This window comes from Falco rusticolus, chromosome 2 (genome assembly GCF_015220075.1).
Source record: "Falco rusticolus isolate bFalRus1 chromosome 2, bFalRus1.pri, whole genome shotgun sequence".
Taxonomy (NCBI): Eukaryota; Metazoa; Chordata; class Aves; order Falconiformes; family Falconidae; genus Falco; species Falco rusticolus.
This window is the reverse complement of record NC_051188.1, coordinates 65396161-65468249: the sequence shown is the minus strand read 5'-3', so window position 1 is coordinate 65468249 and position 72089 is coordinate 65396161. Positions and strand designations below refer to the sequence as shown.

Genomic DNA, 72089 nt, shown 5'->3' with positions numbered 1-72089 from the left:
TCTTCTTTCCCTAACAGTACGGGCCGAGGACATCATTCCTTCCCCAGCCCTGCACTAGCAGAAGGGATTGAATGGGTAACCATGTCCCAGCCTGGGCATTGGCTCCGTCACTCTGTGGAAAGGAGGCATGTACCTTCTGATGGGGGTGTGAGCTGTGCATTTGACCATCTGAACAAACTTGGAAAAAGTATGCGTCAGGTGTGGGTTTTTAAAGTCTTCTGTGTTCATCCAGTTTAGCGGGATTTTCACAGGATGGCAAAACCCCACATCTCTGACACTAGCGAGGCTCAAAGATGAAGCCCTCAAATCTGAAGCGGGATGCACTCCTCAACTAAATGGTTGCAAATTTTTTTGAGGGGAACAATACCTGTTCATTTCCCCATGGATTTCCTGACACACACCCCCCCACACCCCCCCCCTTGTACTCATTTTTAGAAATGCCTGAACTGTTTCCCTTGGGAAGAACATAATAAAACAAAAGAGCCTGAGAACAGCAGTGCTCCTTCAGAACAAAGTTCCTTCTGTCTGCAAAGTGGCCAACCATAAATGTCTAAAGGAGACCGTATGAGCAGTACAGGTCTACATCTGCCAGGGTCCTGGGGGTTCTTGTAGGTCTCAATGGCTGGGACCGGCCTCCCCCAGGACCCAACGCCGTCTCATGCCAAGGGCCCAGGGGACGTATCTCAGCTCAGCCTGGAGCCTTCAGTCCCTGCCTCAGTGCTGTAGGTCTGCCCGTCTGTGCCCCTCTCTTCTGGATGGGGCTGCAGAGAGCTGCTCTTCTGGATGGACTTCTCAGACCTGCCAGGCGGAGCTCTAGGCACAGCACAGCGTAGCTATTGCGCTGCATGCCCTGCGCTCACCAAGAGCTGAGTAACAATGAGACTGTTACTGCCCGAAATGCCCGGGGGGGAGGGGGCGGGGGGTCGGCTCCAAACACATTTTGGGGGACGCATATCACAAAGGTTACAAGTGAAAACAGGGTTTGGTTTTATTTGATTTTTCTGAACCTGTTTCTGAGCTGAAGCTCACAAGCGTTAACCTAATGCGCACCTGTAGCCAGGAGCAGACCGATAGGTTCTTCAGTTTGGCTTGAAAAAACATCCCTTGCAGTCTGGCAAGGGCAAGTGACGGAGCTGCAGAAAGGAGCAGCAGGAATACACACCAAGCAGTCCCTCTTTCTTGAAGAGTGAGAACTGGAAGAGTGAGGATCAGAACTGACCACGCACAAAAGAAGAAGAGGGGGTGTGTGGTACCATGGGGTATTTTCAAGGCTGTGACGTATCCGTGACAAGCACACCTTTTGCCTTCCAAAACTTGCTCCGCTGTGCTTCAAGGCACACGAAGATCCACGAAGAGCGCTCTGGTGCTTGCCCCACACTTGTATTGCCTGCAGGGACAGCTGAGAAGCAGCAGCTCCTGGCGGTGCAGTAAGCCTGCAGCCCTTCCAAGTACGGGCTGGCTTGCACAGCCAAGAACGCCTGGAGAAACGGAGCCAAGGGAAGAGCAGAGCTTGCTCCTGTCACAGTCTGGCAATGGGAAAGAGAGCTGGAAAGAGTCAGGGTAGGAGTAGCAAGAGCAGCAGGCAAGAACCTTGCCAATATGGCTCGGAGGAGCCCTGACAAGGGGCTGTGCTCAGTGCAATACAGAAAAAGAAGCAACCCCTGGGGGCCCACCCTAGGAGTCTAGAAAGCTTCATGCCCCTGGGCCTCTTCCCCAGAGCAGGAGCAGCCGGCACCTAGCCAAAATGGCCCAAAGGAGGCCTGGCAAGGGCCCATGCTCAAGGCTGTAGAGGAAGGCAAAAAACCCCTGGGGACACTTGCTAGCCCACCTTGGGGGGGAAAAAAGCCTTCCTCTCCTCAGCTGCAGGGCATGAGAGGCCACCTTCGTGGTGCATCAGCAGCGGGCAGTGGCCTAGCCAGAAGAGAGTAGAGGAGCCCTGACAAGTGGTCATGCTCAATGCTGCAGAGGAAGGCAAAAATCCCTCGGGGACCAGTGCCAATCTGCCCCGGGGGAAAATTCCTTCCTGACCCCAGAATTCCCTGAGCACGTGAGCAAAACCTGCATCCTCATCCCACAGGCTGGTCACACTTCCCAGGAGAGGCCCCACACCTCCTCAAACTGGAGCCATCTTGGGGGCTCCCCAGAGTGGCAAAAGGCACTTGGCGTCATTGACCTCAGGGACAAGAATCCTTCCTGCACCTGGCAGGACACCGGTGGGTGCTCCAAAGCACTAGGACCCCTTGCAACATCTGTGCATCCCATTTCTTACACTGCTGCCCCTGGCTCTGTAGGGGTTGAGGATGGCAAGTTCTGCAGTGCTCCTCAAGAAGGCATTCGCTTGGTCTTGCCATGGCTATCCAGCTGAAAATTATTTCCCTCCATCAGATGAGCTCTGCATGTGGCCCCCCTGGAAGCTGGCCTTGCAGTGGAGAGCCTCTAGCAGCCTCATCCAGCCTCTGGTCTTCCTCCCTCAGCCCCTCCAAATAATTCCACCAGCTCCTCAAGGAGGTCCTCTCAGATGTCTTCATGCTTCCCCTGGGCCAGCTCTGTCCTGATGGCCAGGCTGGCCAGGCTGGCAGCAGGACGCAGGAGGACGCCCCCTTTTATCCTGTCCCAGGGCAGTGTGGCTGCTGCATTGCTGGGTGGTAGCACTGTGACACTGCGGTGACGGGGCCACCATTGCAGCCCTGCCTGCCATCCCTCCAGCCAGCATCCTTCAGAGGGCAGCCTTTGGGGTGCTGGCCCTGAGGCAGCCCCTGTGCCCAGGGCAGGTGTCCCTGCCCTTGGTGGCCATGCACCGGGCACAGCCGCTGGGCATCCCTGGCACGTCCTCTGCCACTCAGCTCCCAAGGACAAACCTAGTGTTGTTCCTCTTCTCTCAGGCTGTGGCAGAAACCAGCCCTGCAGCCCAGAGACCACCCCTCTTAGCTGTCCCCTCTCTGTGCCAGAGCTAAGGTCCATGAGGCCACGCAGTGAGGAGGACCAGGGACTTGATGTGGCTGGACACAAACCCTTTTCTGGGGGCATAGGGGGAGGCATTTCAGCAGCCGCAGCCTGGGGGAAAGCCAAAGTGTAACTAGAGCCATTGGTTGGGATGGACGGTGCCAGCAGACAGTCATGGAAATAACACGAGCTTGGGAAAATGAGTGGAGTTTACAATGGTAGGATGGAAAGGTTGGTCATTTTCAGACCTAGAGCATTTGGATCCATGCCCAAAGCACAGCCAGGCAAACGACGACTGTTCCAAACTGCAAAAATAGCCCGTTGCTGCTATTGCACTCACACCCCCTTTCCCACTGAAACCAAGCCGTGCAGTTGGCCGTGTTTATACAGGATACAAAATGGACTTCATCCAGAGTAAAACTTTCAGGGCTCATTTGTGACTTTAAACTTTCTGAGAATTATCTGCCTACTTTGATTTGTGGGAAGATGTTCAGATCTTAACTAAAACCCTGGCAAATGTGTTTCCTTTAGGATTTAGTATTTTGAGTTCTGAAGGAGTAAGAAAGGTACTGTTCTTGCTGTTTTGTACGCTGGTGCCAAAATGAATATGTACATTCAGGCTATGTAAACAAGGGCATTTATACCATATAGATTCATTTGGTTATGGTGATGCCAGAAGTTAAAGAAAGGGGTTTGGTTCCCTCTGCATGAACTTTGTAGAGACGTAGAGAGCATGCATGACTTCCTCACCATTCCTTACCAGTGTACTGAGTGACATTTGCTACTCCACTGTTTATGGTGAGGTCTTCCTCTTGGAAAGGAGTCCTGAATTGTTTTGTGTTCTTTGCCATATTTTTCCTTGCACTTAAATAGTGCTTTTCCTTTTTGGCCTTCATCCTTCATGGCCTTCATGGCCTTCTTGAAAGTCATGTGAGCCCTCTCAGCCTTTGTCTTCTTGCTCATTCTAGTTGTTTTCTTCTGTAGGCCCTCCATGCCCCTAATCAACTGTTTAGTCTTTGTCTGCCTTCATCCCAGGTAGTATTTGTCTTTCTTGAACCTGAAGAATGAGAAATGTCCCTAGTGGTACTGGTGAGTTCTGCCCAGAGCTTTGCACAATACTTGCCTTTCCTATGGAAATGTCTTGCCTGACACACAAGAATGCATTTGCCTGTATCACATTTGTGGCTCATAGTCACCCTGTGATCTGCTCATACCTCTGAGAACATTTGCCTACTCCATTGTCTCAAACTGGAGCAGAAACTCACGGCACCCCACTTGATGTTGTGTTACCTATTCCTGCCCTGCAGTTCTTCCCGCGTGGTTTATTGATGTAGGTGTATCTCCTCTGTCAGGGCTTCAGCTTGTAGGGAGTATGGGGGCTGTAGAACTATACCATGAGATACAGCTTTTTCTAGTTCATGGATGCCATGAAATCCAGAATATGATGTTGACAAGGAAACCCACAATTCTTGAATGATGGTTTTCTGCAATCTAAATTTGAAAGAAAGACCTGACCATGAACTTCACTGTTTCATACATTTGATGGCATCAAAGCATGAAGGGTAGAGCCTGAGAGTTGTGTTAAGGGGGTTTCCACCCATCAGTAGCCTGCTGGTGTCCAGCTCCATGCAGCCATGGCCAGCAGATCCAGCCCTCCACTGGCCAGCTGAGCATGGACACACTGTGCATGTGGGCTCTGAAATGCTGGTGGTGTCTGTCTAGTCATTTTAGAAATGGATGTCTGCCTCCTAGGAGAGAAAGCAACCACAGCTGGCATTCGCTGAGCTTCCATTTTGGAAGTTTAGTTGGAGGAAGTGCCATATCGGCGACAACACTGAAAAAGCTCGAAGAGATGAAACACTGGTGGGTCAGCGCGATGCAGTTTGTGGCACTGCTGTCTGTGGGGATATGCTTTACTCTCCAGGAGTGTGCGTAATGGTTGCTGAGTTTTTAAATGAGTTCTGCAGGCATTTAGTGAAGAGGAAGGTTGTTGCTGGCAATGCTGATAAGGGTAAGAAGGTGGCCAGGTGGCCATCCAACACTAGAAGGCAAATGCCTCTCTTTAAGAGTCCCTATGCACCTGTAAGGGAGCCACAAGGGAGGACTGAAGGTTTTACTTTTTGTACGCCCACTTGAGACCACCTGAGAATGTTGGTGTGATGAAATTACTCTTGACGTTATTCAGATACAAAGGAACTTCTTTTTTTTTTTTTATAATTAATTAATAGAAGACACTATGAAAAACAATCTTCTAGCACACACTTCATAATTAGTTTGCAAAACTGGTGCAATGAGTGCAGAAAGCTGCCAGATTGTATCTATTCAGTTAAAGAATCTCAACATTTTGACGCAAGCACAGTGTGACTTCACAGGCTCGTGCACATGTCCAAATGGGGATCTGAGAGGGCAGCAGGCAGACTGAGGCTGGAAACAAATTCCTTTGCCATGAGTGCCCCCTGTCCAGAGGGCTATGAGGAAAAAGACAATCTTGAAGTAGCAAGAATTTCACATTACAGGGGATTTGTGAGCTAAAATGTACGCTTTGCGTTACTCTTGACAACAAACCAGCAGCTAGTGCATTCTCCTCTCTGCAAAGGGCTGTGCAAGGCAAATGAATGCTTTTTATAGCACATCCTGAAACAATTAACTATAGCTGTACTGATTGCATTCCTGTGCTCTGGGGGAACATAGTATGGGAATGCAATCCCATAAATTGTGCATTTCAGGTGTCTTTAGGTGCTTCTGGAGAGACAAATGCATCAAACCAAGATCTCTGTTGACTATCAGGGGAACTTACGTATCTCGCTCCAGCCAGACACCTTTGTAAAGGCATTGAAATTGATTTGGAGCAGAGTCCTTTCCCTTCTCTAGGCTAAAGGTGTAACATCAGGCTAAACCAATTTACAGTTTACAGCAGAAAAAGGCTCTTTTTCTAAATTTACTTACTTTATGTTATCTGGCTTTCTTTCAAAATACCAGTATCTCTTTATGATCTTTCTCTGGTCCAACATCTTCCAAGAGATCTCTTCCTGGATTATATTAAATTATAAATCTGTACCTAAATTATAAGTAGATGTTTTTCATCAATCCCTATTTGCCATTTTCAGTGACACTTGAAAAGATTGTGTTTAATCCAGGAAAGGAGTCGTGGATCCTTTGTCAATACTATATGCTTTTCAGGCCACCAGGTAAATGTTACTTAACACCAGTGCTGGACTGTGCTGAGCTGTGCTGGATCACTTCATGGGGCTTGTTCGATCTTTCTGTTTTCTGCCACAGTCAGCATGATGCTAGGAAAGGTCCTTCTCTCTCAAACTTTCTTTCATTCATTGTGAGGTTACCAAAGCCTAAAGCAGAGTTGGATTAAGCTTTATATTGGGGCCTCTCAAAGCTTGACCAAGACAACTTTCTCCTTCGTATTATTTGTGTAGCTGTGTTTAGGTCTGCCTGTTCCAAGGCCTCGACATTATTTATTTTGGCAGAGACTTCCACCACTGCCCCACCACTATCACCGGTGCAGAGGTGAGGAGGCAGGATGAGTCCGGACACAGGTGCTTCCCGAGCATTCGCTGATGCTGACACCAGCAAGGTAAAAAAAAAGTTTATTGCACTGTTATGCTTCTGGAAAGGAAAATGTCTGTAGATGCCAAAACTACACAGCACCCTGGAAAGCTGTTGGCCAGCCTTATAGTAATGCCAAAAGACGTTCTGAAAAGTGACATAATTTAAATCCTTTAATTTATATTGAATGCTTTTTCCTGCCTGCCTCGCACCATTCTGGTGGTAAACATTTCTCCAGAGAAAGCACAAATTTACATTTCTTTTTCAAGCATGAAGTCCTCTGGCACTTCCATTCTGCTGGAGTTTGGAAGTCCTTCCTGGGTTTTGTTTGAACTGTGGTACATCATCGGACAAGACACACAAAAGAATCTCAATAGCACAAAGCTAAACATCCATCATCAAGAAATGAAATAGCTGAGAGTTTGCGGCAGCAGTAATTTGCTTTCTTTTCTATGTCTTATGGCACAAGGATATTTTTAAAAGCACCTCAGAGACAAGAGCTTCATTCCTCTTCTTGAAAGAAGATATATAGTTTTTGAGAAGGGAACTGACCCACCTTTAAAAATTATTTCATGTTTTAAATGTGTTTGATACAGGAGCTGTCAGCATTTGCCACCTGAGGGTTCCAGGCTTACCCTACAGGAAAAAAAGAAGCCCCTCAAAACAGCTTTTGCTTTCCCTCTCTGTTTGAGGGAATAAACTTTAAAATACCTTCAACAGTTTTGAAACATTAGCCAAAACTACTAGCATTTTCAAAAAAGCTGGTACCTGTCTTCCTGATCAGCTGTAGTGTCAGGTAACATTTAGCCGTGATGTGTCATACATCACAGGCTACTTTTATAGAAGCAGTATTTTTTCAGCAGCTGTGGCTAAGTTTTCAAGCAAATCAATCCTACCATGCTGTAAAGGTGTAGTGAAAGTCTGGTGATCAACCACAATTATTGATTGATGAAGAATTTTTTTCTGTTCCACTTCTAGATGCCACAGGAGAAAGCTAGCGCCGCAGGCTGGGTACCTACCTGTTCTTCTGTGTAGGCAAGTCCCAGGCTCATCCTCTTTTGACTATAGGGAATATATTACTTGTTGCTGTGCCAAGAGTGACCTTTAGTTCAAGCCCACCCTCTTTGTTCCCTGGTTTCAGCCATCTCCCATGTGATGTGTTCTTGGGGAGCAGGAGCTTGCTTGGTCTTCCCTCCCTCTTTGTCCTGATCTCCTCCCTCCTTCCAGCTTGAAAGCATCTTTCCTGAGCAGGGGCAGGCAGTTTTCCAGTGTCCAAGGGCAGGTTTCAGGTGTAGGTCTCCCCTGGGTCTCTGGGCCATGCTCTGCCTGACACACTCGAGGACAGCGACTGACTTCCACAGAACCACGACCTACTGTGGATTGTGTTTTTCCCATGACTGACTTAAAAAACAGCTGGTTGTTTCCATCCAGATCTTCAGTTAAGAGCGCTCTTGTTACTCTTCCCCAAGTGTGGTACCTGCATTTTGCACTATCTCATTTTATCTTGGTTTTATTTCTTCAGATATCACTAGTTCACTCCTGCCTTGGTCATTTGTGGAAATAGTGTGTAAAGTCAGCCCAGATCCAGCTCCTAACCTGTGTCCACTGTGGTTCTCATTTCATCCCCAGTTTTTTGTCTTTCGCTGGTTTGCCAGCACTTTCACCTAGCTCGCAGTTCTTGAATTCATTTCCAGCTTCTCTAGTTCATCTAATAATTTCCATTTAGAATGGAATTAAACACTTCATTAAAATCCAGATAAATCAGGTGTACCCCATTTACTACATTTCTTTTTTGCCAAAGTAATTTAACTTCTGATCTTTTTTCATGCTGTGATTTCCGTAGGTGGAGTACTTAGAAGATGCCCTTTCAATCTAGCCAAGAGAGGGTTTTCCCAAAGAAGGTGAAGGAACTCCATACAGATTTTTTGCTGGATCAGCAGTTACAGAGCAAGTATTTCACTAGCAAACAGAACGCATGTAGTGTTAGAAGCCATCTGTGGTCTAGTGAATAACTTTTTTGTACTGTATGGTTAAACTTTTTTCCCCTAAGTTGTTATGAATTTTCTTCTCTGCATCTAGGGATTTCATTTGATTTATGAAATCATGCTAAAATTTCATGCCTCCCCCCTTTCAGTTAATATTATAATGAGAGATGTTTGCATTTAGTTTGCAGTTCTAGATTATCTTTTTTGCATAAGCAAAATGTAAAAAAATATATCATATTCACCTGTGAAGTTTCTCTCTTGGTGAAAATGTCAACAGTTTGAAGGCATGGAGTATAATCATACAAGACAGCTATTTGATTTCATTTCATTCTTTTAGGCCTCTAAATTACTTTCTGGAATTGCCTTTTTGTTGTTCTTATTACATGGTAATGACAGTAATTGAGTAGAGCAATCAACCTGTTACCTAATGCTGTAGCTATGGAGAAATCACAAGTCATTGGAAGTATGCCTTAAACACCCACTGAATACTTTCCTACCCTATGTAACACATTTCTTCTTAGATATTTGATCTTTACGTAAGGAACTTAGAAGTTTTCAATACACAATCAGGTTTAATGTTTGTATTACAGGGTAGTGTTATAAATGAAGTCTGTTCAGCTGTGGAAGTGTTTCCATTTTTCATTTGACATCCCTAAGCTAATCACAGTTAATATTCCCTTCTTAATTGTTTTGGATGTTGCCCTGTGTGGAGGGCCAAATTAGCTCTCAAGTATTTAATTTCATTTCAGTGGAGTGAGTTGAGCTGTAACTTTCCTAGGGGAGGGGAGGCAGAACCCCAACTCCAAACTAAGTAACGTTGCTGTCAGCAGAGCAAGTCCTCTGTCTTTGGTAGCAGCTACAGGAATGGTGGAGAGATGGCTGCTCTGTGAGGGAAGGGGAGCCGGGAGCCGGGAGCCAGGGTGGGCAGGGGCCGTGCCCTCACCAACGGGTCTGTAGTGGACAAGGAGGTCCCAGGTCAAGCCGGGAAATGGAGTCGGTGGGTTGGGGTGGGAGGTGCATGGCCAGGCACAGCTGCCCTGTGCCAGAGCTGCCCTTCAGTACAGCCAGCCAAACACCTTGGAGCAGGGAGGGAGGAGGCTGCAGAGCACTTTGGTGCACCCGTGGCCCCAACAGACCCTCTCTCCCTCAGTAGCATCTTTACATCTCTTTTCTGTTCTCTTTTGTTCTGGGAAAGAGAAGTAGATTGGACAGCAATGCCCTCCTCTCCCTTTATACCACTGAAAAAATGCCTGTAGTAGCTGTGGCCCCCCTTTGCTGCTGGAAGGTCTCCCTGATCAATGGGGGTGGGGAATTTGCAGGGTCCTCCGCAGGACCAGGCTGGTAGGTGCTCTCCACCCCACCTCCGTGTCAATGCTTCAGACAAGTTTTGAACCATGGTCATCCCCAAGATTTCTGCAATTCAAGGTACAGGCAGCATCCAGCCTGTCGTCACCTCATCCTTCCTCTCTCTCATCAACGTATAGAGCGATGGCCCAGCCTATTGTCTCCTCTTGAGTCCCAGCCTCTCCAAACCTCTTTCCTTCTAACAGCAAAGTATTGACATATTTCTAGCCCAATTTTATGGCATTCATGATCACACTTTAAAATGATCAGGGTGTGTGAGGATTATTTTGTGTTTATTCTTCTCTGTCTTTTTCCTTTTCTTGTACCACAGAGTGGGTGAGGAACATCTTTGGCAACAACACGCTGGAATACACAGTTAATTTATGCAGGGGCATTACAGTTGTCTCATCCGAATGCCCGAGAACATAATTATACACATACTGTTGTTTCTAGATGCTGAAAATCTGTCAAAAACATGCAAGAAGTTCCAGCAGGTAAGGTCAGATATCAGAACTCATATTCAAGTTCACTGTTAAGAAACAATGTGAAGTGGAACTTTTCAGTCTCATTCAATAGAACCATCTGCATTTCTGCGGTAACTGGAGATGGAAAGCAGCACAACACAGTGACCTGGGCACAGATCAGTGGTAACAGGCCAGGTCCTTTGTGCTGTGAATGATCTAAATACTCTGTCTGGCCAGCTGGATCCTTCTAGCATTATTTTTCTCTCTGTTCAGAAGAGCTGGCAACTGAGATCCTAATTTAAAAAAAAAAAAAATCCTGCAAGTTTTATGCAAAATGGTTGTGTTTAGAGTATACAAACATTTTTAAAAAGGGAAAAAAAAAAAAAAAAAAGAGAGACAGCTTCCTACTTCTGCATCTTTTTTTGTCTCCTGCCTTCTGCCCATGCTGAAGGCTGCCCATCCTGTATGGACCATGAGCCAATTTGCATCTGAAACCCCTCTGAGGTTAGTCTTTACCCTTTTAGAGAGCTGGGTTTGTGGTTTTTTTCCTAATCAGGGCTACTTGTTTGAATGGGGTGAAGAACACTGCATTCACAGTCGCAGTCCTATGTTTTCTGTGTTTGTGTCAGTTTGAATCAAAATACTGTAATATTTATGTATGTAACAGTAATGAGCCTCTGATAGTATTCACATAGTTGTAGCTGAGATATGCAAATGGGAGGATGTGGTCTAATAACATGTAAACCACAAAATATACCTGGAAAATATTTATTTTTTAGTTATACAGCAGTGAAGAGGTTTGGGAGATTAAACTGTTAAGAGATAAACCAGCTCTTGGTAAGAAGACAACACTTTCAGTCTTCAGGAAGAAGTTCAATGAAAAGCCCAAGTGGATGCAAAGAAGACAGAGTGCATGCTTTTAAATCACTTGGAAATTATCAGATCAGGTAAGAAAAAAAATAATCAATAGGTTTCCCATTTGTTTCACATATTCTTTCTTTCAAAGGAAACAGTTATAAATAAATGATAATAACCTGAGAATTTTAAGTTTCTCCTTTCATCATTTAAGACTCAGACCAGCACTACCAACTCACAAGTCACACTTGCCACCGATTTTTATCATCCTATATTCCATCAGGTTTGGGGGGCAAGTACTGCATTTTATTTTTATTTTTTTCCTTTTAAAGCATGTTTTCTTTTGATGTTCAGTGTAATTTTGTGCAGTCAGTGGGTTTTGTCATGTTAACATTTCACGCCTTTGTTTGGGCTGTTCAGGATCAATGCTGCAAGTAGAGGCCAGCAGCAAACATGCTGGCAGCGCGGCGAGCAGCAAGGCTTACTGCGGCTGCTGAGCTGAGCTGCTGGCCTCCAAAGGCTCTCTGAAAACAACCTACAGCCATTTGCTTTTAAAAGAAAAGGAGCAGCAGAATGTGTTTAAAAATCCAATGTGAAGGTGTCAGTATGATGTTTTGGAGTTCAATAAGCTTCTCTTTAAAGCTGTGACAGGCACGAATGCAGGTTTTTTTGCTGAATATTTACATTCCACATCAGTGTCCTGTAACACAATAGCTCATGACAGAATGGAGCCCAATTCCAGTTTGACAGGCCGGGTGATTTCCATATTGCTAAATGTTGATGACCTCAGGACTTAATAAGAAACAGGGCAACAGAAATTCAGTGAAGCTATCAAGTCACTGAATATTTTTATTAAATGTTGAGCATTATACTTTAAAAGCAAGAAAACAGACGGCACCAGAGTCGGCTCTGATGTAACCAGACACGATGCCCATTCCACAGGGATGCTGTATCTACTTTCAGCAAAGCTGAATTTGCAAAACAAAGTTACTATTGTGGCAGTAAAGCTCTCATGCCATGCTGAGTTTGCACAAAGACAGGCTGCGAGCCTGCATTTATTTGGTGTCATCGGGAGAAGCGTAGAAGAACGAGCGAGCACTGACTGAGCAGGTGGCAGCTTCTCCCACCTCGCCACCGCAGCGAGGGGCGCAGGCTCAGGCCCTGCTGCACCCCTGTGCAGCAGAGGTCGGGGCACAGCCTTGCAAATGCGTTCTGCTGCTTTAGCCATCGTATTTTGCAAGCGTTACCAATGAGGTATCCGCTCGCTTCCAGCAGGCGGTGCCCCCCGAGCCCGCATCAGGCCAGGGGTGCAGTCTGCCCTACAGACACGGCTGTACAAACCCCACCCCAAATCCAGTCCCGGCTCCCACATCCACCCGGAGATGGCCGTCAGCACAGAGAGGGGAAGCTCAGCAGCGGCATGTTCTCTGCTGGCGGGAGGCATTTCTCATCTCCCCGGGGTCACACCTCAGTGCCGAGCCTGCAGGCAGCACTCCCTCGTGCCCTGGGCTCCTGGTGCTCCCGGCACTGCCTCGCTGCTCCTGTCCTTTCCTGAGGTCGTGGCAGGCGTTGCAAGGCTACAGAAACGCTCAGATTCTGCTGGCAGTGGCCAGTACCTTCTTGCTGGCCCCCTCAGATGTGGGAGGAGCAGATGCTGGTACCTGCTGAGTCACAGAGGTAGCCCCAAGAGCTCCAGGAGCGGTGCGGCCAAGCCGCCGGGTGCAGATGCAGACTAGCGCACTCTCCCCATCCTAATCCGAATGTTCTGAATGTTCACCCCACGTGAGCACAGAAGCCGAAGGCCGGGCTCCCTGCCCCGTGCAGGAGGCTGCACTCACAAGAAAGCAAAAACAAGCGAACAGGTGGCGGGAATCCCAGTCAGCAAGGGCACAGCTGCTTGACTGGACAGATACGGATGTTCAAATCCTGACAGTTTTTACTGAGTCGAGGTTTGACATCCACTCTGGCAACTCCGAGATGGAAAGTAAGAAGACCCAAACAGAAAATTACTGCTAACTAGACTGTGTTTGGTTAATTACCTATGATGTTATAAAGGGATACTCATAACCTTGGCACTCGGGTAAAGGCAGGGGAGTAGCTCGAAAGCCAAAAGATACTAAGCTCAAGTTTGTGAGCGCATGCAGAATCGCTACTTTTCTGTGTCCTGTGGTTCCCCCACAAGGTGAGACACCCCCCCTCCAGCCTCCCCTGGGCACCCAAACAGGTGGGAAACACTTGCTTTTGGGCAGACCCTCATCTGGTGAAGATTTCAGCTCTGCCTGGCTCTACGGCAGGAGAACTTTCCTGGCAAGTCGCCTTCTCTTTAGACCAAGCTGGGCTCTTTCACTGAAGGGAAAGCCTGCCCTGCACTAACGCTACCTCACTCAGCCAGGATGCCGAGACAAAATTCTTTCTCAGCAGTCAGGACAGACTTGGCAAACAAGATAAACTTTAGATGGAGCTAAATCCAAATAATTCTCCAACAGCAGTTTTACTTAAGCTTGAACTAATTTTAGTTGGCAGCTCACTTACTTGGCTCGGTATTAAAATTCTTCTCGACTGTATTTTTATCTGCTTCTGAAGAATATAAAGTAGCATAGCATCTTACTTGATTTTTCTAGAGTATTAGATGAAAAAATCACCAAAGATCACATCTCAAAATCATAGTCAAAATCTTTTTGCTTTTATTCTATTTAATGCTTAATATCTGGGAAAATACAATAAATAATTTTTCAGTCTAGAACAATTAGATGTTATGCTTAATAAAATGTTCCAAGAGGATGTAAAAATAAATTAATATCTTACTCTTTAACTTTAATGACAAAGCAGGTCTCAGTTTCAGACAACTGAGAAATTTTCAGCCATGAAAGATAAATGAACATATTCTGCCTTTCTGTAAACACATGGCTATCACTGAAACCAGTGGAAGAGAGATATTCACACACACACACACACACATATGTGCCTGCATCAGAGGGCAGAATCTGGCCTAGATCTTACAAAAATGGTAGTTTGCAGTTGCATATGTGTGTATTTTTTTAACAAACAGAACTGCAGAATGTTCACATATCATATTTTCCAAATCCCGCAACCACAACTTATATGAAACATTAGCATATAAAAAGTCATCACTGTACAACAACTTTTTTTTAAAAGTCAGTTGTCAAAAACATAAAAAACAGCTAATTTATTAAAACCAGATATATTGTTTAAGTGCTGAGGTTTGCGTTAGCTTTCTCCTGTTTTAAGCACAAGAATCTATTAAAACATAAAAGGCAAAAGTGGCTCAGAAAATGACAAACTCTTTAACAACATACTTACAGCTTTACTAACACCTGACGCTATAGTTAATTGAAAAACAATGTAAACACAATGAGGTACAGCTACCAACAGACACTTCTCACAACTGTGCAAACTGTGGGCCTCATCCTGCAAACACTACTGGCTCCAGAGCTTCCTCGCAGGGCCAGTCCCACCGAGACCACCTGCAACTCCCTGCAGCAGCCCCTGCGCTGCCACTTGCAGGAAGGGGTCCCGTGACCCTCATGTCATGCACCTAATACCTTTAAAGCCTCAGATTTCCAACTGATGCAAACGTACGCTTCAGTTCTTTAGACTTGAAAAGGTGAAATAGCTTCTGAAAAGTCTTATATAAATACTCCTTTAAAACTATTAGAGGTTTTCTATTTCAAGGTAAATCTAATAAAATATTGAACTGCTTTTAAATTAGGCAAATAGTGTTTGTGCTGCTTTTCGTAAAAAAGCAATAATATTCCTAGCTGTAACATACTTTATATGATTCCAGTCACTCTTCCCTTGTATTTTACAAAAAGTAAGAGGCAGAGATATTATAATTTTGTTGGTGCAATTGCCTGTGGATTTCTGAAAGTCTGATGGATTATTTTGTCATGACACTGTATCTGAAGTTCACCCCTTTTCACGAGTCTTTCCTCCAGTTTGTTTTATTCTGCTTCTTCGCTCTTCTCAGAACCACCTCCAACTGAATTATCTGCTTCATACTTTTTATCAAGAGCATCTTCAAAGGACTTCCCACTGCAGTCATAGGTTTTACTTGTAGATCCCATATGTGTTCGAATGCGAGCTCCTGGCTGGTATAACTGCATGGCTGGGCGATCCTAGAAGAAAGGAGATGTGGTTAATGCTCTGGGAAACCTGTGAGGGAGACATATGTGGGATTTTAAAGTGATGAATGTTTGTGAAGAAAGCAGATTCTGTGTTAAATCACTTTACATTTCATAAGACCCACGAAAAAAATGGAGTGTAATGAGAACTGACTCTTTAATATCTGTCTTGTTTAGAACACTATTCTTGGGAGCCAAGCATTTTGAATAAATACAGCTGTAAAAATTAAAGATCCTACGATACATTTGACATAAACAAGCAGACATACTGCAGTCAACTATCAAACACAGTATTACAGGCAGAACTTGAAAAATGTTACACCATTCACTAACACCAACCGAGAACAGCAGCCTGCGCACTTGCAACTCTGCAGATGAACAACAAATATTAAATACAAGCATTTAAAAAAAAGACAAATTGGAGAACAGTTTAGCAGGTAACAGCTAGAAAACTATCCTCAACTGAACTTTACCAGTTGATATGTGTGCAGTACCTTTCAAATCATCACTCATTGCCATGATTTAAACATGGAATGTACATTTGAATTATACATATCAAAATGAAATTGCAGTTATTGTTCCACTTCATCATGCCTTCCATACCGAGTATGGGAGCTGGGGAATTCACCCACTGATAATAAACAAAGTAAGTACAATTTGAGTATTCGCAGGCTTTGTGAGTGACCCAATCATACACTCATGCTGACTTGGTCACTGGAAAATGGAAGGAGCCAGTTTACAAGGAAAAGACACCTCAGACTTGCAAATGGTGATGTTCCATAGCTCCTGAGAACACTTTTCAGTCTTGAAATTTCAGTAATAAAACATACTGTCTCAACATACATACTCTAACAAATACCAGTTTTTAATGTTATGAAGCAATCCATTCACCAAAACCTAAGCTTACTGACCAAAGTCTTAAGTTTAGCGAATAAAATTTAACAGCCTGTTTTAAGACAGTGGCAGAGCACTGAAATTGTCCTACATCAAACTACATTAATTTTCAACTACCTTCATAATCTGAAGTCATTCTGGTCTTTTGTTCTTTCATTCTTATTCCCAATACGCATTTTCCCCTTTTCTTTCTTTTTCCTTCACCTTTATCTTTTTTGCTCCACTTTTTTCCTCGCATCTCTTTAGACCAGATACCAAGATTCACTATTGGGCCATACAACGAGATCATTCTAGTTGGTGCTTTGTAGTGTGGTATGAAATGCATAACACACATCTTTCTATATCATAAACATCTGCATAAAACTAGATCCTCTGACAAACAGTACCCATTGGGAAGTTTGTAATAAAGGGTCCAAACAATTTTTCATATCACAAGACTCTGAACCTTGCAGTTTGCATGAAAGCTAGCACAACTGTTACTTACACCATAAATTTCCCATTTTCTAATTAAATCTTACAAACTTCAGATAGAAGTTCGATCTCTGCCTAAAAAATTGTGTTGGCATTGTTAATTCTATAGGTAAGTTTTAAAACTCAGCCCTTAGCTCTTCTCTATGTGACAAACACTCTAAGGAAAAGTCACCACACTGAAAAAACTTTACCGATACTGCTTATTGTCTTTAGGGAACAAATCTAGCACTTGAAGTGTGGACTAATCCAGAGGCTCAGCAAGCTACCAGATGTGTGATGGGAAGAAATAAAGGAGGCAGCTTCTTAAGGCTTGACCAAAGGTCCCCCAAGACCCACCACCCAGTTCCAAGGCTGCAGGTTATTTTGCCAGATTTCAAGAGCAGCATCACAAGCATGAGGAAAATGGTTTCTCCCATCTTCCCATTTCTGAACTAGCCATTTTTCTGACTTTTCTACAGCCTGAGCTGCTGGTGTAACACGGAAAGTGGCTACTGTATACATGCAGATAAAACTCACCCATACTGCGCATTAACCTCTGCATAAACAAGAAGTGGGGCACACCAGGCTTTCTGTGTTTGCACAAGGTGATTTACTTTACGCACAGTGAGTCCACCTGGGCTTGCTCTGTGCACGCTCCATACAGACTCACTCTGCATGTGGTAAGTTTACTCCCTGTCAGCCTTAATCCACATCACAAATCAGTCACTTTGTTTGAAAGAGTTTCACATGTAGAAAAAAATTCTACACAAAACAGTGTTTTGGTTATCTTTTGTGGAAAATCCAGGCTCAGAAGGGAGAGAAAATGAGGGTGACATGGAAAGCCACCTCCTGAAAAGACCCTGGCACATCCACAAATTCAGACAGTCTGAGAAAAATGATGCCCTGTGTCTCTGGGACACAATAAGGCACAGCTCTACCACACACCCTGCTTGCACTGGTTTTGCACCTGCTCCTTCCCTGACAATGACTGTGAGGATAATTTGTCCTAACCAAACAACAGCCTTTCCATACTGGCAGGTATACAATACTGAAGAATTTGCACATTTACACCCTCTAAATACAATGGTCTCCAAATTAGCTATTTATTTAAGTCCTTATGGTTCCTCTACCAAGCAATGCCTGGCTAATCCACAACATAATTACTTTATGAGCTGGGTAATGGAAGTACCTTTTTAAAAGGCTAGTATGCCACAGTTTATATATTTCATTACAGATCAGAAGTGTAACAATTTTTAATAGACTCATAAAATACAAGGCTTCCAAGAATAGCGCTCTAAAAATGCTAGGGCTGAAAGGAAGACAGTATGTCTTCTATATATTGTAAATGTGAAAGAGCAGAGACCTGTAATGTGAAAGAGCAGAGACCTGTAATCTTAACTTATTTTAACTGCTATTGTCCTCTGATAACAACAGAAAGCAGCCTGGTTTTTACTGAAAATGAAATAAAGAATTGCTTTTTTTGAAAAAGCATCTTTATGCTGAGTTTGCAAAAGTAAAACCTGTGATCTCGAAGCATATTTAACTAATGAAAGATTATCCTAAATGAATAAAAGAACCTTATTTCTTATGCGCTCCTTTTTGGATGCCATGTCATCACACTTGTCCTCTTTACCCAGTTTGTCTACTGCCTCCACAGTGAAGCCGTAGTTGTAGTTCCCTTTCTTTCCTCTGTCTTGGTTGTATCCTTTCCCCCATTTCAGCTCTTCTTCATTCCTTCTCAAAAACTTGTCAAACTCATAGTGAGCTCTATGCTTTCTGCCATCATCCAGTCGATACCTTTGTCTTTCAGGTTCTTTTTCTCGAAATCTTCTCTCCAAATCTCTTTGCTCTTTGTCACTATCATTTTGTGACCTACAAGTATGTATGAAACCAAAGAAAATCGAAGCAATTAACAGTAAAAAAAAAGTCGCTGAGGGATACAACACAAAGCTTTCCTTTGCAACAGTATTTAGATCAATTGTATGGCAAGGTTGTTCTCTTCTCATTAAAAAGGAGTTATGTGCAATTTTGCTGAATGTCTCATTCATGTATGACCGGCCCTTGACTAAGGCGTTCAGTGCAAAATAGCAGACAAAGCTTTGCAAGCAAGATCGGACTTTTGTGCAACTGCTGTGGAAGGCCTGTTCTTCAATTTGTATCCCTCTCTACAATCCCATACATAGTTCTGCCACACTCTTCACATAAACACACGCTTCGTTATTAGCCCTTGTAGCTTGTTCTTGAGGTAACTCATATACATGAGTATTCCCTTGAATGGGAACATTCTGGGCCCGAAGGAATTGTGCAGGTATCATGTAACAAATTGTAAAGTTTTAAGACTCTACTCACTGACGCTGCGACTTGCAGAAAGCATTTGTGAAAATGAATACTTATGTTCCAGGCTTTTGTTTACTATGTCTCCAGGTAATTTAGTCTACCTTTGCATATTTTATTTAGGCAAAAGGCCATTACCTTACCACAACATAATACTTAATTTCTGCTATGCTGCAACAGGTTTATGTTATAAAGACTATTTAGCCTGCAACATTTTGCTGCCTGTCTGATACAATTCTCAGCTCTCTTAATTTATTTCATTGTTCCTGCTCAGCAAGAGTGGTTCTCTCATACAGCCAATCTGCAAATAATGAAGAAAGATTACAGAATAGATTGAACTTTAAAGGGAACAAATACAGGCAGCTTCTTTTTATATATTAAATATGTATAACTACTTAAAATTGAAACAGGAAAGTGCTTTTGTACAATCTGCTCACATTTTGTGAATCAGCAGACAGAATCAGAGAGGATGGAGATTTTCTAATGGTGTCATGATAAAACAGTGATATGCTGCTCATTTAGAAGGGTTTCACATCAATAGAAGACCTTTCTGTATCACTTTTTTAACTAAAATAACAGAACTGTGAAAATGCTCAACCTCTACCATGAACTTGGGCATCGGTGGGGCTGCCAAGACAGGAGCCCCATCTCAGGAAGAGCTGCAGGTCTGCAAAACAACCTGAATGACAGGTAAGTTATTCAGCATTTTGCAAGACTCTGCTTGTGCCAGCCTAACACATTCACCAAGTGGCAGCAATGTCCCAGGCATCTGAATCAATCATAATTACAGAGATACCATACCTGTAGCACAGAAACATATATATAAAATACTATGCTGGCTCTCAAGGGGTATGTGGCTGTAAGCTGTTTTGTTTCACGTCTAATATGCTATTCTAGACATTAACTTGAAGTTCTAGCAAGGCTCAGAGCATGACCTTCCAAAAAGCCAGAAAGACACATCTCGATTTGTTGCTGTAGCATTGCCTGGTACCTGTCTCTTCCCCTGCCTGTTACTGTGGGTAAGGAAGGAATGGGTGTGCCTGGAGGTAGGCAGGTGACAGGGATACAAACTCCACTTCAAAAGTGGTTAAAGTAGTTTTCTAAATTCAGCCACAGTGAACAGGCAGGCAACAGGGGAAATGGTGGGGTAAGGAATTACAAAGTCTAGGTAAAAGAGAAAGCTACACACCCAAAGACAGAGAAAGCAGAAATGAATGGAAGTAAAGGGAATGGAAGCATATTTCTGTTGGTATAGCTTCCAATCCATATGTGACCATGCATCTCATACCGAGGTTTTAATTTGTGGTAGATAGCTATTGCTACTGAGCTTTACAACGTTATTTCAAACAGGCAATTCAGTCTCTTGCAGCTAAAATTGGAAGCTACAGTTTATTACTGACTTCTGAGTCAAAGTAGTTGCAACTTTATTTCTGATCCAGTTGAAATAGCTCATAGCTTACTACCTAATCGCACCCACTAATAATCATGATGAAATGAACACTTGGAAAGACAATGTAACACTTACTGTAGCTGAGCAGCCAAAAGGACTCTGTTTTACACCTGGAAAATCTACATTAATGCCTTATTAAAGGATCCATAGTAAAAACGTTTTATGGCACCACCAAAAGCTTAACACATAAAAAGCCTTATTAGCAAAAAACTGACTTGCCCCGCAAGTGTTTCTGTTGACCCTGTTGTCTCCCTTGTTGAAGAACAGAGTTGCTGAATATTTTCAACTTGCATTAGAGAATAGGAAATGCAAGTTTTCAGCATCTTTCAGGACATACTCAACACACTGAAACACTGAGCCCATATCTGAGATGAATAATGCATGTAGGATATTATTGGTGAACCATTCCTTCAATTAGCAAATTCAGTGGTTTTATTTTCCAGGGGTTTTTTATTTTTTAAAGAATTTAAATAGATCTTAAAAATTTTCATTATTTTTCTATTTGCCATTAAGAGAAAGTTTGCAGCTCCTGCGTATTTTTTTTTAAAAAATCAAGAACCTATGTGGACAAAGGTAAAATTTAAACTACTCAGAATAGGTAGGTAAGCCTGCAAGGCTCCTAGAGCACAGTCCCAAACTTCCTCCTACACTTTATATATATACATAATACCTTAGGTAACTTATTTGAACGCTACAGCTTGTCCTTATGTACTGCAAAGTACTTTTGAGAGCTTAGCTGAAAAGCTCTACTGAAGAACCAAGTACTATTTATCTCAGCAGCGTATTCTTAGTTATGTATCTTACATATCTTATGAGTGAATCCTGCTTGCGATGGGACAGACCTGCCGAAGGACAAAAGAGAGATGCAACTGCTGCAAATGTGTAACACTTCCAGGCTATAGTAGTAACAGGCCTAAGCTATACCTCTTGTTCTTACTATTGTAACACAATGTAGCACAATAACACAAATGGCATTGGGAGACAGCCTTCTCAATGTGTCTATCATTCATACCTTAACTATTCTGCCATTGTCCAAAAACATTTATATGCTTATTGCAGCAAAACCAAGCGTGAAGGCAACCTAGCCAGTTCAGCCTTCCATCAGTAATGGAAGGAGGGCCTTACCTGAGCTCTTGATGGGGAACAGGTGAAATAAGAATGAAATCTGAATACCTTTTCAAACAGAGATCATTCTAATCTGGGATTTCAAGACATTTCACAAATAACACTTTGCATCCACTAATACTGCCACCAGGCCAGTAAGCTGTTACTAAACACCTTTTACAAGAAGTACAGTGAAAGATTTGTTCACACACAGAATGAAATCAGTTATTTGCTGAAAAAACACCCAGTTAATGCACCACTTATATCATGTTTAAGACTTGAGATGAAAGCATTTAAGATAAAAATTGAAGCCTAAAATATAAATATTACTTACTTTTCCTTAAGTTCTTTCAGTGAACCCTCCAAAGATTTGGATTTTATACTCCCAGATCCAGGTGATTTATCCCAGTTTTTTTCCTCAATGTCAGCTTCTTCACCTTTTTCTTTGTGCTTTTCACTGGCCAGTTCATCTCCTTTTTCAGGCTTCTTGAGAAGCTAAGAGATATTTGTATATAGTATGATGTAAAACTATTACCCTCTGTCGTAACAGACATTTTAACAACATATTACATATATCAGCAACCTCCTTCAATATTTAAGATTGAAAATATCTTATTAAAATGCTAGGAATGTATTTTAAAAGTATGAACTTCAAAGTTATTTAAAAAGGGCAGTTTACTTGTGCTAAGGAGTGACAGTAATTCACAAGCATTCCACTGCACAGTTTCAAATATGCTGAGAATACTGCAGAAAGCACTTACCTACTCTTCTCTCCTGAGTTTTATATATAAAGACATTATTATGGTCTACGATTTCTTAGAAATCATATAACAGAGTTCAGCGTTATTGCCAATACAGTAAGTAGAACCTCTACGACACCACAAAGAGAGCAGGATTAATACTTCCATCCCTTGAAATACTACATATAAAATGTGTGCCACATGAACTACTTGGGATAGCCTGGCATATAGTAGGTGCTTAGTATAAATACAGCCTGACACAAGAGATACAGACTGAGCAAAAAATTATGGTATTAGCAGAAAAGATCACATTACATTTTCACCTCAGAGATGAAGGTTGTCAAGTCTGTTCCTTTCATACCAAATAGCCCCCAGAGGGCTTGAGCAGTGTCTAGCATTACAGGAATAATCTTTATAGAAGGACCGACTGTCTCAAACTATTTCTCTAACATAACAGGAATAAGCAGAACATCTTATCAATTTTTTCATTCCACCAGTTTTTCTGAAATGAGCACACATTACTCTTCTCCAATATCTAAAACTTCTGCAATGTTTCTCTCGGGTAATAGTCTCCTTTTCTTTCAGAGACAGAACTAGCTTTCAAGGTCACATCACCACAGAAATGTCATAAATACTGGAGTTTTTGGACAATGTTTTGATTAATACATTTTAAGGAGCAAGTCCCTTTTCTTCTCAACTACAGTATTTTTCTTTATGCCCAGATACAAAAAGTCTGTAATTCAGTTTCAGAACTTACTATTTTTATACCTCCAGGTGAAGAAAACTGTTGTCCAGGAAGAAAAGAGGAAAGAAATACACAGCTCTGTGGCTTCTCCCCACCACAAGATCTGGAGCGAGTCTGTGTCCTTGCATTAAGCTACAGACTGGTGTATCAATTTTCCTCTTCAAGAAAACAGCCTATAAAGCCTTTCCATTATCACAAAATTTAGTTCAGATGAATAGTTTTTATCTATGTCATCTCATACAAATAAAGTTTTAGATGTCCAGACTTAATAGCACAAAATACATCCACCTAAGTGAAGTCAATTAAAGCACATCCATCCAGATAGTTACAAGGCAGCGCAGACTGAAATTAGCAAGACTTGGTTAAAGCGTACTATTAAAATACACCAGTTCTGAGCATAAACATGAAAAACTCTCCACACATATGCTAGATGAGGATTTACATGGCAGAAACTGTTAAAGCTGTATTTGCAATCATCTTCCAACATGTTGGCACAGAACAATTTGGTTCTGTCAGGTTATGTTGGCATAGAAAGCAGCATGTATAAAGATATCTGAGTTATCTGCCATAACTGCATCAGCACATCGCTGTACCTATGACAATTAGTCACACTTTCTAACAGCACCACCTACCCAAAGCCCTACGTTACTTTCCCTTCCAGTCAAAACTGGCTTGGTATATCCACACTGTACTGTAGTACACTAAACAAACGGTGAGATACTAAAGGAACTTCTGGATAACTACAACAGAAGAGTAGTCTTTTTTCATTAAGGTACCTTGATCCTTATTTCTTTTTCAGAAAATTTCTTTTGTTTCTCCACTTCTTTTCTCTTCCGTCTTTCTTCTTCTCTACGCTTCCTTTTCTCTTCCTCCCGCAGACGTTTCTTCTCCAATTCTCTCCGCCTTCGCTCTTCTCTTTTCTCTTCTCGTATTCTCTGAAGAGTTCAAAATTATTAATTGTAAATTGTCCAACAAAAAAACACGTGAAAACTTAAATGTTGAACTTCAGGCAAAAGTCTGAACGTACCTGCTTTTCTAATTTTCTATTTTTAATATATTCCAAAAGGGGTGTTGTTCTTCTAGCTAAAACACAAAAAATTTGTGATATAGTGTTCAACTCCTAAAATATGTACTCATTTACTTTAGTACTAACCCCTTTTTTCTAGCTTTATCTGCAAGGGAGCTAAATAATTAATAAATCTATTTGGTTATATATTTTTGAATGCATTCCCATTGTTCCGTTTTAGAAACACTTTGTTGCTTTTTTGTTGTTAGGGATACAAGCAACAGAGGTATGTTGCATGATTATTTAATTAAAAGTCATTATCTTTTCAGTTCAAGAGACTGTCTTTTTTCTCTTGCTCATAGAATGGTTATTTCACCAAAATGGAAAGAAACGGGTTCAGAATCTCCTCCTACATTTTAATTTTGTACATCAAAACCTAGCTATATTGCTGTTCACAACAGCCCACATTACTGTAATCTCACACAGCACTTTTCAATCCCAGATTTTGAAGTACATCATGAAGGAAACATTTTTGTTCTCATACAACATTTCCATGTAACTACCATTTAGCATTCATCTCTCCATGGGAAAACAGGATGAACAAGATATAAGTGGTTTCTCCCAGGTTACATAGCAAAGTATCAGCAGATTCAATAAAGCTCCAGCTTCCCAAATAACAAATAGAATACCTCATCTACTGGATCACACAGCCATTCTTATGTTACAGAGCTGTCCTAACACTCCAAAATCTAGCCTAAGCCATCTGCCTGAACCATCCCCAAATTCTACAAAAACTAGGAGAACATCATCAAATCCTGTATCACGTATAGCATAGCATTCATGACTGTCAATGCTGAATTCAAACTTGGAATTCATGTACTTACAGCTGTGAGTAGTTACAACAAATGTTGTCAACCTTAGACGTCCCAGGGTAACAGTTACAGAAAATGTTTACTACTAGAAATTGCCCTACAATTATGTATAATATTCTTCCTCAAACCAGAAGAAAATTTCATTATTGGAATGCATGACAAGATTTGGAAGAAAAAATAAAAAAAAATCATTGAATTTGAAATGGCATAGCCAAAATCTAGACACAATTCATACCCCAAAACATCTGCATTTTTTTGTCTTGAAAGTATAAATATTCTGGGGGCAACCCATTCGTTAATGACAAAACCTTGTTACACAGTTATGAACGGGAAGACTAGACCGAATTCAGTATTTATTTTAAGCAAGTAACAACAGTCAAAAGCAACAACCAAAAAAGGTTGTTGACTTGAGATTTTCCTCCCTCTATCCCTAGATTTCCCATGCTGCCTCCCCCATACTGAAAAAATTTGGGTCCCCAGCACCCTCCCTACCAGTCCCTAAGATCTGCAGCTCTGCCTCTTTCCTGCTCCTGTAGGTTCCTGTGCCTGAGCAGTGTCCACCTCTGAGCACTGTTACATGCTGAAAGTGATCACAAATTGTTACTGGAGGGTTTGGGGAAAGGACAAGCTGCACTGGGAGTCCAGAACTTGACCTTAGTCATGATTAAGGCTGTGGTACAAGCAGCTTAATCAGAAAATATACTTGAAGTTCAAGGGAGAGAGGTAGTGTGATAAGTATGATCAAAAGAGGAGGGCAAAAAAGAATGTTTATCAAACCTGAACTTTACCCATCTTACTTATGGGCCTTACTGCAAATAAAAATTTAAGAGGTTTTCCTTAAAATGTTTTATGAATTGTAAAAGAAAACAAATTACAAAACGAAGACCTGTGTCAGCATTAACTCTTATAGTTTATCTTGCTCTCTACAAACAAGCCAGAAGAACGAGCATCTTCATCTCATTACAGAGAAAATCTGTTTTGTATCTCTCTGTCATACTGAAACTGATGAGCTAACACATCATACATGACACATGAAACACGCTGGGTTTTGGTAACACTACCTGGAGAAATGCTGAGAATGTGAGGCCTGATTCTGCCAACAAAGTCCTGGGCACATCTTTCATTGGCTTCAGTAGGAGTAACACCTTTGAAACTGAACATACAACTAAACCCTTACATAATTTTGCTATAAACAAGCTATCCACTGAAGTAACCTTTGTTTTTATATTGATAGCAATGGCCACAGCTTTGAATAGCAGAAAGAATAAAGCAACTAATTTGATTTTCTGTGGTTTAACAGAAACAAAACATTAAAACTCTGAATGTAAAGCTGCCTTCAGCCAATACTGTTATTTGGAGATCTGCAACTCAAGACTAATCATTTCCATTGATAGAATATTTTTAAGTTAATAAATCTTGCTCGAAACTGTAAACTTTTTGTAAATCATAAACTTCTTGGAAAATTCTGATTGTTTTCACTCTGCTATCAGATACTATGGAAGACTTGGGGTAAATGAAAAATTTTGGGGAACTCCCCTATCTAGAAGAGCAACAAACAAGTTTTACTGATAACAGAATTATCTAAATGTCCATACTTTCAACACTTTTATTTCCTTTAAATAGTTTTAAGTGCCAAATCTCCCCAGCCAACTCTCAAACACCAGTAACAAGTGATAGGACAAAAGGAAACGGCTTCAAGTTGCACCAGGGAGGTTTAGATTGGATATTAAGAAAATTTCTTCACTGAAAGGGTTATTAAGAACGGGAACAGGCTGCCCAGGGAAGTGGTGGAGTCACCACCCCTAGAGGTATTTAAAAGACATGTAGATGTGCTTAGGGACATGGTTTAGTGGTGGACTCAGGCAGCGTTAGGTTTGCAGCTGGACTCAATGATCTTCAGAGGTGTTTTCCTACCTAAACGATTCTATGATTCTAACCAAAAGAGGTGTCTACTTTTACACTGTAAAGAAGTAACAGCAAAGGTTGGTATTTTTCCTACTAGATTGTCACACCTAGGGAAAAAGTAATTGTTCTGCATGTTGTCACTTGGAAACACAGCACATCAGTATTCCATGTCATCCTGAGAACTGCATACTGGCATTAAAGATTTCAGTGTTCATCTTACTAAAGATTCTCCCCGAGACTGTGAAAGTCATGCTGCATGCATACAGAAAACAAGGTGTTGCCTTACTTGCAAAGCTTTTGCAGAATCTTGACCGTGAGAACAAAGAGAGATAATTTCATGTTTCTCAATAAAAGCAGCTAATATCAGAGATCAATTGTTAAGTATTCAGCTATTTTATCTTTTAAAAATAAATCTTCCATCTTCTAATACACCTGTAAGTATTCAGAAATATTAAGGACCTATTTCTGAAGCCACTGTGCACGCCTAACTTCCAGTGAAGTCAAGTGATTCCATGCATAGAGACTTAAAGGAGTAGGTGGGCTGTTTCCTGCCACCACTTGGCTGGGTAACAAAAATTTAACTACGATAATCTCAATCTGTTAGACTGAACAGGTCAACTCTTGCAGCTAATATCATAAAGATATAAAAATAAGATATTTAATATTCTCAATAATACAAAAAAAATCAAGAAAACAGACCAATGAGTTCCCTTGTTTTGGCCTCAATCTCTCCCAAAAGAATCTCAGGATTGGCACAGACTTTCTCTTCATCAGCGCAATAACTCTCTAAAAATTTCCTATATTCTGGATCTGTAAAAAAAATTTTTGCATTATGTTAATACTTTGCAATGCATGACAGAAATGGAATCTATTCTCCACTGTGACACCAAGAAAATGTGTTTACCGTCTTCAATGCTCCCGGCTTTTGCATCTTTCTTCTTCAGCTTCTTTTTTGAAATCTTCTGGAATGGAGCAAATTCAACCACTGCAGGATACTCCAAACCTTAAAAGAGAACAACGCTTAATTTTCTGAGGGGGAGAAACCCTCCCTACAGTCAAGCAAAATTTTCAAAACTCTTGAAACTTGTGTTGAACAGTCTTACTTCAAGGTGAATTTTTCTACAATCCTATCCTAAACTTCTAATGAAAAATCACATGTAGCAGTACTTTAAATTCAAAACAGAACACATTTATATTTTAATTATATACAGAAACACTGAGTACTTTTTGGACATGCTAACAAAGACAGTCAAAATGAAGATGACTACTGTGCACAATACAATTCTTTCATTATCATTTATAGTTCATTGATTACAAAAATGTACATAAAATCTCAGCCTGACAAGTGATAAGTACTACTTGGAAATAATCTGAAACAATTGAGTTGCTTCTGTAAAGTTTTGTTGCTAAAAGGCTTAAAAAAGAAATAAATGCTGGGTAATACTAAAACATACCACCTTCTTTCAGAACCAGAACTGTAAAACTCAGAACGTAGAATTGTGTGAATCTTTTTTTCTATTTATGATGCTTGTGTTTACTGACATGGATTCTTTGTTTTGAATTCTGCCTTAAATACTGGACTCTTCTTTGGACTGCAGTCAGATGTCTGTATGCAGCTTTTGAATTTCGCCTGGTTTCCACTTGCAGCAAGCTCAAGATTACAGTTTGCTCAAGTCCACTGAAAAATTGGCTTAAATCTGCTAGAACATGTGTTAACCTTATTGAACCTGGTAATCCTTGTTTTAATAAATGCAGTGCTGCCACAAGCCTCACCAGAGGGCACCTTTGATCAAAACTTGTGCTCTTTTATTTGCACAATCAATCATGCTGAACTGTCCAGCTGCATCCAAACTCAGTTTTGCAGTGCACAGAATATTCTCGCTTCTGTCCAGCGTAACACTGAAGAGCATGTTTAATTTAGGCGAAGTGAAGCCCTGGCAGAATCTCAAGAAAAGTTTCTTTCTAGTTTTTAACCTAAAAACATCCAGAATTTTCAATCTGGGAACCACACACTGTGAGGAATGTGGTGTTCTCCATCTCTCGAAAAATCTATCCAAATCTGAGTAAGTTAGAAGCCTATAAAATATCTCAGGTAGGAAACGTGGAAGAGGAATTTGTTAGTTTGACAGCCAGCTTCTTGATCAACCCTCCAGCAAGAGTGGACAGGACTCGTTTTCACACAACCTCTGCAACACTGCATGTACAGAACAGACAGAAACCCACACATCTATGTCTGGTTTATACAACCCATGCAATTTTTTACAAAAGGTATGAGTGAAGGAGGCAAGGAACCGCTAAAGGGAAAGTGCCATTTCTTGGCTATGGCAGTTTCATGCTACTGTAGCAGACCTGGATTTATCCACACCTATATTACTGAGTTTTTCTCTACTGCTGGGCAAACTTCTGCAGACTGAACATTTTAAAGACGACAACCACTTTTGTGACTCTTGTTCTTGGGACTCAAGCTGTCTGTAAATGCTCTAAAAAGTTACGCTGTACGTATCTCACAGTGGGTAGCCAAAACGATGAAGTCAAGTTTTTGTCTTCCTTTTTCAAAATAGGAATAAGTAGCACAACTTCATCTCACAGAAATGCACTGAAGATGTAACAACTCATGCTTGAAATGTGTTCCATTTCTGCTGTGATGAATTGTGAGGCTTGTGTAAGATAACTGTCTTAATACCATACTGCTTAAGGTACAAGAACGCAGATAAAGCATGCACACAACACAGACAAGCAAGACTGCACAGACAAATGTATTCTGCACTTCATTAAGTGCTAGATTTTAATATATTTGTATGTGATGAACTGTATATTGAGAGAAAAGCCTGGCATAATTAGCAAAAAGGAAGTAAATAAATGTTCTAAAATGGTATATGTATATATACACACTTAATATCTTACAAATAGTCCAACCTTTATTATCAATGAAGACATAGCCATCAAAGCGATCTCTAAAAAGAAGGATGTCCTCAGGATTTCTAAAGTTAATGTATGCTCTTGAGTAGAGATGAGGATAAAGGCTGCAACAAGAAACAATTTTATTTTCTGTTATTTACTATTCTGTTTAGGACTAGGAAAAAAGGTAAAACTAGAAGGCTCACACTGCAATTCTCACCTTCTTTGAGAAAAGGCTACCTTAAACATGCATATGAAAGTCTTTACATACACATACCTAATTATACATATGACAGAAAGTAACTGAACAGCTTCCTGGGTGCAACTGTGAATTTTTTCCTGAGACAAATTTTTGTCTCCCTAAATTATGGAGCATATGTTTCCATTGCGCAGGATCAAAGCTTTAAGTCTAGTATTTCATTACTTAAGAAATATGAATAACAGCGTGCTTTTGGCGAACTTCTTGGTTGTGCTAAGAAAGTCTACTGTTGCTGAAATGGGAGAAGGTAATAAAAGCTCCTAGTGAAAGGGCAGTTGACAAGCTGTCACTATATTTAAAGATATTTCCACCTTTATGAAAGACTAAAATGACAAGATAATCCACTGAATTATATACAAATACATGCCACCTGACATACATGTGTATCGATATATACGCAGTGTCTAGTTGTGAAGAACAATTACTGTGAAAATCTATAGCATTTCTAGCAAAAGAATGAACAAGTACTTACCTAAAAAAAAAATATCTGAGTTGTCAAGAATTTACTGGCATAAATCCCACTCCAAGGGTAAGTGTTTAATGTGCCATACAAAAACCTCAGGGCTGGCATGCCACCAACCACAAAGAAACAGAGGTAATTTAATGAATTACCACCCATCAGCTAAGTTATTGTGAATCATGTCATGTACGTGCTTTAAACCCCTGCAACTGTGATATAAAATAGTTCAGCTTAAACTGCCTTCAATAGCAGCTATGTATTACACCAGATTTTTGAACATATCTGAACACAAGCCCCTAACTTTACAATACCTATGTTCATAATGCTATTGCCACATATGGCCTGTCTTCAGACAAACTCACCACCAGCAGCAGGAGACAATAAACACACAGTTGCAACTGTAATTTAATCCCACAGCTATTTCAGAATCAGATTTCACAATGAGTGAGAAAGACCAAAAAATATGTGTTCAATCACAGGATACATGCACACGGCAGCTCAAAGCAACAGTTACTACAAACCAAGCAATTTTTTATTTTTCAGACGTGTATCCATACAGATTCCACTTTGGGTGTTAGAAGGTGGCCATGAAGAGCATTGCTGTGAATAACTAACCAATAATTTTGTAAACCCACCAAATGTGTGTTTGATATTGCAGCCTGGAGAAATGTTTAAAAAAACCCAAAGGGCTTTTTTCATTTGGGTATTTTGCAAAAACCAGCTATGGAGTGTTTCGACAGCACGTAGAACATAAGGCTTTTACTTCTAAGGAAGAGCTGTTTCATCCATATATATTCACTATACTTTGATATTCTAGGGTGGGAACACCACTGAGTGAACTATAAGCAGGTAACCACAACAATGCCTGCCATGGCACAGCTAGGGCTGTGCTGCTGACACAAAGCAGTGCTGAAAGACACAGGCACGGCATGCTCAGCTGCCACACAGCTGTGGACTGCTTGCAAGTAACCTCTAGACAACTTGACCAAATGTGCATGGTGGCACATGGCTATGCTTTGTCATGGCGTTCTGCAAACCCTGCAGAATCCTCTGTGATCAGATTTGCAAACCTCCAGTCTGCACATGCAACACAAGGTATCTCAAAGGTGGCTGTGGAGCTACCACCAAGGTGCAAAGCAGATGAAACAAGCCAGCTTCCTTCTCATTGGTTTCACAGCAAAAAAAAAAAGATGAAACGTAACAATTTTTATCATTAAATACAGTTTTAAAAAATATCTTTTAAAAAGGCCTACAAGTGTATGTAAAAGAGGACATTTAGTTGTGTCAATCCATAGCTGTGCTGGAAGAAATGTGCTGCCTAATGGCTGAAACAACGAAGTCTCTTTGATAACTGGTGGCTCCCAAGAAGTAAACTTCCTTTTCTGTCATGTTAACAGGACTACTCTTATGTTTCATGTTCTTTGATGTTTAGATTAAATGAAGCCTGACATTAGAGATACCAAATATAATTATACACTTGAAGTGCTGAAGATTCACAAGACAAAACCAGTAATCTTGAGGGAGCATTATTTTTCAGCCCAGTTATTACCATCTGAGATTGAGAAATTGAGTTTCAGTTCCTAGTCTGAACAACGATTTTAGTGTTTTATGCATCTTTTTGTAAAACACCTAAACTTTCTGTAGATCAAAGACTGGGACTCAGGTTAAGTGTCCTACCCAATACATTATTGTGACACTTCTCTGTCTTAGTGCACAGCAAACAGCTTCATCGTGTAGTTGGGATTTTTTTTTTCCCTGCAGTAACTTAGAACCTTATGGTTGGGCACACAACCATTGTGAAACAGACCTGAAAATAAAAACTTATTCTTTTCTTGCTTCCTTTAGTTTGTACATCATCTGTTTCATCTGCTTTGGCAACACAATCTTTTCCTGGAACACAACATAGTATTTTCTTTAACATTTTCAGCTTAGGCTTATCACAGTGAGTATCTTTCAAAATAGAGAAACATTTGATATGGTTATTAAGAATTTTTTAGTACAAAAAAAAATGAGTCTGAAACATATAAATGGGACTCTGGAAAGCAGAGATTTAAAATTTACCTTGCAAATAAGTGATCCAATGTTACTGCAATACATTATTAACATCTTCAAGAATTTCATTCACATCAGCACAAACATACAAAAATATAAAAGCATGCTTGTGCACAGTAAGATATTGAAGTGCACAGCAGCACAATAAAATAGGATTGTCTGTTCATTATTGTTGCTGTGTATCAGGGTAGAAGGTTGCAGAAACACAGCTACAACAATGCTTAGCAATTACAGGTTCCTTCTCTGATGGAGCCACTTCTACAAATAAAGAGCTGGTTCTTACATGCATGCAAGTTAGCTGTCAAGAGTGCGTAAGTGGATAAACCCCTGATCACCAGAGTGTTTCAGACACCTAACTTAGGCTTCTTACCCAGCAAAGTGGTGTGCCTAAAAAAAAAAAAGCATAAAATTCACTCTCTATAATGGGAAGCTTATTAAACCTAGCAAGTCAGAAATGCTTAGCACTGGCCTAAATATAAAACACTGTCTCTTATGCTGGGTTTCAGACACTTGACTTCCAGCTGCTGCTCCCAACCCTGGAGTCCCTCTTCACCTACCCACTGTGTGACCGTGTAGCAAATGCCCAGGGTTTCACAGCCACAGGCACTTGGTAGCTACTACCCTCTCCTAGGAACAAACATTTCTGCCTTACTTCTGTACTTTGTATTCAGCAATTATTGGATAAAATACAGCCTTTGCTCTTCAGGATTTTGCCGTTCAGCTGAATTCTACAGAAGGGCCACTAGACTCTCTGGACTCTCTGTGCCCCCTCCTTTATTAAAGTATCTACCAGCGTAGGTTTTGTTCAGGATCTGAAATTCAGTTTTGGGGTTGCATGGTTAAGGTTTACACTAGACAGCTGGTTCTATTTTGCCATATGTTTGCTGTCTATAACATTGCTTTCCATCCATATCATGTTTTGGACAGATACACTGCACATAATCTTGGCATTTCTGGGATATCACTTAGAGCAATCTCTATGGAAACAACCCAGATGAGACTTGACTGTACACATTTCTTCAGTACAACACACTTTGTTTTCTGCTGTGCATTCAAGGGCATTCAATCTTTTAGGTTACATGTATTTCTCTAACACTTAGTCTATCATCTTTTCAAGACCTTACTTTTATAACAGTTTTAATAAAAAATACATTCTAATAGTTTACTTCTACAAAGTATCTTTTAACGCAATTGTGTAAAAAGACTGGTATACAGGAAAGTGATTTTAAATAGTTATCTACAGTATAAACAGCAACATGTAAGCCAGAAAAACAGCCATCATATCTTGGTAAAAAAAAAACTGTCAACTTGTCAGTCATGGTATATGTGTGTGTGTGTGTATATATATACACACACACACATACATACTAACATGTACATAAACATGTTAAATATGTGGATCTCTACATCTAATTTTTGGAGTGTTAAACTCCTCCACCCATTCCTATATTACCTAATAATTTCTGATCAAATGGATAACTCATCATCTACATTGTCATGTCAAGCTAAAATCCACTGGCCTTCACCGTCATCTCTCACCTTCTGTGGTCATTCACATAGTGGACGGAATTGGCATAATACTAACTTAACTCAGCCCTTCCTTTTTACACATGTATAAACGAGCACAATTTGCACAGCAGAGGAGAAGCGGAAACACTGCACGGTTGCAATGACTGACTGTTACTCATTCCATCCAGAACACTGTTGTGGCGGTTCCCTAGAAGCTCTAATGGTGCTGCCCCTTCAAAGCAGCTGTTTCTGGGTGCATACCACCATCCTACAGCATTAATGCTATTTGCCTACAATAATCACAATAATCCTAAGCAAGATGTTGGTAATAATTTATGAAGGGAAAAGGAGGAGTGCTGTTTGCAAGAAGCTTCATCACAGTCTGCAGTATGTGGCATAGCATCAACTATCTGACTAGGTTTCACATAAGCAAAGCTCCTGTTCAGATCTCTTTACTTTTATAACCTCACAACGATATTAACGAGTCCTAGCTCAGTACCACGCCCAAGCAATGACCCAAATCCTGCAGAGTCAGAGCTCAAGCACTTGACTCAAGCTTTAGAAGACTCAGAAACATCGACTTGTAGACAAAAAAAAAAAAAGTATCTGGAAAAAATACTTAATATTTGGAGTTTGAGAACAAGACAGACTGTCAGGAAGGCAGAATCTTTATTATCAGGTATCAGATGATGTGTCTACCCAACAAATCTAAATTGATTTAAATAGTAAATCTAAATTTAGATCTCTGAAGGCCACCAAATCAGTCACAGAATGTTTTGTTTGTATTGTGATGTCAATGTACAAGAGAGAATAAACGTCATGCAGCAGATCAGATGGATCTGAAAAAAATGAACGAAACACAATGCAACAGTCACTTTCTGAAATTATTTTACTGACACGGATGTTAACTGAAAAAGTGTTATACATTAATGACTTTACTTAAATGAAATTTTAAAAAGTGTTATAGCTTGCCTATAAGACATTGTAAACTTTGATGACCTTTAGACTGCGAAAAAAAGAGAAACTGGAGTTGATACACGTATCTTGTTTGTTTTGTCCTTTATGGTGAGATGACCTTGGAAATAAAAATGTATGAACAGCTACAGTTAAGACTTCTCTAGTCCTCTTTCTGACAGCAACTAGCAGAGGATGCTTAGAAGTTTATTAAAAAATGGAAACGATACACTGACACTTCACCTAGCGTATAATTTCAGCTAGTTGCAGTCTAGGGACTTCTTAATACAGAATTTGTATCCTTGTGTTTAATATGTTCTCATAGATATTTATTTGTCTAAATGAACATATTTGTCTAACTGCTCCTGAACAGTTTTCAGTCTCCATCATTGCTGGCATCAATTTCTGAAAAGGAGTTCTGTGGTTTAACAGTGTGTGAAGAACAAAAAAAAAGTCTGCACTCTACAGAAACCTAAATGAGCTCTTAGAAAATTCAGTTATCCAGAGCTACTCAGGCTGGAGTTACACTGAGATGTTACAGCTCTTAAGGCAAATTTGTCTGCTTCTGCATCAGAACATTTGTATACCCCTTTCTCTTTCCAACAAACAGATCCTCTTCACTGAGTAGCTTCTCGTTAGAATTTGCTTGAATCTTTCCATGTCATATTGTCACTGAATTCTCTGGACTGGTTGCTCGTATGCACACGATAAAGGATCTAGAAAAAAGCTAATCAGACAGACGGCGCGGTAGAGACAGCATGCCCACCTTGTCCTGTAGCTCCTTCTGTTAGCTGGAATAGTGTGAAGACACATGCACAGAATTTTCTGAAATTTTGTCAACTGTCCATAACAAGACAGATTACTGCAATACAATGCTTTACACACAGAAGAGATTTCTCTGCTGTATGAGGAGATCAAAACTCACTGTATTAATTTTGTCTCTAACTTGTAATTTCTGGAAGTTTACTGTATATTCTACAGTGTGTTAACATATATAGAGTTAAGCCATAAACAGATGTACATAGGTATGTGTCAGCATTCAAAGTGGGTGAAGTGATCCTGGGCCAGTCAAAGAACAAGTAAGCAGTCAAGCCAATACTTTGCAGAACTGCAGCTAAATGCCCATGTAAACTGCATGGTTCACCGCAAGAAGCTGTAGCCATACGAACCCTGTAAAGATAAACCCATTCTGAAAAAATACATCTTTTGTAAGTAAGCATAATTTTTAAGAAGCAAAATGAAGCAAAAAAAGTGAATACAAAACAGTTCATGCTGCAAAATTCAAACTTATATGAAAAGACTTTTTTCTAGAGAGTATAAATTTGTGAAGGCAGGAGAGAACACAAATCCAAAACTCAGGAGGAAGAGAACATTTTTCTCCTGTATCGCTGTTTTATTACAGGGCTCATACACAGGACTCAAGGAAACTGACAATCCAAGTACCATGTATCAGAGAATTCATTGTTCAAAAGTTTAAAAATGTGTATTCTTTGCTTGCAGCATCTTGAAGTCTAGTACCAAAGCAATTTAAGAAATACATCTTTATTTTCATCAGACATTGTTACTTTTAATCACCAAGATCTGCTCTTCAAGGCAAATGAATTTTTAAAATGTTTTAAGTATGTCCTCACCCCTCCACCAGAATGAACTACTGTCAGATACGTGATCTAACAAACTTTTTAATATATACTATGTTCCGTCCCTAGCTATATGAAAGTACATGACTAATAACACAGCATGAGAGAAAAGTCACAATATCTTTAATCAGTAACCTGACATGGATGCAATTAAATGAGCAAACAAGCTTTTTAAGTACTCCAAATTTCATCACATAAAAGTAGAGAAAATTAAACTTTGTATGTACAACTGTTTTAAGTGACTTGACTTTTCTAAGATGGCCGACTCCCTAAATTCTTATGCCAGCAATTATTCTGGAAAATTAAAATTTATTTTTTAACTGTTACCTGGCATTTTACAGCAAAACACACTGAGGACAGAGACATTCTTCAGAAAAAAAAATTGTTTGCCTGCGATATTTTTCACTTGTCAAATGAATAGCTGGGACAGAAGCCTTAAAGAGACCCATTTGGAAACATTGATGATGAGGTTCAGAAGATAAATGTAAATACCTACAAAGACTTCCAATCAGAATAAAACTTCACATCCTTTGTGCTTCCACCAGAAAAGCTGAAACACCTACTATTTTGTTGCTGCACATATATGTAACTACCTAGGTGAGGCAACTAGTTTCACTAAACATACATTTGGTTCGTTCTGATTGTGGAGTTGCCTCTGAGAGAGCCTATATAGTCACAGTTAACATCTAATAACACAGTGGTGGCAAGAAGTGGTAGCATCCTTTCAAACAAAATCAGCCCAAGAACTAGACTGGTCAAAAGCAATTTGTCACAAACAATTCCCTAATAAAAGAAAAGCTATCTGCTCTGGGTGGGGTCCCCTGTAACTTAATTTAAAAGTTGGTCAGCAGTAACCATCCAGTATCCCTCTGTAATCAATGGAAAGAATATGGTGCCTGTGGAGGGTGATTCATCACACATTAAGACAGGCTCAAGACAGATCTTGCGCTTTTATTTTTCAGAACACATGCAGATGGTAGCATACAAAGTATTTTGTTTGTTTTAGTGGTTAAGCTCCTTGTCTTCTGGAAATTGTTTTGTTCGAAAGCTAATTGTATTTTACCACTGTGATGCTGAGTAAATGATACAAATACACTAGCAATTCTGATTTATGTTAAATCAACCATATTTTTTTTAGTTTTGCGTAAGAAAAAAAATGAACAAAAATGGATCATCTGGAAAACTTTACAAAATAAATACAAACCCATGTAAGCAAACAAAGAAATAAGCTCAAATAGCACTCATGAAAAAACTGCTGTGATATTTGCCCTAGGTTGACTCCTTCACAAAGCTGGTAAGTCCATCTCATTTTACCAATGACGGTTAAAAGAAACATCAGGGTTTTAAACCAAATTATGCTCTATTCATATACAAGAGACTTCCGTTTTTAAAATCACCAGCACGAAAGAAAAAGCCAGGAATGCATTGCCTCTGCAGATATATCCAGCTTTTCAGAAATACTTGAAGTAACCTAACAAAACTAACAAACCAGAAAAAAAATATTTGATTCAGTATGTTCAAAATATCTTAATTGGGTTTTAAGCATCTGAAAACCTATACAAACAGCTCAGCCTCACCTGGGATCAGCAGTGCAAAACTCAAAATAATCATGGGCAGGTAGAGGATGTAGCTGTTCCTCCAGTTGCTCCTTAGTTAGACAAGGAGGGAGCCGTCGAATAACTACCTGCATATATAAAAGAAAATGCAGATTTATCTTTAATCTAAATATTGTAGAAAGAGACTAAACAAATAGTATTACTCCTCTTTAAAAGCTCTTCCTCAAATTGGGAACTTCAATTGGAGCATGAGCCTTCTAGTGATTTACCTTTTTGGACTTGCTGACAGATGGAACAATTTCCCTATCTCAGTTTCTGCTAATACTGTCAAATTGTAGAGTAACTGAAATATTCTGATGAAAAGCTTGATAACCATTGCAATATAGCCAATAACAAAATATTTTATCAACCAAAAATATATTTTTACAGTATCTTTTCTTAAAATTGTTTGAACTAACTTTTAAAGTCTTTCATTACAACACTATCTTAGCATATTAGGTTTACGTGTCCAGGTGCTGGTGGCAGGGGCTCCATGGCAGCCTCTGCACGGAGAGGCCAGGGCTGTCCTATGCCAGACACAGCCATGGATCTGCTAGAAGTGGCTGAGCCCAACAGCCAAGATGGGGGTGACTCTGGGAAAAGGTACTTAAGAAAGGACAGAAAAAGCTGCACAGCCGTGTGTGAAACAGAGAAGCAAGGGGAAAACAGCGTGAGAAACAGGCCTGCAGACACCAAGGTGAAAGAAGAAAGAGAGGAGGATGATCTCCAGGTGCTGGAGCAGAGACTCTCATAGAGACCATGGTGAGGCAGCTCATGGAGTATCACTTTGGATCAGATATCCACACCGCAGCCTATGGGGAAGGAAACCCATGCTTCAGGTGGAGATGCCCTAAATGGAGCTACAGCTCATGGAGAGCCCACTCAGGAGCAGGTTTTCTGATAGAACCTGCAGCCTGTGGAGAGGAGCCCATGCTGGAGCAGGTTTATCCTGAAGGACTGCAGCCCATGATAGACACATGCTGCAGAAACACATGAACAACTCCACCATGTGGGAGGGACCCCCGCTGGAACAGTTCATGAAGGACCAGTTCATGAAGGACGGCAGCCCATGGCAGGGACCCCACACTGAAGCAGGGGAAGAGCGTGAGAAGGAAGGAATAGCAGAGAGGAGCAGTTATGCCCCATCCACAACTCCCATTCCCTGTCCACCTGCACTGCTTGGGAGCAGGTGACACAGGGCCTTGGAAGGAAGGGGGAAGGATGGGAAGACGTTTCAGTTTTCATCTTTGTTCCACACCATGCTACTTCTAATTTTTTTTATTAGCAATAAATTAATTTTCTCCAAGTTGCCTGTGGTTTGCCTGTGACAGCACTTAGTAAGTGATCTCCATGTCTTTATCGCAACCCATGCATTCTTTCAACTTATTTTCTTCCCCTGTCCTGCTGAGGAAGGAATGAATGAGAGAGCAGTTCGCTAAATTCAGCCCACCCACACCTGGGCAACCGAGCAATAATTAAGGCCAGGAAACCGTACAGAAATCTTTGGGGCAGAACGAAGCCAGCACACACAAGCAGTAAAATAGCCATCAAATTCCAGACAATCTATTTCCATTTCTTGCCAAAATCTGAATTTAGCTTAAATTTAAGTTAACAGTGATTTTCAGTGTTCCAGTCTTCCAGTTTAGAAACTGGGAATAAATCAAATCTCTCAGTACTCTACGTAAAAGTGCTCCAATAAAGCCGGGGCGACAGCAGTGCTCTTGCCCTCGCAGGAGCTGCGGTACCACAGCAACAGCCAGTCTGGACTTGATGAGCTAAGGGCGAAGCGCCAGGCAAACCTGCCGGGCCCTGCCGGGCCCCCAGAGCGCCGCAGCGAACACCCCCGCGGCTGAGGAGCCGGCCCTGGGCACACCCGCACCGCCCGGCGGCCCAGCAGGGCGCCCCGCCGCCGCCCCCCGCCCCAGCCGCCCCCTCCCGCCCCGGAGCGCCCCCGCCCCGCCGGAGCCGCGCTCGCGCCCCCTCACTTTGCTTAGAGCCGTTTTCTTCTCATCTCGCTGTTTACCCGGCACGGGCTGAAGCGGCGGCGGCGGCAGCAGCAGGGAGGGCGGGGAAGGTGGCGGCGCCAGCGGCGGGTTTGGCGGAGCGTCCGGGTCGCGGCGAGGCGACTCCCGCCGCAGCGGGATGTCCATGGGCCGCTTCTCGCGGCCACCGCCCCGCATCAGCCCCGGCCCGGCCTCTCGCTCCGACCGCATGGAGGAACCGCGGCCGCCGCCGCCCGCAGCGAGGCGGGAACCTCGCGAGAACTGGCCGCCGGCTTGGGGAAATCTCGCGAGGTTTCGGTGGGGGGCGAGTGAGGCTCACGCGCGGCCGTCGAAGCTGTGGGGGGGCGTCGGCGCCCGCATGGCGGTCCCCATGCTCCCTGATGGCGGAGAGACGTGCTTTCAGGTGCCCCAGAGGGCTCCCACTGTGCCGGGTGAATAGTGAATGCTGTACCACTTATCTAAAGGTTGACGCACCTACGTTTAGTTAAAGTCGGGAGATGTCCAAGGACCCTTACTGCAACATGACGGATGCACAGACTGCTAAGTCCTTGGGTCAGTTATCTTTAAAAGGGACATTTTGTCTTAGATTCCTGTTGTACATGCAACGTGGTGAAGATGGAGGCTTTAAACATGACCACTAAGGAATAGAGTCTGCATAGAGACAACTCCTCAAGGACATTGTCCAGGCACAAGGTGTGTTAATGTTGTTAACTTGAAGATATACTGGGTCCTTGAATGGAATGTGCTAATTGTCCAGGTGTGAGATATGTTAATGAGTTCCCCCCGGAAAGTTAATGAATAGACATGAGTGACTTGTATGAAGAGGGGGCTGAAAGGTTCCCTGGGTGTGCATGACTTTGGTGGAGCAATCCCCCATGCACCCAGCGCTGCCGAATAAAGATAACCTCTGCTCACTCGAATATTGGTAACTGATTCTTCAAATCAGGGGGGAGGGGAGGACAGAGAAAGTTGTCCATTTCCCTCCTGTCATGGCCCTGACCAAGGCTCATAGATGGATGCCTTGTGGGCCTGGCCACTGAGGCCTGCCTCCTCTGCCCTGGCCTTGCCTCTGCCACATACGGCAGGATGATCACAGCCACCTCAGGGATGTGGCACCAGAGCCTTAGAACAAAGTGTCTGAAAGCTAGTTAGGTCCCAGGGAGAAAATGGTGGGAAGAGGGAAAAGAGGCCGTTACTCTTTACTTGCATGAGCTCAGGAGTTTTGTGCCTGCGGGGACTCAAAATAGAAGAGCAGCGCCTGCACGCAGGCAGTGCACCGCCAGCTTCAGCCTCTGAGGCCATGCAGCAGGCTGGAGAGTCTGACAGGCTCCCCAAATCTCAGCTGCTGCTTTTGCTTCTACAAAGCCTCACATCCTGTGGTCTTCTGCATCAGCCCAAACAGCTTTTGTCAAATGGTAGATGTTTGGCATCTGGCTTATCCTAACAAGTAAAAGAAACATATCAAATAAGGATGTATGAGTGGTTGTAGAGTCAGAGGCACAGTCCAGTCTCTGGCAGTGGTAAGTCTCTGGGGAGGTCACCAGTAATCAGCAGAATAAGGGCAAGAACATAGAAAGTGTATAGCAATACAGCTTCAGAATAACCTCTCACCTGCAAGGTGTCCCTGAATTGAGGCCCGCCCAGGGGAAACTTGTCTTCCAGGTCAGGAAGTGAGTACTGACCCATCAGTCAGATCAGGACTGATTTAGTCCTAGACCGCAATTAACAAATTTTGTGATTCTCGATCCAAAAAGTTTCTTGAAATTCTTCAGTAAGTTGAAATGTCATGGACCACATCTCCTAGGCTTGGTGGCAGAGTCAAAGCAAACTCCAAAGTAAGGATGGGTCATGGGTGTACCAATGGACTCCTTTGGAGCTACTGAAACTAGACAGGAGCAAAAATACCTGCAATTTGATCAGAATACACAGGGCCATTGCCAATATTCAGATGCTGCTGTGTTGTCGATCTTCAAACAGTCCACCACATGAAGGAAATACATGATTTGATGCAGAATAATAAAAGCAGGTAGCATTCACTGAGGAAACTCTGAAATCTGTTATTCCTCTTCAAATCTTTTAGGCAATAGTATGTGGGAAGAAACTGCTGGAGCCATTTGCAGCAGAAATATCTTGTGGGTTTTCAAATCTGTTCTGAAAACCTTTGAAGTAACAGCCAGGTCACCCCACTCTGGGACAAGACTGATCCTTGCAAGAGACAGATGAGGTTATGTGACAAACTGAGAATGTCTCTTCTGGGGATGTGATAAGCTGCTCAGCCTGATGAGTCTTGTACCCTTGCACCCAGCAGCCAAAGCCAATGGAAGCAATGACTTGAAGCAAGAGTCAAGAACCTGAGGTCAAGTCAGGCCAAAATTAATAACCAAAGACCTCAAGAGGACAAGAACAGTACTCAATTTAACTAGAGCCAGGATGAAAATCAACTATGTCAGAATAATCCAGAAAGGCACCAAGCACTACCTAGGAAGCAGAATCCAGGCAAGAGCAGGACTAGAGCAGGACAGGTGCTGGGAAGTGCAGAAGACTAGGGCACAGCAGGCACTGCTGGTACAAAGGCAAGGATTTGGACAGAACAAGAACAGACCAAGAGCAGAACAAGACAGAACACTGAACAGAAGACAAATGAGGAGAAAGAAACTTTCCCTTAAGTCCTAAGAAATGCAAATCATCAACCAGCTTACATGCTGTAACCTAATTGTAGCTGCATAAAGGGCTGGGAGCTGAGCCAAGCCATACCAAGAATTACTCTGATATCCAAGAAAAGTCATTCACAATCTAGGACACTTTGCATATGTTTCTTTCTAGGTAACTTTTAACGCCAACAAATGAATGCCAGCAACAGTCAGCCAAAAAACCTCCAGCAGATACCTGTCAAGGCAGTGTCATGATATGCTGCCTTTATAGCAATGCCTGTTCTTGCTATTCCATCCATTTCTTCCCACTCCTACCGCTCTGCCCCACTGATGAACTAACACAGCAGTGGTTTTCTTTGAACCTGAGAACTGATCAGATAAAGATTTTTAAATGCTGGATCAGTTCCCTGATTTGATTCCCAACTACACAAATGTTTGTATTACAACTGAGGAAGTAGCACAGGGGTAAACAGATCCCTATGGGCTGGGCAGGAATACTATAAACCAGCATTGTCATCAGAGCTGACGCACCATCAGATCATAACTGTAGAGTACAGGAAGAAATATTAACTTTTACCAATCTTTTAAACTATTTTGTCAATGAAAATAGTAGTAACATAGAAAAAAGGACACAACCCAAGGCTTATGTCCGTGCCCGACATTAGACAAAAGGCCCGATTTGCCAGAAGACCTTTTTGCCAACTTCCATGTAGAAATTGCCACTATGTCTTACTAGAAAACTAGATTTACCTATTTAAAAAAATAGATCATGTTCTAGAGAAAAAGGAATTCAGCTCTTTCAGAATCTATTAGTAATAGCCTTCTGGCTAGTGTGTGCAGCAAGCCTTTGCTATCATTTTATCCATGAGATGGTCTTGGTTACAATCATTCAGGATACACAAGCACAGCTGTAAAAATAACTACTGAAAGATCCTTTGAAGGATGAGACTGTCTAATACAGCAGCTGTTGAGACACACTCCATATAGAGTCTTAACTGGCCAGTCTTCTAGTGTGCCCAGGAAAAATATCCAGCTTACCTCAGACATAAGAAGTCATCCGAATGACACACAAACTACCAGATACCAGAAGAAAAGAAAACCCCTTTATTAACTTCTTAGCCAGCCACACTGAGGAAGAGACCCAGTGATGGCCGGGAGATGCATACACTCCCCAAATGATTAATTTTTCCCCACACTCTGCCTGGATAGACTTTCCCACTTAAGATTCATGGCTAGTTTCGTGTTTCTCAGGAGAACGTGCAACTTTGGGTGAAGTGCTTTAGAACTAGCAAGCAAAACATTTTTGTTCACCTGGCTTTTTCATGGCTAAGAAAATATGGGATTATTTAATTCTGCACTGGACACATATTCCAATCCGTATGTTCTAACATGGTAACCTGGGCATCTGTAATTACCTCTGTGGAGCCACAGAACAACTTCCACCATCACGGGACAGAACCAGACTTCTCTACAATACTGTGCTGGTACTCAGGAAAACAAGGGGAGGGATCTCCTGGGCCCAACCAGATTTCAACAGTGAGAGTGTGCAACTGCTGTTAAAACACACTCCCTCCCCTAGCTTTTCCTCACTCAATACCCTTGAATTATCAAGTGTAGGTGTGTCTAGAACTTGAATTCATGTTCAGTGATGCACAGATGTGGAAAACAGCCAATACCCTGGATTCTAACTATGTATATGGCCTGTACTGATGCAGTGAAGTCTCCCTGATCCAGATGGAGATTCATGACAGCGCTATCAGGAAAAGAGCCAAAGAATGAAGACATAATCAGCCACTGCAAGCAAATAAGGTGGCAAAAGAGAGTAAAAAGGAAATTCAGCATTTTGATTCACTAACAGGTATCCGAGCCCCTGGATAAATGAAGGCCTTCTCACCTAGCAACTGCTTCCACGTAGTGGTCTCCTACTGCTTATTCCTTAGCAATCAGAACCTGGGCACTTGTGAACTCAATGAGCCATGAGACAGATGTAGTGGGATGAGAAGTAGTAGTTTATATTTTCCAGCTTATGCAAAACTCTATACAAAATTGGAAAAAAAAAAAAATCACTCAAAAGTTTACAGCATCAGCCCATTCTTTATACCTATTCATTGGCAAACTTAAATGTAAACATTGTCTTAAAGTTAAAAGGACCATTAATCAAGAGAGATGGACTGCTGGAAAGCAAAAATGACAGCAAGGTTTCAGTATAGGTTCTTGGATTCATCCCTTGTCTCCTCTTAGTTACATGAAGTGCCAAAAAAAGGTATAGGAAATACTTCATATATCACATTAATATGTCAGGTATTTTTATACTTTGGCCCAATACAGTGGATAAAAATTATATCACAATAGCCAAACACACACATTTTATGCTAAAAGTAATTGAAAGTACATATTTAAATGTTAACACTAATGTATTGAGATAGTGTAGAAGTTACATTTTAGATCAATTATTTTTTTGTTGACTTAAAAATAATTTTTGTATTTCATGAAAAAAATCTTTGTCTAAAGAAAAATTGCTAGTTCATGAGTTCTGAATACTTTGCACTCAAGTCTGGACCGCTAAACTTCAAGAAATCCATTCTAAACATTAAATGCCAAAACTTAGCTGGAAGTCACAGAAGAAAATATTATGACAGCTTGTAGCATTACATTCTTAATTTTCAGCCCCACAGTGTGACATATGTGGAAAAGGCAAGAAGAGAAAGGAAGGAAAAAATTCACACAAAATAAGTTCAACATTCACACTAAGAAGGCAAACAGACCCATCTCCTGTTTAGTGGATGAACAAATCACTGCTGCTGTTTCAGAGGCATATGCTTTACTTCTTCATTTTTCAGTGAACTAATGACATTTAAAAATACCACACTTTTAAGAACCATGTATGTGTATTATTCAGTTACTACTTTGCATTGACAAAACAACTATGTATAAAGAGAATTACTGTGGTCCCTACAGCAGTACACTGTGACTTACAACTTTATAATAGCTCTAATTGTGGGAAAGAGTGATTTATCTTAATGTTTATGCCATTCATGTTTGTCTAATCAGCTTATCAAAAACAGTTCTTAAATTATCTTTCAGTAATGCAATATAGAATAATGACAAAGAACTGAAATTAATAACTAAGAGAAAGTATAACAAAATAACATGCTTTATCATCAATTTAATGTATGCCAGATTAGAGTCAAATGATGGAAAACCATTGAAATTGCTCCTTAAAGGAATACATATTTATGAAGTAGTAAGTATAAAAGTTAATGGATTTTTTTGTTTATTTACTAAGAAAGCATTCTCTACAGACAGGATGAAAACTCAGGAGCCACAATAATACTGTATTAAACTGGCTATTCAGTTTAACAACTTGTTAACAGTACCATGTTAACTACTATTTTTAAACGTTCACAGTCTTAGTGATGGCAGACACATGGACCAGTACACAGTTCAGGGAAAAAAACAAGTAAATTTATTTTTTTACTTCATCATGTATGATTAATTTTTTAGAAATAGTTTGTCATGTGTACTTCTTAATCATCCTTAAGGCAAGCATTATTTCTTCTTTAAGTACAGGGTAGTAGTTTGAATTCATATAAAAATAGCAAATTCTTGAAAGTATAACACCATAACAAAAATGCTAAAACAAACATATTACACTTTGACAAAATGAGCTCTCTACCAGCATTTATGGTCACGTACTATGGTCTGACATTGATGTTTCTAACATCATATCACTTTCATTCATTTCTATCTCAAATGGTTCTTCCAACGAGCGACTGGTATCTGTACTCTTCCTTTGATGTGATGTCTCTAATGTTACTATGCCACTTTCATCTAGAGTTTGTCTTTCTATGTCGAATTCTCTGAAATCCCAGGGAGGTGAAATTATGTTCTTTAATGTCTTCATTGTGTGTACATCAAAGTCATAACATCTTAATTTGTCTTTGATCTCTGTTCCTAGAAAAACAGTTAAACCGTTAGTTTATTCCCATGAAAAACTCCCAAAAAATGCATCTCAAACTATCATCCAGAAATTACTACAATTCTCTGCTTTCATACTGACAGGGAGCTGTTGCTGCTTAATCACTAAAGTTGAATAGAGTTGTTCTGAAAAAATCCAGCAGTCTCCTTTTTGAAAAAATGCACAATATAAGTAGTACAACTCTGATTCAAAAGTCTGTTAGAAGTAATTGCCAGTTCCCTTCCCAATTCTCTAAGAGGCTTTTTTTGTTAAGTTACACACAGCACGGTTTGCATTAATGCATATCACACAGCTGCATGGTTCTTCCAGATGTGTTAACTGACTACATATGGAGCAAGACTATTGAGAAGAAACATCTGCTTCAATTGTAAGAAAAATCTGCAGGAAAAACAACAGAGCACACACAGATGGCTTTTACTGGCTTCAGCCTCATTAACATACTTGACAGGACATCAACTGTGTTCATTACAGATAAATCACTAAGTTCATTGAAGTAGAAATATGTTGCTATAAAAGTTGGGAGGGGGCAGAAACTTTTCATAGAATATTTTGAACTGTGGCAATATAATGTATTACTGTCATGAAGCACCTTTTTTTTTTTTTTTAAACTATACACAAAGCTGTATTTTTGGAGTCAGGAGAATTTATCCTGTCTCCACAGAGCAGACTTCTGACATGGTAAAACCACTCTGCCCATATCTCTCTCCAGCAGCATTACCATGCTAACTCCATATTTCTCTTTTATTTTCTCCCCATTTCCTTTGGTTTCTAAGCTGTCACAAATCAGTATTGTCTGTAAAAGAGACCATCACGACCTTCAGTGGCAAAGTCTTTCCTTTATACTGGTAAGAATTTACCGTTGTGATGCTTACAAAAAACAGTGGTCATCTACAATTACTGATAAGTTCTGACTCATTTAGCCATTTACAAAACCCAACAAAACCAACAAAACCCCAAACAAAAACCAAACTCTACTTTGTAAGTTAACTAGGTAATGGTACACAGTCTTTCTTGATGTAAGACTAAGACTCCTCTCAAAGGACTCCATGACTTAAGAGTCACATAAGTGAAACTTACCAATGTAGGCTTCAGAATCACCAATATACATTTCTATGCAATGTCCAAGCATTGTGACTGAAAATGTGTCATCCCTCCTAAGACCAAGGGCCTATTAAAAAAACCAAAACCAAACAGCAGTGAAAAGTATTCAGTAGCAAATAAAACCATTTACATCTTAAGTCCACAACGGTTCTGAGTGTGTTATGTTGCTTGCCAATGCAATCAGAGCATAATCTTCAGTGTAAAAGCAAAAAATTGCACAACTAAAATATTGTCATATGAACTGGCTGAACTAGTAAGCAAGCAAAGCACAAAATCAAAACCAGAAAAGGGTATGTATACAGACAGAGAATCATTCACAAACCATGAAGTATAACGTGTTGCACTTATTGTAAAGGTTCTACTTCAAGGCTTAAGTTGGAAGTATTTTGAATTATTTCAGCTGCATGAGTTTATGTACATAAAATTTGTATGACAAATATGATATTCAATTAATTTACAACAAAGGAGGATCCAAGTACTAAGTTTTTCAAAGTGGCCATTTTTTACCTAATCAATAGAAAACTTAGGAAGATCCTTTTTAAAAAAAGATTAAGATTATAAAAGAAACACTAATTTGGAGGCTTGGTAAAATGTTCATTCTCTGTTCCAAAACCAAAATAGAACGAAACTGTAAATAACAGAATCTGTGACCAGCACTTTAATTTAAGCCAGTTACATACCGTGTGAAAATAGTCAATTGCGCTTTCAAAATTGCCCATTAGACTATGTATGTAGCCAATGGCAGAGTAAGTAGAAGCATTTTGAGGAATTAATACTAGAGCCTGACGATGGTATTCCAGTGCTTCTTCATATTTCCTGTCAGGGTTAAACACAGAATATCTATTAGTAAGCTTCAAGGTGAAAGGTGTTTTTATAGTTTCTTAGCTCAGCGGCACGCCATCCTGCAAGAACTTAAAAATTATTGCTTCATACTCTGAACATAATAGAACGCACAAAAGACTCACAGATATTGACAATTTTCTTCTTCAGTGTAATTGAAAAATCATTGTTCCTCTCATGTAGCACAACAGCTGCATACAGCTAGGCCCCATTTGGGGATGATCTTAGCAATTTGCTATGGTAAATTGCTTTAGATGTTTAATGCTGCTTATTGTAACATTAGCTTTCTTTCCGCAGCTTTCATTTTCCTCCCCAGGGGAGCAAAGGAGCAATACAAGATGAAATCACTCATTGTTCAAAGTAAGAAAAGCTCTCTGGGCAGAAATTTCACAACCCTTAAGTGCTACATACAGGAGTACTTTTGTCACATCCATTTTGCCACCTGCTGTCTCTGCTGTATCAGAAAAGAAGGTTTACATATCCCTAATTTCTTTCAAGTACCAGCCACCTTTTCTTTGAAAATTATCCATTAATTAGACTGCTCATTGCATTTGTTATTTTATAAAACAACAATTAATATACATTATGGCATTACTCTCAGAAATTAAATCATCACATTTGACATCCTAGTTCCAAGTTATTAAAGATAGCAATTGTCTATTCAGAAGAAATTTTAATGTCTATAGTTATAATGAAATTATGCAAAACAGTAAACCATGAAGTTGTTAGAGGACATTAAGTAACAATTGAGGCAGAAAAATTATGCAACTGTTTACTTGCTACACAAACCTTTCGTATGATTTGAATTCTATTTTCACTCATAGCATTTACCTATTAACTACCAATTGACTACCACTGTATTTTAATATACTGCTTTCAAATTTCAAACACATAATGCTAATGACCAGATATATACCCAGTAAGTTTTTTCATAATAGCACAATATCATGTATTATGAACACATATAAATAAGTTAAAAAATTAGTAAATTAGTAAATGAGTAAATTATGACAGAATTTTTTAAATTGTCAAAGCATATGTACATTGCCTAAATTCTAAACTTGATTTTCTTGAAAGATGGTTTACAAGGATGTAGAAATACATTAGGCTGGCTTTCTGAATCTGAATAAATAATAGAATGTAAGTTGTCCTAAGTGTGACGTAAGCAGTTACTAACTTAGCCTAGAAATTAAAAAAAAAAAAAAAAAAAAGGCAAAAGGAATTAGAACTGAAACAAGCATTTTAAAAACCCCTGCAATTATACTCAGGAATAGGTTCCAGAAGCAGCGCCTTTTGTTTGATCTTGGCAGAAGGGGTAACTATTATACATCTGTATTTCATAATGAAAACTAAAACTAATTGGCAATTCAAGCACAAAGCCATTATTACCAAAGCCAAAGCAGAGGTACACTTATATCTACCATAATCACATTCTCATTAGCAGCTTTGAAACAAAAATTACAGTATACACCAACTGGACAACTAAAATCATGACACTAAAAAAAAAAAAGATATGGCACTGATTAAACAAAACACTGGTTAAAATCAGATTCAGATTAAGGTAATTAATGAGAAGACATTTCTCTATGTTAAAACTGTTACAGCTTGCATATGTACTTTGCACTTTCTTTTTCTCTTCCTAGAACAAAAATATGAAATTAAGTATTGAAGCGTGCTCTCAAAACCCACGAAGTAATACTTTATTTCTGTGTTAACGTCACTGAATATTTCACTTTAATAACGAAAATACACACTGATCCAGTTAATTGGCACAAACCCACCTTTATGTTAATTAAATCAATGGACATATTCACCTATGTCAAGACTGGGACAGTATCCAGTTAGAATTCACACCCATACAAGGATCTAAAAGCCTATGACCAAATTTTTATCTAATTAGAATCAATAGTTAAGGAAAAGCTTTTACATTAAGTACTTTAACTTGCATATAGTACACTGGATGTAGGAGGCAATTAACGTATTTACATTCAAAAGCTGATTTACAGAATCTTGTTCTTATAAGGTATTTTTACACTATTCTCATGTGGTACATAATCCTGATATAAGTGAGAAGTAGGCCTTTTGTGCAGTATTCCAGATAAATGTAGCTCCAATACTCTTTGCTTACTTGAGTTTTCTGCAGACATGTCCTAAGTTGTTCAATAAAGGCTCCCACTTATCAACAGTTACCTGAAAAATAATGTAACAATTCAAATAACTGCAGCTTCCCAAATTGTAACTGAATTTTGTCTGCTTAAAAAAAACCCCAATCAACAAACAAATGAACAAGGCAATTCATTCATGACCAAGAAAAATATCACGAGCATTTTCAGTTCTTTTCAAAGCGCATATTTAAGCTAAAAACATTTATTCAATTAACTCATTTTTCTAGTTTTTCCTTTCCCCAAAGCCAATTAAATTTCTTTAAAGGGTCAGCGATATTAAAACTTGGATGTAAAACAAACAACATTTGTTTTCTGCTAAGCTAAAAATCACATGAAGTCTCTCAGCCAAGGAGCACTGAACACCATCCGAATTGGGTATTTGTAAAATAATCATAAATACTGAAGGTCTTGTTCCTGTCTTCCCCTTCATCTGCACTAAATATATGAGCTCATTTACAAGGCACACAGAAGACAATCTGAGCCACCAAAATCCTTAAAAGATTTTTTCCTGGAATTAAAAATTATTTGGACTTGACTGCATTATGAATTTGTGATTCATAACAACATTAAGAGCATTTCTCTCTCTCTAGGTAATTTAGGTGTTTCCCACTAATTCTAAATTTCCATTTGTGTGTTTGTGGATCTGCTGATATTTAGGACTTTTCAATAAACAAGAAAAACGCCCCTGATCTACAAAGTTTGTGGCACGTGCATGAACATTACAACTTTAACTAAAACAGAACAACCATATTTATATGTTGGCGAGTGTATACATTAGTATCTGCGCAATTTCTGTTAGTAAATGTGTGTCTTGACCACATGATAATAGTTTTTTCAGTGCTCTCCACTTCATAGAAGGTTTATTGTGCTCTGGAAGCAGTTTCATTATCTTGATAGGAGATGCTTTAACAATTATAGTAGGATGAGGTGGTGTCCTCATAAACTGAATTCAAGCTAAAAATTGAGAAAACCTGTTTCAAAATTCACAAGAAGCCTGTCACAAGGTGGTACTGTTTTCATTAAGGCATCTTGAGTTACTCTAGTATAATGTGTTTCTTTAGACGAGATGATGACACACAACTAAAATGAACAGTACTAGGTGCGAGCGCATTTGTGTGTTCCAGCATTTAAGAAATCAGGGTTGTAACGAACTACAAGCACGTTTCCTGACAAACCTTTTGCCAGTTGTTATTTTGATTACTTTCAGGAAGTTGGTTAAGCATCCTGTGACCCATTTCCACCCAGTGTCTCTATCTGGTAGAAAGAAAACAAATCCATACCTACAGGATTACATCCAAACAAAAGTAGAAGTCATTCAAGAAATGCCTAACCTTAAGGTGGCAGAAACCATCTTCACATGTGTACCCAGTTCCGCTCTCAGGTCAGGAATGATTGGTCTATTAAGACCCAAGACTTGAGTGCGAGACCAGGATTCTACTCTCTAGTCAACACTTACTTTCTTCTAATTTCATATAGAAAATTTGCCTTTTCATTTAGCATGGAAGATAATGTGATGATTCTCAGCTGAAAACCCAACATACTCAATTACAAGTATATGATCCAAGTTTCAAAGTCAAATTTGTATCATATTGTGTCTATCTCAAAATAAGCACAACATATTCTGTCACCCAATATTACAGAATTTCCTGGAGTTTTACAGATTTATTGTCATGCATATTAGTAGGAAAAATACCTCATTTCCAATAGCTTTGATTTTTTCCAGTGCATCAAGAAACCACTTTTCTGCAGTTTTCCAGCTAAGAATTGAGGAGGTAGGGGGAAAGAAAAGTAAATTAGTAGATTTTTCATTAGTAGTATGAGAAAACTGTATTACAAGGCAGAGTTCTTTGACATTATCTCATCATATGAGCGAAAGGAGATATAAAACCCAGTAATTTACATTTGGCTATATTTTGCATGCACTCAGAACTAACAAGACCAAGTTAAAAAATCAGAAGCAAACCAAAAATATTCACTAAATACTTCTTCTATGTTAGGTTTTTTGAAAATATATTTGGAACCTCCCGAGCTGACAAAATGTTTTGATGTATAAAATTTTATAGCATGCGCGCACTTGTTTGCGGACAGATGCCTTTTCAAGGTATGCCACTACACAATGACAGGCACACAGAAAATAATAATCTATCTCTGCATGTTCCTCAAGCATTAAATTCTTTCCTAGTTCAATCTTAAACAAAGAACAATGTAGAAAGCAAGGGTCTAGAGTAAACACCATATAAACTTGAACTATAGTTTCTTTTGGTTCTGTGCAAGTACTTTAGCAGATATATTGGCACATTACACTGCAGAATAAACCATAATTAAGATTGTATTTTGCAAGCTTACTCTCCATTTTGGAATGCAACTACTCCAACTTCATGCATAACAAAAGGATCTTCAGGTGCAATGCTTAAAGCTTGGCTGAAAAACCTTTCAGCTAACTTCGAGTTGTTGGTCAAACCATATTCCAGTCCAATATAAAGCATTGGCAAATGACACCTGAAAATACATCCAAAACAAACAATCACAAAAAACCAAACATGCACTTACCAGGAATGTTGTTACAAACAAACAAAAGAAATGCCAACTGTGTTTGCATACATTTACGTACTTTCAAGTAAAAGCTGATTTAAATGGTTTTTCCCCCTAGTTTCCTTCCCATATTTAATTTACAAATAGAATATGAAGTAATAATTACAGGGATTACATTTACCAATAACTACAATCAAATGCAATAGCTTTATATGCAATATAACATGATTAATCCATGACTTTTTTTACAACCTTCTCCAGACCATGAAACAGCTGTTCAAGTTATTACTATACAGCAGTTTGACCTGTTACAACAAACATGATTCAGAAATTTCAGAGAACTTTCAGGTAAAACAGATTACCTAAATATAAATCTTGACTTTAAAACTTAAAAAATCACAACAGCAATCATAAACAATGCAGTCAAAGGCAGATGATTAAATTATTTGGGTTTTTTTTCCTCATTTGTTCTCAACCAGATAATTGTTGCAAATGTATTCCTACTGTTTAAAGGGATATAGGTCAATATTCTACACTATTTATGGATTAATTTTAATTTTCCTGACTGTGACATTTTTGACATACCCTTTCATGAGCTGTGCAGCTGTGAAGTATGCAGCCATTGCTTGGTCATGCTCACTCTCAACTGCAAATGAATGTCCATATGCTATCCATGCAGGTCCATAGGTTCGCTCAAGTGTAGTAGCTTTGCTAAAATCAAGAACAAGTCACAAGCAAACACATCTGAAGTTAAATTTAATCTGCTTCAGATGACTACTTACATAGCAATGTTAAGAAAATATTCCGTTAAGACCCGTGGTAAACAAAGTTAATTTTAAAAGTTCAAACCATTCAGCACTTAGAAGTATCACACATTTTCAAGAATGCATTGTATTAGTTCTGTTGCTTTTTGTGGACAGCAGGAATTCTTTTGTATTACTGAACATAAACAATTATATAATAGGTGAATTGGGCAAAATACAGAAGAAAGTAGTAGTGACTCAATGTATTACAAAATTCTAGCTATACATTTCAAAATAAATATTTTCCTGCAAATGTACATTTCACAAGCAGGATACCAAAATAGCAAATGAACACTTAGGTCAAAATGTGTGTTGAAGTTCTGCCATATAAGTGTACTAGCCTTAATGAAAAGTATTTGTCACTGCACAGACAACTGCCGTGCATCAAAATGTCACTCAAGTTCCAAGATGAAGACTGCAATCTGAGCATCCAGACTGCAACCTGAAATCTTTACAGAAAGATGGACTTGAAAATAACCTACAGAGCTTTCTAATGTTCTTGTTTCAGTCTGAAGGCAAGGACATTCATAACTAAACAGCTCATGACAGATGTGCCAAATCTATTTTTAAAGTTTTCTAATACAGAGATCCTGCATGTTCCACAACTAATCTGTTCTATTGCTTAACCACCATTAAACTCTTCATTTTTTCCTAACATTTAATCTAAATTTTGCTTCTCACAGCTAAATTTGTTATTTCTCATTGCAGATCCTAGAGAACAGTTTGTTTGCCATCTCCTGGGACAAAACTTTACATATTTGAACATTTGTATCTTCCCACCGTACATCCTAGACAACTTAAATCCCTCCAAAAGCTTTCCTCCTTGGCCACCTTCTCCAGAATGCTTTTTTATTGCCTTCTCTTGAATTCAATTTGAATGTCTCACATCAACCTTGAGTTCTCCACACATTAACTTGTCAACAGCAACACAATACAATACAGCATTGTTATTATTATAAAAGATGGATTATATTCTACTGCAAATGTCGTCGTCCTAATTGGTGTTCAGATGAAGGAACCCTTTTTGGAGCTATCTGCATCCTTCAGATCTTGCTTCTGGAGCAGCCAGAATGATACTTCCCTCACACGTTACAGGGCACTGCCTGGCTGTGCCTTGTACCCCGTTCAGCATGCTCCAGCATGATGTCCTATGACTCCAAAACAATAATATGGGAGCTTGTATTTTTATCCATGATATCTCCAGATCCTTTTTCTAAAAACTACTGTCTAGCTCATAGTTGTCCCTAGCCATGCAGTTGCATACTATAATTCTTTTCCAAGAAATGTGGGCATCTTGTTACTATTTCAATTTTACCTGACCTTTTTCCTCTTTGCCAGAACTACCACGAATTCTGATGTTTTTGGTTTGGGTTTTTTGCCCCTAGCACATCTATAGACACTTCTTGGCTAGGGATGCTTTCAGATTTAATAAAGATGCTCTTTATTTCACCACCAAACCCACCTATGTCACTCAGCTTCTTGAATAATTTCACACTGGTACTTGCCAGGAATTTCAATAGTTTACCCATAACCACCAGGCATTTAAACAGTGTAAATTACTAACCCATCGTTACATATATTGTCTACAAAGATCTGAAGAAGAAAAATGAAAGCCTTGCAGGTTGATTTACACCTTCTCAGTTTAAGCTTACAGCACCAACACAAATGCCCTACTTCACAGCAACGTCCTGCTCCCCAGCGTTCATTATCAATACACATACAGAAGACCTATAAGAAAGAGCATTGGACTGACTGACCAACCTAGTAAGTCCAAGGCTGCTTGTGCAAAGAAAGAACTAGACCGGACAGCTGAACGTCAGAATCATCTATCTCACTCTTCCCTTTAAAATATGAAACCTGAACCTGGGAGAACACCCGAGTGTCCTTAAGCTAAGAATGGAGGCTTGATCACCTAGGCATAGTTAGCTTGGCAGCATGAGCAAATGCAGGGACTACACCTGCCCATAAGAGGAAGGTGGACTGCCAAAAGAGATTCCACATAAGTCTCTGCATTTTTAAATTACTTCAATGAATGAGGTCTAAACTGGTATATCAAAAACTGGGTGTCAACAAAAGGAATATTTTAGTAGTAGCTGGTTTATCATGGCTTCTGTTTACTTTATGAGCTTACAATCGTGAAATTTGTTTAGCAAGCATGCAACAGATCCCTAAGGAAAACCGGGGAAAAAAATTTTACCTGAGATATCTTCTGGCATGTTCATTTTTGTGGCCAACCATGAGATAGTAGCATCCTACTGCAAACCATGACACCTATACATTAAAATAAAAATAGAATATTATTAAGTATATCACACTGATTTTAGTGAAACATCACCAGAGGTGATGCAAAACAGAGGAACAGATTATAATTGGAGAAGTTAGGAACATTTTCACTGAAATCACAGTCAGCTTTTCAAATTATATTTGATATTACAGACAAGCTAAAACTGCTGGCATGTACACCTCTAACTGAGTTTGTTCAGCCTCATGAAGAGAGCACTAAGTGGAAAGCTTATTGCAGTCTTCAATTATCTAATAGTAAGGAATACAGAAGACAGAGCCAGACTCTTCTCAGAAGTGCAGTGACAGGATGGGAGGCAATGGGTGCAAGTTGCAACATGGAAAATTGAGACTGAGTAGAAGGAGAACAATTTTCATTATGAAGGTGATCAAACACTGAAAAAGGTTGCCCAGAGAGGCATAGACATTTATTACTGTAGCATTTATTTCAAATTATTATTCGAAGTGAATACCTCACATCAAATATATTTTACAGGTACTTTGTTTTAAAAAAAGATCCTTGGTTTAAGAAAATTACAATGCATAGAAAATAAAAGGAACAAACCATTTTTACTAGCTCATCCAGAAATGGATTTTGAATTCTGTTACTCAAACTGATCGTTACATTACAACTTTTAGATGCTTTCACCTAGAAAAACTACCAGTCAGTGAAGGCTTAGAACAACTTACAGGATTATTTGGGTACAAGTCCACCAGTTTGTGAGAGAGATAGAAAAGCTCTACATAGTGGGTAAAAAGAAAATAAAATTAAAACATGCTAAAACATTAAGATGTTTCAAGCCCTTTAGCTTTCTATACAAAATATCCAGAACATCTAATGTTATTAACATAGAAATGAAGAAAAATGTTTTCTGTTTAGTGGTAATGCTTCAAACTGCCTCAAAACAGATTCAGTTTTACAATTAACTAAAAAAAAACCCCAACCCATAAGTCTCCGCAGCACATAAATCAGCAGCTATACATCCCACTCCTTCGGAATTCTCAAACAACTTAGGTGATTAACATACATTAAAATAAGCACCTGTAGTATCATACTTGAATGTGTCTTGTCAAGGTAAACCACCACTGAACTTCCTATACCTAAAAGGTATAACATACTAGAGGCTAGATCAATTTCTAAGTAGAGTCCTGTGCATTAATATGCTGAAAACAGGACAAAAGCAAATAAATTATTATACTACTTGGAATAATTCTAAGTGATTACTTATGTAATAAAAATAATAATTCTAGTTATTAGAATAACTTACTCCAGGTTTTCTAGCAACAACGGAAGTAATCAGACATAGGATAACATTTCTATTGCCTACGCAGTTTCAAAAGAAATAGCATTATGGTACATAAAATTTCTATTTCTTTAGAGTACAGTGGTCTTAAATTGATGAGTTTGTCCTGGAGTACTTTGCATCAATTCTCAGATTCAGAAAAATCAAACATGAAGACTGGCATACAAAATACCAGCTTATTTACAAAATGCTTCTCAAGGCAGACACAGAAGAAAAATCAAGAGTACTGGCCACATTTTCGGATGTAGTTAACTGAAAGTACATTCACTAAACATTGAGAAGTACTAGTACACGTAATGATCTATTTGCCTACATGCAATGCACCATCCTTTGAGAGACTGCAAATCGTATGAGCTCCTTATTCTATTTTCCAATTGATTTTAAAGACATTCGAGCTCCTCGCTTGATTTGGATGTTTATATGCAGTCTGAAATCAGAAGCCATCCCAGCTGCAAGCAAGCTATTCCTGTAATTCCCAGCAAAGGTGCTGCATGATTAAGAACTTGTTTAAACTAAAAAGAGGCCTTCACAACAGCAAAGGCAAGAAGAGTCTAGAATTTTTCCTAACACAGAATAATCATGTCCATCTAAGCATACACACTGATGAAGAGTTTCTTCTAGTTAAATTTAATGTATTTTACTTTTGAGCAGAAAAAGTACACTCTATGAAGATCACCTCAAAACAGAAACGAAGCAGTGTAGCGCACTAACTTTCTGGCCACACAGCCCAGTGCTTAAAAGACAGTGACACTCATGATCATGAATGAAGACTCCTTGCATAACTACTTCCCCTCTTCAGCCTTGCTACCATCTCTGAAACCCCCTTCTTTTCTGGATACCACTGTTTTCTTGAAACTGCAGATAGGAGGAACAACATACGTCATTTTTAAAATGGTATATAAGGGGGTTTCCTGGCATCTTTAATTCTTTTTTAAAATTGAAGCTTTACAATCTTATTTTGACTCATAATAAATGTTGTATTTCTTACCATTTGCTTTATTAAGCTCCACAAGTGTCCCTATATGCACAGGTAAACAATTTGCATGGAAAGGATCTTTTTCCATTACTCTGGAAAAATAAAAAATAAAAAAAAATCTGCAACACACATTTCAAAAATTGTAATGTTTTATAAGTAAGTTGTTTTATAGTATGTAATGTTCCAGTTAATTACCACTTTAGGCACTGGAAAACTACTTGTGACTAGAAGGTAACTATTAACAGCATAATAGAAGGCTATCTTAAAACCAGAAAAATAACTATTAATTTAACTTAACAAAAGAGGATAACAGAAAATTCTGGCAAGCTGAATATACAATAAGGAAAACAGAATACAATGCACATTTGTTTGCAGGTCACTTCAAATTTAACCGGCAAACGGCAAGCAACGTTTCTGTTCATCTTTTCCATATATCTGACAGCAACTTTCAAGCAATAGTCCTCAACTTTCTGAGCTTAAGTCTAAGCAGTATGCCTTAGGAAACATACTTAGCTCAGTTTTAAATTTTTATTTCCTGTGGCATTTAGAAATGGATGATAGTCTCACAGACAACAGACTGCATGCAGGACATGGCATGTAGGCATGTGCCCTTTTTGTTAGCATTTGGTGAACTAGGAAGAGAAGAAAAAGATGTCTTAAAATCTATTCACAGAATCTCTTAAATCAAAAGTACATTATGACTCCATTCTCTGAGAAGCATGCCTTGAAATAATTAAAAGTTTATTTTTAAAGAGTTCAAATTATTTCAAATGAGAGGTATAAAAGAACATATAAACAAGTATATTAAATGCTCTCTTGAAGGGAGTCTAAAACTTTGAAATTATATGGACTTCTCAGACTCTCATATCCAAGTTTTAGCATCTGTGATAGTCTCCCACTAAGGAGACATTAACTCCTGCCACTTTCTGCTAGACACACTGTGGAAATTAAGTTTCAGAAACAAATCTGCACTCGTATAATTTTATTGACTTAATTGGAGTCATTTATTTCAGTAGGATCATGATTTTACTCAGATTTTTAAATTCACCCTGTCAGCATTCTCTACAGCCTTTCCAAAAATCTTGTCTGTACTCAGCTCCATAGGATATTCTACATAGTGATGGCTTGCTTCTGGTAAGAAAAAGCTTTACTATTAAAAAAAAAACCAACCCCCCCTTCTATTCTATATTACTAATATTCTGAGGCTATGCATTACATACATAAAAATACAATTTTCTTAAAATGGTTGTTGTCAGACCAGCAGAAAAAATAGCTCCCCAACCATGTGTTCAGATTTACAGTAGTTGAGAAGCAATCCATGTTGTTCTGACCCACACAACTGCACAGCAGCGTATGCCTGGGCTACATTAACAACTGAGACACAATACTCAGCACATTAAAATTAACATAACTTTTAATCAGCCAGAGAAATCATACTTCCTAACTAACCTACTGATTCAAACCTGTTCATTCTGAAGGCCAAGAAATAGGTAGAGAGAACACAGAACTGAAGGTACCAGAGTAAGGAAGAGGATGGATGAAGGGAAGTGCAGCACAGTGCTGGAGTTTTGCTTTGGATATTTCTGCTACACGTCATAAAAATAGTATGTCTTGCCAGACACAAACTACACATTTTAAATACCTGTAACTCTGTATCAAATGGTTATGTATGTCAACCCATTGAACAATGATATTCACTGTAAGTCCAGGCATACTTATTATACCTCGCTATATGAGAAAAACCCCTCAAAGTTGCTTTGTATACTTACACAGAAGTAAGCTTGTAACACATTTTGAAATCACAGTTATAATAATGTCTTTCGGCTAAGGATACTACCACATCGAGGTTTTCCTGAAGACCATCTACTGATTCAGGAATCAGTGTTTCACTGGGTTTATTATACTGAAAGGCAAAAGAAACAGTATGTTAAACTACAAACAACCTAAAATTAGATAGTATAACTATTAGTATTTTTAGTTCTAAAAGAATACTTAAGAATACCAAGTTTCTTAAAATTCTTCGTTTTAAACTGAAAGTCCATAAAAAACCTGCTTGGTAAAATGCTTCTTTATTAGAACATAAAAGGTGCTTGCCAGTGTCAACATCTTAAGTGTAGGCTGCAGAAATGAACAGTAAGCAATATACAGTTGGCTTTCAGTGTTCTCACATTTCTTTGGAAAAATAGTCTGGAATAACATTGTCAGTTACCTGAAAATAGTAGGATATAGCATTTTGGCTACATTATTAATGTTCTTTTTCCCCACCCAGAAGTTTCTCAAGAAATGAAGCTAAAAAAAAAATATCAGAATTTCAAGTTGACACCACACCAGAAAATACTGGTTATACAAACAGTTTATACAAAACTGTTATAGTACCCCCATAAAGTGATATCTCCAGCATCATAAATTTTAAAATAACCAAAACTACAAAGCCCTTATTTATTCCAGTGTTCAGAATAAATGGAATCAAAGAAAATTTACACATGAAGTCAAGACTTCAAATCAATTCTCCAGCTTTTTAGTCAGTTTTGTGGTTTACCTTTTTCAATTTATTCTCAAATAAAAAGTGAAGCAATTCTTGTTCTTCTTCTGTACATTGTCTGCTAAGAGGTAGAGATTCAAGAAGTTCTTTTTCTATGTGGATTTAAAAAAAAGTGGTTATTACAGAAGAAATAGCAAGATCCAACATTTTAAGAACTTAAGAGATGCAAAGAATTTTATGATGCTCAACCCTAAACTACAAGGAAGACAAAAGTACAGATACACTGAAACAGATAATACTACTAATTATGGAAATCAATGATTCAGTACTTCGGCTTTTCTTCTAAACTTTTAGATAACATTTAATAGCTGAACACCACTGTTTTTATTTACTCTGCATGTCAAATTTTACCACTCAGAATGGTATATTAACCAATATCTCCTACAACTAAGTAAAGACCACTAGGGTTTTGTAGATTCAAATCTTGTGAAGTTGAAGACACGGGGAAAACATTGTTCAGGCTAAGCAAAGAGCGTGGGAGCTTCCAGAGCTAACAAACAGGACAGCTGGGTTACTTTGTTTCTTTTAGTTCTTAGCACTGCAAGGCCAAAAAATCAAGTTCAAATGTAAGTTTGAGCAGATGAGAATTTTCACTAATTTCATACATTTTCTATTCTCAAAATTTTCGAGTCTGTTACTTGCAGTATTGCTTTAATTTTTATCCATGAAAAAGGCAGAGTGAGAAAGCAGCTAAGTTTTACTTGTATTTGAGAAATACTGCTATCCAGACCTTCTTGTGCCGTCAGCATATGGTGCGATGTTAAAAGATCAAATGCTTCAAAGCAGTAAACATCAAGCTTCAAGGCCTCTTTGTAGCTGTATGTTGCTAGGGTTCTATTATCCAAAGCATCATAGATCTTCCCTCGCAAAAGGCATATAGAGCTCTTGATCTGGTGGAAAAGCAGGGCTGAAGGTCAAAGACTGAATCAATATTTGCAATTTGGTTTGAGCACAAATCAAATGGGCTCCCTGAAAAGTAAAAAGCATTTCATGTATGATAGAACCCGGTTTTCTAGTGCTGTCTTTAAATAAAATATTGTCTCTACTACCTTAAAAAAAATAATCAAATGAATGCTCTCTCAGATAATCTACTAGCAAGCAAACACATACTTGAAATAAGTTGAAGGAGGCAGAATTTATCTTTTCTACTTCTGGCACCCAGCTCTCTGATATACTAAATTCCCTTCATACTCAACATAGGGAAATCGTCACTTCCAAAGGTAATTCACTTATCTGTTGACTATTAAACCACATATTTCATGCAAGACAAGAATGACCACAGCAGAGATGAAAAAGACCAAATCAATAGACTCAGCTACTCTGAGCAGAAAAACATATTCTTCTTTTCAATCCAAAACACAGATGTTTCAGAAATGAAAGTAGTGAAAGATCACTATTACCATAGTTAAAGTTGTGCTAAGATGTCTAGCAACTAACATGTCCTTTCAAAACTCCCTAGATGGGTGTTTAATTCAGTCAGAAGGCCACAGAAGTGCCAGCAAGTTACTTAAGAGAAAGTTAACATGTTACACACCAACATCATCAGACAGACCAACTGTCTCAGCAGTCCCCACGCTAGAAATAACACTATAGCTGCATTAACAACTAATAAACCCCAAGGGGCTGCTACGGTGATAATATTGTTACCAGCTCAGAGACCAGTCATTCTTACTCTGGAACTAGGGCCTGTGCAAACTAATCAAATTAAGTTTAAAAAGCCACATTCCTAGAGAAGAGTTTGGTCTAAAATTTCTTCAAGCAGAACCCACTTCTCTCCTTTGGCAAACCAAACCTGTCCTCACATTAGTGAACTATATTATCACAAGCATTTGTGAAGGGAAGGACTGATAAAGCTGAGTTTTTTGGCCAAGTTCTTTTTCAGTCAAAATAGTTTCCCAATTTAGTTCAATAATCAGTCAACAAACACCTGTCTGGGCCAGAGTGCCATGAAACAGGGAGAAAGAATGAACAGCCAAAGTTGAGAGACTTCTTCCTTTGCTTGCGGTGGTAGCTTAAATGTTCCCATTAAAGGTATACTACAGTAACTTCAGTCTAACCTGCTTCTCCCTTATGCCCATCAATACCAGCATTTGAAATCAGTTCACGTCGATGATTTAACCCATTTTGCTACTTCAGTCTTACAGGGAACATGCCATCTGTTAATCACCTTCACTGTAGTTTCAGCTAATATCAATTCCTAACTCCAAAAATAAAGACTATTCACAGACTCTACAGCCTACACACAGTACTGATCCCTTTTGACTGTGCACCTATATAGAACTTTTTCACTGAGCTTCAGAAACTTTACTTTCACATCACATAATTTTCAAGTGCGATTAAAAAATGTAGCACTGAGAATAAGGTTAAGGAAATACTTGATTGTAAGTAACTGGAGGAGAAGAAAACTTGCTTTGTTATCTCAGAACCTGCAGCCCAATTGAAAGAAATGTTAGTTTACATTATCAATACTGAAATAGCAGCATAGAGCTAAAAGACTACAAACCAATGGCAGATCATGAACTTCCTGCAAAGCGTCTGCAAATAATTTATGGGAAGTTGTTGAAAATCAGTCTTCATTCTAGCAGAACAAGTTATTTTCATACAGGCAAGCTAACACATGACTTCTGACCAAAAGGAGAACAATTCATCACTTTTAAAAATTACATTATCCAAAAAAGAAAGCTTAAACAGAGTCTCAGATTCATACAGCAGTAAAATCACTTTCCGACTTCACACATTGTTTTCTCAGTTATAAAAATACTTGTTTAAAAAAATGTTACTTACAGAGGATTGTGACATCTCCCAGTCTGTGGTAGAGTCTTTCAATCCACTTTCATCCTTCAAGTACTTTTCAAAAAGTCTTTTGTTGATTGGCTCTTCCATATCAAGAATATCAAGGGCCTGTTGATGTTCTTTTGCAGCATACTAGCCAAACATGTGGATGTAAAAAACAAGGATGGGATTTGAAACATCTGTACATAAAGCACCAATAAACACAGTGTCACATTTGAAAGGCACAGATTAAAACAACCAGTGCTTATCAGCAGGTTTTTCATGCATGCATATTCTTATTTGGACATATGTCATTTTATAATTGCAGTCAAATATTTTACTAGTCATCCAAAAAATTATGGAATTAACACCTACAGAAAAATCTATTATTCAGCATTATGCAATCACAGAAGAAGATATGCTTCTAAAAAAAGTTAATACGGGTTTTAGTAAAATAAAATAAAAAAGTAAAAAAAAAAGAAAAAAGCAGCACATTATTTCAAATGTCTACATTTAATCTACCATTAATCAATCTATTAATTAATCTACAATCAATCAATCTATTAATTGATTCAATTGCCCTGTGCAAGCACTACATTTTACTATTTATGTATCACATTTTACACAGAGGTATAAAGCTCCAAACTATACTTATAAAACCAAAAATCACATCTCCTCTGGTCAGACTACAACCAACCAATTAAAAATGTAAACATGAAGACATGAGACAAAAGTGGTTCATGTGCTTTCCCCACAAAATATTAGAGGAGTATTTTTCTTTCCTGGAAAAAAAAAGGTCAGTGGGATTTCTTCAGAACAGTAGCACAACAGATACTCCAGCAACCATACTGAAGGTTAAAGAATGAAATCAACTGTCGCAAAATTTAAGCATGTTATTCCAACAAACACAGACATCTACATTGCCTGTCAGGTACCTAATCTTCCCAGGATGCATCTTTTATTTAGTTTGGTTTGTCACCAATAAAGGTTAAAACGTGTACTCACATGACATCTAGCTGCAAGGTAGCGACACGCTTCATATAACTGAAAGAGACGTTTCATACATATTAGTTATAAAGACAGAGCAAGTTAACTTACACTGCTGGACTCCATGTTGCTCCTCTCCTTTTTCAGTTGTATGGCTTCATCCCTCTCACCTCCAAAAGTCTTTCTTGACCAAAATGACTAAGTCTGTATCACTTTCACTACTATTAAACTCTCAAAAGACAATTGCTTCACTCTTGTCTTCACCACTCATTAGCAGAGCGGAAAGACAATTCAAACAACTACACCTGAAGTGACACTCCACCTTCCCATACCTGCTATACTTACATCCTTGGACACCTTCTCTTTTCTGTGACCCTATCTGGGGCCAACATTTTCAATCTGGCTGACTGAACACAGGACTACACTTGGTTCAGATAAACTACATCATGCAGGTTTTTTAATTAATTTTCCCATAAATCTTATCCTCTGATGGTGAAGTAGTCACTGTGGTTTGCAGAAAAGGTTTAAAAGTGTAATAACAGTAGTAAGTCTTTGACGAAGATGACTTACCTTATCCAACTTACGCGATCGAAGGGCATGTGCTGCCCTATGATACTGAGCTGTTAGGTAGAGACACTGGGCCAGCCAGTAGATATCTTGTGGTTCCTCTAAAATAAAAGAACAAATTATAAACCATTGATTTATAACGTATTTTTAAACACTTCCACTTCCCTAGAAAAGTATTTTTCCCCACTCCAGCATCCTATCAGATTACAAAGTCATATTTTTTATATATACACATATGTATGTTTATAAGCAACTTAGACTATCCATCAGTGAGAGATTAAAATGAAAAAATAATCAGATTCTAACTTTAAAGATATCAGATAGTGCACCAGACAGTGAATACAAAGAATCTCATACCAGAGGTGTGTTATGAGGACACAACAGTGATACAGATCTAAAAAAGTAGCAGTTGTAGGTTACCCTGCCCTTGGACATAGGGCAGAAAAAAACCCCAGAATTGTGTCTCTCAAAAAAGATCAGTGGGAACCTAACAACAGTGAAAATGAAAGCGCTAGACCTCTGCAGCTTGAAGTTATGACTGCAGAAGCACAATTTAGTACTCTCCTACTTTATTGGCAACCAAAGCTTTCATGGGATCAAGCTCCTAGAATCATTTTAAGAAGTGTAAATGGACCACAGCTGTAGGCAGACACAGGCTACCAGCATCAACTCACTCCATAAAATTGCATTCTATTTGTCACCCAGAGCAACTGTGAATCCTGTAGGAAACCAACCTTGACACTCACAGTTCTTTTTTTTTTTTCTTTCTTTTTGTCCCTTAAAGCAGGCAAACCTTAAGGTTTGGCCAATCATCACTTTTAACACGGAGTTCAAAAGGGAAGGAAGATTGGCTCTGTTCTTTTTGGAAAAATGGCATTTCAGAGATCACAGAAAAGCACTCACACCCTTACACCAAACTCAGAACTTCAGTATTTAGCCAAACAGCTTTAAAAAAATCACCAACAAAACCAAAACTGAACACTATCAGAAAGAAGTTAATAAAAATTTAAAAAGCAACTACTTACCATGAGACAATGAAGCTACTTTGTCTGCCCAAAACAGGGCGCTTTGATACTGCTGCTGTAAAAGATGACAGAAATAATTAGTATTTTTGGGGGGTTCGCCTTCCTGTATTATTTTGAAATACACTGTATATCCTTCACATTTAGTATCTTATGCATGTAGTCTCTAATGAACAGTGATATACATTTGAGATTTTTATAAGCTCAAAAAATAGTTTTAAAGGGCCAGTACTGTAACTTCTAAAGGACATAAAAAAATAATTCAAGGTGGGTTTGTTAATTTTTCCCCAGTAAAATGCAGGTATCTTTGACCAAAAAGTAGACACCACCTAAGTATGGAAATAGGTCACTAGTTGATTTGCCATCACTGAAAAAGTAGCAAGAATCCCCCCTTCCAGTTAAAATAAATGCTACATTTTAGAAGAAAGAGAATACTATGTATAAAAAAAGGACATACAAATTACTTCAGGAAACTTCAGCAGCAGGATCTCTGCTTAAGAAATTTTCATGCTCCAGTCAAGATGCTTTAACCTCACACAAAACCACAGTCCCTATGCGAATCTGCCCTTATTCCTAGATATACAGTTTCACTGTTAAGTCTGCAGTTCAGGAGAAGTGGGTGAAATAGAGAAAACAAGTGGCAACTAGAGAACCAATAGAAGCAGAGTTTGCAGGTATATCCATCCCACTAACTCGGCTAAGATTGCATCAGATTTGGGGTTCTAGGCAAAATCTCGTTGAATTGGCTGGGATTATTCTCTAAGAAGATCAGCAAGGGCTACTATTGTTCCTTTCTACCCTTCATGCTATGAGACATGATATGCTTCCCAGGATTCTGCTGGACATTTAACAGATACCTTGCCATGGTAAAGGACTTGTAACACTAGAAAAGCCTTAATCACTTTTGCTCTTTCCTGCAACGTTACAGCTTCAGTTTGTTACATGTAAACCTTAGAGACTGTTCTATGCATTTAGAGCAGAGGTCTGGCAGACTTTACCAAAACACACACTGAGAGCCACTCTAGTCCTCAGAAAGCACTATGCTCCATGACCTAAGGGGTCTCTTCTATCCTGTGTTCCCACATTTCCTCCTTGATGGGGATTAAGAATGCCCAGCAAATGTGGCAAGAGAATAGTTTGGTTTCAATCTGCACCTCCAAGAAAAATAAAATCACCATCACCACCCTCCCAAGCAAAAAAAAAAAAAAAACAACCAACCCAAAAAACTAACCAACCACCAAACCCCCAGATATGTAATAGCTGTCTACAAGAACTAAGGTTTAAATAACTCTCAATAGCACAAAAGAGAGACATAATCCAGGTTCACAGGGCACTATATATTTTCTGTTAAATTCTACACCACTTCTATAGTTCTACAGTGCTACAAGCCGACTATATTACACAAAGAAGCACTCCCACATTCCTCCTGATGCCCCCTCCTCAGAACCACACCAGTGCCGATATAGCTGTGTGGCAAAGCAGCTTGGTGAACCAGTTTAACTCAAATGAGTACAGCAAAACAATAAAATAAAATTCGCCACATTAACTTGGGTCCCTGATCAATCTTTCAGTCAGACTCGCTGGCCACACACCCAAATGCCTGTGCTAACTGAAGGGATGGGTTTCTCTCAGGAGCGATGTCAATACCAAGGGTCTGAACTAGAAACAGAGCAGCAAAGTTCCATGCTATATTTAATCTAATTTATTAATGCATTTTTCCTCTTGCTTTGTTTGTTTGTTTGCCCTGCAGCAACATAATTGCTGAACCCATCAACAAACGGCAACAGCCGCCCGCAGCGCCGCAGGTCAGCGCGGCGGCATCTCCAGCCACCAAGTAGGCACAGCCCGACTTGCACAACCCGGGAGGTGGCCATCCTGCAAACACGCCTTCGCCACACAGCGGCCCTACCGCTCCCACACCGAGCTCTCCGAACGAACGAACGAACGAAGAGGAAACCACGACCCCGCCACCCCCCGCCGCGCTCCCAGGCGGCCGCAAGCCCCGCTCCCAGCCCAGGCGGCGCTTCCGGCCCCCCGCACCCCTCACCCACCCCCCGCTCCCTCCCCTTCCAGGGCAAACGGGGCATAAATTAAAAATTAGCTCCCTCCCCGCGGCTACAGACGCTGGCACTGCTGCCCCCCGCCCCCCACCCCAGGCCTCCCTCCCTCCGGGAGCCGGGCCGAGAGGGGCTTGGCCTGGGGGAAAGCCGGCGGGCCAGCCGCCCCTTCCCCAGCAAACCCCAGCCCGCGCCTCACCTGGTCGATGTACTGCCGCACCCGCCTCCTCAGCCGCTCCAGGTTCATCCTCCCACCCGGCCTGAGGGTGAAGCGAAGGGGAGGCGGCCCAGACGCCAAGCCCACCGCGCCACCAGCGCCGGCCTCTCCGCCACCCGCCAGACGAGGCGCCCAGCCCGGCGGTGCCGCACTCAAACCCGCCCCCGCTTCCTTCCCCGCCTCCCTCACAGAAACAGCGCCCAGAGCTCATCGTTCCGGGAGCGCTGACAGCCGCCGGTGGAGGGGGAACCCCACCGAGCGGGCTGGTGCCCCCCTTAAATTTACTCTGTGACTTTTCTCCGCAGTCCATCCCCCGATAAATTTATTCCGAGACTCTTCTCCGCAGTTTTGAGGCAAAGGCTTGCCTCTGTGAGAGCCCCTATAGAGACCCATTGCCCTGAGACACACCACCACCACCACCACCACCCCCCCTTGACTACTTGCGGCCTTGAGGTGAGCAGATTTCCTCAGGACTTTGCAGTGATGGTGGACGGTGTGTCAGGAGGTTTTCTGCAAGTCCTTCATTGCCCAGTCATTGTTGGTATCACCCAGATTAGGGAAACATTACCGACTATGACACTGCTGAAAAATGTCAGCTGAAAAACTGGTAATGTGAAGCATTAAAATGCCTGATTTGAAATAATTCAGATGCTGGCCAGCACATCTATGAGCGGGTATGCCTGGTACAAGAGCAGCAGTCACCTGTGTTTGCTTGGATGGAGAAGGAAAAGCCATGTCAGAGTCAAGTGTGGGGAAGGCCACAAAGATGGCAGCTGGGTGCCAGCAAACAGTATCCATTTGAGACAAACGGATCCACGTGCCTTCTCTGGATGTATCTGCAGTAGCTGCACTTTGAGGTAAAACTGACTTCAGTGATTTCCTCCTGTTACTAGTTAGGTCAGCTTTTCATCTTGCACTGTGTTATCCTTTCGGGGTTTGCGCTTCTCTGGCACTGTTTAGTGTGTGTGCTGCAGATGGCAGGTACTCATTTTATGCCTACAGTAAAGCATAGATTTATTTTGCTTTTTTTTACTCAACTGCATTTATAGGTCTGCTACTTTTTCACATTTTGATAACCAAGATCTTGAGGAAAGCAAAATCCTTGTTCATCTTTCCATTAGATCACATACAGAAGAAACTAATCCTTTTGACAGTAGTTTCTTTAGATCTAACAGTCCTACCTAGTGAGCATTATCATCATGCTCAACTTCCTTAAAGACACCTTCAGGTGTCCAAATAGCTTCCATGGCAGAAGAGAGGATGCAATCAAGCTTTTGTACCTTCAGCTCTCTAAAACCTGTGGCTTGTTATGAGCACTACCACACCACTCTCATTTGTTGGTTTAAAAGCTCTTTGAAATTAGTATGGTTAACAGCATATGTATTTGTCAGTTTGTGGATCTTTCTATGTACAATAAAAGATGTTTGAACAAGATGTTAATACGTTTTAAAACTGCTGAGCAGTGGAGCCCGCAATTTGCCCATAAGTAGCATGTTTCCCTTTTAGACCAGGTGCAATGTAACTCATCAGAGCTCAGTGGCTTCTATTCAGCATGAGGTATCAGGACAGAAAACTGCAGGAACTCAGGGAGAACAAGATGAATTTAGATATCATAGAATCATAGAAGGGTTCGAGTTGGAAGTGACCTCCAAAGATCATATAGTCCAACCCCCCTGCAATAAGCAGGGTCATCTTCAACTAAATCAGGTTGCCCAGAGCCCTGTCCAACCTGACCTTGAATGTTTCCAGGGTCCGGGCATTTACTACCTCTCTGGGCAACTTGTTCCAGTGTTTCACTACGCTCATCTTGAAAAGCTTCTTCCTTAGTCTGAATCTACCCTCTTGTAGTTTAAATATCTCAGTAGAGGACCAAGTTTGAAACATGAAATGCAGAACAACAAAAAAAAAGAAATAAAATATAAAAATTAGGAGTTGGTGCTAACCTCTAAGATGAAAGTCTTGGCTGGGGAAGAAAAAAATATGTACAGGAAGTGTGGGGGTTGGAAGAGAAGAAAGCGCTCTTGTTGGGGATGGGTGACAGTTAAGAGCAGCCATAGTCACAGGGAGCTGGTCTGAAGCGCAGAGAGGACCTGTGATCTACAGGAGCTTGGAGGGCCCCAGGGAACACTATGAAGGTGAGTAAACAGGCACAGAAATGCACATAGAGTATGTTATTACTTTGTTAGCATCTATCTAGTTCTTACATTGTCAAAGCAGGGTACATCATTTCAGATTGCTCTGTAACGTCTGTGTGTTATGTGCTGCTTTCTTGTGCTCGAAAAGTTAGCTGAGCGAGCTATTTCTGGGGCTGGAGCTCTGAGAAATGGTTGTTTGAGCTATGCTGGGAGGCTATGGCAGTGCTGCTCCAGTGGCTCTGCTCAGGTGGGCTCCAGTCCCCTTTCTGCAGTGGGAAACTGTTCTGATATTGACACTGACAATTCATCACTTGTGAAGTAGGTGGTCATTCAAAGAGCGTGCCCTTATGGATAGCTCCTTCACTGCGAGTGATGCAGGCATGTGGGCAAATAGATTGGGCTGACACGTGGTGTTATGGATAGAAAGATCTTTGTGAACTGGCAGTTGAGGCTTAAAAATTATTGTAGGTGTGAGCAGAGGAAAATTGAATTTTAAGTAGTTTCAAATAATACCTAAGTTTCTCTTTCAAATTCAAAACTAGTAATGAGCAAAACTACTCTTAACAGTTAAGTGGTGTTGATGTATCTACTGCTTTGCTAATAGTACTTACATAACTGTTGTGAAGGCATGGAAAGTCAGTTAAAACAAACTGCTTTACAAATTTGCGCACCAGTATCTTAAATCTTGAGAGGAAGGGGCAGCCTCCAACAGTCATATTAAAACTTTCTCACTTTGTGGAAGTTTCTGTGTTTTTATCTCCATTGAGAACCTTCTTTCTTTCTTTTGTTCTAAAAATACCTAAGTACCATATGCTGATGCTAGCACATGGCTTCCTTCTGCTGCTTTTAAATTACTGTTTCCAAGTCAGTTTGATGCTTGCACATGTATCATAGAAATACAGAATGGTTTGGGTTGGAAGGGACCTTAAAGATCATCTAGAGCCAAACCCTCTGCCATGAGCAGGGACACCTTCCACTGGACCAGGTAAGCCTGATCC

The 72089-nt window shown here is 39.9% G+C and overlaps 2 protein-coding genes across 7 annotated transcripts; both read right to left on the bottom strand.

Moving 5' to 3' along the window:
* Positions 1–14792: 14792 nt before the first annotated feature.
* On the bottom strand, positions 14793–40428 carry UPF3A (UPF3A regulator of nonsense mediated mRNA decay). Of its 5 annotated transcripts, none has more exons than XM_037377124.1 (10): positions 40144–40428; positions 38141–38247; positions 29711–29817; positions 27699–27797; positions 27494–27604; positions 24039–24094; positions 23788–23946; positions 21861–22021; positions 18216–18510; positions 14793–15288 (listed from the first exon to the last, which is right to left on the bottom strand). In XM_037377124.1, exons 1-10 carry the CDS (start codon positions 40369–40371, stop codon positions 15115–15117), a joined length of 1497 nt encoding a protein of 498 aa, XP_037233021.1. In that variant the 5' UTR covers positions 40372–40428; the 3' UTR covers positions 14793–15114. The 5 variants fall into 5 exon arrangements, with proteins under 5 accessions (XP_037233021.1, XP_037233018.1, XP_037233019.1 ...); XM_037377121.1 differs by having other exon boundaries at positions 18436–18510; positions 40144–40412; XM_037377119.1 differs by having other exon boundaries at positions 15097–15288; positions 18272–18510; positions 40144–40412.
* A 5183-nt stretch (positions 40429–45611) lies between these two features.
* Positions 45612–69106, bottom strand: CDC16 (cell division cycle 16). Of its 2 annotated transcripts, XM_037377213.1 has the most exons (18): positions 68939–69106; positions 66686–66740; positions 65664–65761; positions 65112–65150; positions 64119–64259; positions 62065–62224; positions 61332–61426; positions 60562–60695; positions 58805–58884; positions 57203–57252; positions 56430–56503; positions 54015–54140; positions 53244–53396; positions 52591–52654; positions 50861–50922; positions 48573–48708; positions 47869–47959; positions 45612–46766 (listed from the first exon to the last, which is right to left on the bottom strand). In XM_037377213.1, exons 1-18 carry the CDS (start codon positions 68984–68986, stop codon positions 46501–46503), a joined length of 1872 nt encoding a protein of 623 aa, XP_037233110.1. In that variant the 5' UTR covers positions 68987–69106; the 3' UTR covers positions 45612–46500. The 2 variants fall into 2 exon arrangements, with proteins under 2 accessions (XP_037233110.1, XP_037233111.1); XM_037377214.1 differs by lacking the exon at positions 54015–54140 and having other exon boundaries at positions 46256–46766.
* Between the last annotated feature and the right edge of the window lie 2983 nt (positions 69107–72089).

Bases quoted from the DNA above. Each gene is read 5' to 3' on its own strand.
- CDC16 (XM_037377213.1), bottom strand. From the start codon at position 68,986: ATGAACCTGGAGCGGCTGAGGAGGCGGGTGCGGCAGTACATCGACCAG. The intron at 66,741-68,938 runs GTGAGGCGCGGG...CATCTTTTACAG, and splicing joins TGCGGCAGTACATCGACCAG to CAGCAGTATCAAAGCGCCCT. The intron at 46,767-47,868 runs GTAAGTTTCACT...CTGTTTTTCTAG, and splicing joins TGATTCTGAAGCCTACATTG to GAACAGAGATCAAAGACAAA.
- UPF3A (XM_037377124.1), bottom strand. From the start codon at position 40,371: ATGCGGTCGGAGCGAGAGGCCGGGCCGGGGCTGATGCGGGGCGGTGGC. The intron at 38,248-40,143 runs GTGAGGGGGCGC...TTATATATGCAG, and splicing joins AGAAAACGGCTCTAAGCAAA to GTAGTTATTCGACGGCTCCC. The intron at 29,818-38,140 runs GTGAGGCTGAGC...TTCTTGTTGCAG, and splicing joins TTTTGCACTGCTGATCCCAG to CCTTTATCCTCATCTCTACT.